General features: G+C 52.0%; 2 protein-coding genes across 2 annotated transcripts; both read left to right on the forward strand.

The window, feature by feature from the left end:
• The first annotated feature begins 14,234 nt into the window (after positions 1-14,234).
• cdipt (CDP-diacylglycerol--inositol 3-phosphatidyltransferase (phosphatidylinositol synthase)) lies at positions 14,235-33,211 on the forward strand. Its single transcript, XM_060823297.1, has 6 exons — positions 14,235-15,304; positions 19,623-19,757; positions 20,542-20,695; positions 22,015-22,096; positions 24,714-24,795; positions 29,608-33,211. The coding sequence occupies exons 1-6, from the start codon at positions 15,268-15,270 to the stop codon at positions 29,775-29,777; spliced, it is 660 nt and encodes a 219-aa protein (XP_060679280.1). The 5' UTR covers positions 14,235-15,267; the 3' UTR covers positions 29,778-33,211.
• Positions 33,212-37,531: 4,320 nt separating this feature from the next.
• Positions 37,532-55,273, forward strand: LOC132813919 (proline-rich transmembrane protein 2-like). Its single transcript, XM_060823304.1, has 4 exons — positions 37,532-37,765; positions 50,565-50,989; positions 52,937-53,066; positions 55,075-55,273. Exons 2-4 carry the CDS (start codon positions 50,603-50,605, stop codon positions 55,083-55,085), a joined length of 528 nt encoding a protein of 175 aa, XP_060679287.1. The 5' UTR covers positions 37,532-37,765; positions 50,565-50,602; the 3' UTR covers positions 55,086-55,273.
• Positions 55,274-59,366: the final 4,093 nt, after the last annotated feature.

Here is a 59,366-nt window from a genome sequence, read left to right on the forward strand (position 1 = left end):
GGGGAGATACAAAGGGGAAGAGAGGGGGAATACTGTGGGGGAGATACAAAGGGGAAGAGAGGGGGAATACTGTGGTGGAGATACAAAGGGGAAGAGAGGGGGAATACTGTGGGAGAGATACAAAGGGGAAGAGAGGGGGAATACTGTGGGAGAGATACAAAGGGGAAGAGAGGGGGAATACTGTGGGGGAGATACAAAGGGGAAGAGAGGGGGAATACTGTGGGAGTGATACAAAGGGGAAGAGAGGGGGAATACTGTGGGGGAGATACAAAGGGGAAGAGAGGGGGAATACAGTGGGGGAGATACAAAGGGGAAGAGAGGGGGAATACTGTGGGGGAGATACAAAGGGGAAGAGAGGGGGAATACTGTGGGAGAGATACAAAGGGGAAGAGAGGGGGAATACTGTGGGGGAGATACAAAGGGGAAGAGAGGGGGAATACTGTGGGGGGATACAAAGGGGAAGAGAGGGGGAATACTGTGGGAGTGATACAAAGGGGAAGAGAGAGGGGGAATACTGTGGGGGAGATACAAAGGGGAAGAGAGGGGGAATACTGTGGGAGTGATACAAAGGGGAAGAGAGGGGGAATACTGTGGGGGAGAGATACAAAGGGGAAGAGAGGGGGAATACTGTGGGGGAGATACAAAGGGGAAGAGAGGGGGAATACTGTGGGAGTGATACAAAGGGGAAGAGAGGGGGAATACTGTGGGAGTGATACAAAGGGGAAGAGAGGGGGAATACTGTGGGGGAGATACAAAGGGGAAGAGAGGGGGAATACTGTGGGGGAGATACAAAGGGGAAGAGAGGGGGAATACTGTGGGGGAGAGATACAAAGGGGAAGAGAGGGGGAATACTGTGGGGGAGATACAAAGGGGAAGAGAGAGGGAATACTGTGGGAGTGATACAAAGGGGAAGAGAGGGGGAATACTGTGGGAGAGATACAAAGGGGAAGAGAGGGGGAATACTGTGGGGGAGAGATACAAAGGGGAAGAGAGAGGGAATACTGTGGGGGAGATACAAAGGGGAAGAGAGGGGGAATACTGTGGGAGAGATACAAAGGGGAAGAGAGGGGGAATTCTGTGGGGGAGATACAAAGGGGAAGAGAGGGGGAATACTGTGGGAGAGATATAAAGGGGAAGAGAGGGGGAATACTGTGGGGGAGATACAAAGGGGAAGAGAGGGGGAATACTGTGGGGGAGATACAAAGGGGAAGAGAGGGGGAATACTGTGGGGGAGATACAAAGGGGAAGACAGGGGGAATACTGTGGGAGATATACAAAGGGGAAGAGAGGGGGAATACTGTGGGGGAGATACAAAGGGGAAGAGAGAGGGAATACTGTGGGAGATATACAAAGGGGAAGAGAGGGGGAATACTGTGGGGGAGATACAAAGGGGAAGAGAGAGGGAATACTGTGGGAGAGATACAAAGGGGAAGAGAGGGGGAATACTGTGGGAGAGATACAAAGGGGAAGAGAGGGGGAATACTGTGGGAGAGATACAAAGGGGAAGAGAGGGGGAATACTGTGGGAGATACAAAGGGGAAGAGAGGGGGAATACTGTGGGGGAGATACAAAGGGGAAGAGAGAGGGAATACTGTGGGGGGATACAAAGGGGAAGAGAGGGGGAATACTGTGGGAGATATACAAAGGGGAAGAGAGGGGGAATACTGTGGGAGAGATACAAAGGGGAAGAGAGGGGGAATACTGTGGGAGAGATACAAAGGGGAAGAGAGGGGGAATACTGTGGGAGAGATACAAAGGGGAAGAGAGGGGGAATACTGTGGGGGAGATACAAAGGGGAAGAGAGGGGGAATACTGTGGGAGAGATACAAAGGGGAAGAGAGGGGGAATACTGTGGGGGAGATACAAAGGGGAAGAGAGGGGGAATACTGTGGGGGAGATACAAAGGGGAAGACAGGGGGAATACTGTGGGAGTGATACAAAGGGGAAGAGAGGGGGAATACTGTGGGGGAGATACAAAGGGGAAGAGAGAGGGAATACTGTGGGGGAGATACAAAGGGGAAGAGAGGGGGAATACTGTGGGAGTGATACAAAGGGGAAGAGAGGGGGAATACTGTGGGAGATATACAAAGGGGAAGAGAGGGGGAATACTGTGGGGGAGATACAAAGGGGAAGAGAGGGGGAATACTGTGGGAGAGATACAAAGGGGAAGAGAGGGGGAATACTGTGGGGGAGATACAAAGGGGAAGAGAGGGGGAATACTGTGGGAGTGATACAAAGGGGAAGAGAGGGGGAATACTGTGGGAGATATACAAAGGGGAAGAGAGGGGGAATACTGTGGGAGAGATACAAAGGGGAAGACAGGGGGAATACTGTGGGGGAGATACAAAGGGGAAGAGAGGGGGAATACTGTGGGGGAGATACAAAGGGGAAGAGAGAGGGAATACTGTGGGGGAGATACAAAGGGGAAGAGAGGGGGAATACTGTGGGAGAGATACAAAGGGGAAGAGAGGGGGAATACTGTGGGGGAGATACAAAGGGGAAGAGAGAGGGAATACTGTGGGGGAGATACAAAGGGGAAGAGAGGGGGAATACTGTGGGGGAGATACAAAGGGGAAGAGAGGGGGAATACTGTGGGGGGATACAAAGGGGAAGAGAGGGGGAATACTGTGGGAGTGATACAAAGGGGAAGAGAGAGGGGGAATACTGTGGGGGAGATACAAAGGGGAAGAGAGGGGGAATACTGTGGGGGAGAGATACAAAGGGGAAGAGAGGGGGAATACTGTGGGGGAGATACAAAGGGGAAGAGAGGGGGAATACTGTGGGGGAGATACAAAGGGGAAGAGAGAGGGAATACTGTGGGAGAGATACAAAGGGGAAGAGAGGGGGAATACTGTGGGGGGATACAAAGGGGAAGAGAGGGGGAATACTGTGGGGGGATACAAAGGGGAAGAGAGGGGGAATACTGTGGGAGAGATATAAAGGGGAAGAGAGGGGGAATACTGTGGGGGAGATACAAAGGGGAAGAGAGGGGGAATACTGTGGGGGAGATACAAAGGGGAAGAGAGGGGGAATACTGTGGGGGAGATACAAAGGGGAAGAGAGGGGGAATACTGTGGGGGAGATACAAAGGGGAAGAGAGGGGGAATACTGTGGGGGAGATACAAAGGGGAAGAGAGGGGGAATACTGTGGGGGAGATACAAAGGGGAAGAGAGGGGGAATACTGTGGGGGAGATACAAAGGGGAAGAGAGGGGGAATACTGTGGGAGTGATACAAAGGGGAAGAGAGGGGGAATACTGTGGGGGAGATACAAAGGGGAAGAGAGGGGGAATACTGTGGGGGAGATACAAAGGGGAAGAGAGGGGGAATACTGTGGGAGATATACAAAGGGGAAGAGAGGGGGAATACTGTGGGGGAGAGATACAAAGGGGAAGAGAGAGGGAATACTGTGGGAGTGATACAAAGGGGAAGAGAGGGGGAATACTGTGGGAGAGATACAAAGGGGAAGAGAGGGGGAATACTGTGGGAGAGATACAAAGGGGAAGAGAGAGGGAATACTGTGGGAGATATACAAAGGGGAAGAGAGGGGGAATACTGTGGGGGAGATACAAAGGGGAAGAGAGGGGGAATACTGTGGGGGAGATACAAAGGGGAAGAGAGGGGGAATACTGTGGGGGAGATACAAAGGGGAAGAGAGGGGGAATACTGTGGGAGATATACAAAGGGGAAGAGAGGGGGAATACTGTGCGGGAGATACAAAGGGGAAGAGAGGGGGAATACTGTGGGAGTGATACAAAGGGGAAGAGAGGGGGAATACTGTGGGGGAGATACAAAGGGGAAGAGAGGGGGAATACTGTGGGGGAGATACAAAGGGGAAGAGAGGGGGAATACTGTGGGAGAGATACAAAGGGGAAGAGAGGGGGAATACTGTGGGAGAGATACAAAGGGGAAGAGAGGGGGAATACTGTGGGAGAGATACAAAGGGGAAGAGAGGGGGAATACTGTGGGGGAGATACAAAGGGGAAGAGAGGGGGAATACTGTGGGGGAGATACAAAGGGGAAGACAGGGGGAATACTGTGGGAGAGATACAAAGGGGAAGAGAGGGGGAATACTGTGGGGGAGATACAAAGGGGAAGAGAGGGGGAATACTGTGGGAGTGATACAAAGGGGAAGAGAGGGGGAATACTGTGGGAGAGATACAAAGGGGAAGAGAGGGGGAATACTGTGGGAGAGATACAAAGGGGAAGAGAGGGGGAATACTGTGGGGGAGATACAAAGGGGAAGAGAGGGGGAATACTGTGGGAGTGATACAAAGGGGAAGAGAGGGGGAATACTGTGGGGGATACAAAGGGGAAGAGAGAGGGAATACTGTGGGAGATATACAAAGGGGAAGAGAGGGGGAATACTGTGGGGGAGATACAAAGGGGAAGAGAGGGGGAATACTGTGGGGGAGATACAAAGGGGAAGACAGGGGGAATACTGTGGGGGAGATACAAAGGGGAAGAGAGGGGGAATACTGTGGGGGAGATACAAAGGGGAAGAGAGAGGGAATACTGTGGGAGATATACAAAGGGGAAGAGAGGGGGAATACTGTGGGAGAGATACAAAGGGGAAGAGAGGGGGAATACTGTGGGGGAGATACAAAGGGGAAGAGAGGGGGAATACTGTGGGAGATACAAAGGGGAAGAGAGGGGGAATACTGTGGGGGATACAAAGGGGAAGAGAGGGGGAATACTGTGGGAGATACAAAGGGGAAGAGAGGGGGAATACTGTGGGAGATACAAAGGGGAAGAAAGGGGGAATACTGTGGGGGAGATACAAAGGGGAAGAGAGAGGGAATACTGTGGGGGATACAAAGGGGAAGAGAGGGGGAATACTGTGGGGGAGATACAAAGGGGAAGAGAGGGGGAATACTGTGGGGGGAGATACAAAGGGGAAGAGAGGGGGAATACTGTGGGAGATACAAAGGGGAAGAGAGAGGGAATTCTGTGGGGGAGATACAAAGGGGAAGAGAGGGGGAATACTGTGGGGGAGATACAAAGGGGAAGAGAGAGGGAATTCTGTGGGGGAGATACAAAGGGGAAGAGAGGGGGAATACTGTGGGAGTGATACAAAGGGGAAGAGAGGGGGAATACTGTGGGAGAGATACAAAGGGGAAGAGAGGGGGAATACTGTGGGAGTGATACAAAGGGGAAGAGAGGGGGAATACTGTGGGGGAGATACAAAGGGGAAGAGAGAGGGAATACTGTGGGGGAGATACAAAGGGGAAGAGAGGGGGAATACTGTGGGAGAGATACAAAGGGGAAGAGAGGGGGAATACTGTGGGAGATACAAAGGGGAAGAGAGGGGGAATACTGTGGGAGATACAAAGGGGAAGAGAGAGGGAATACTGTGGGAGAGATACAAAGGGGAAGAGAGGGGGAATACTGTGGGAGATACAAAGGGGAAGAGAGGGGGAATACTGTGGGGGAGATACAAAGGGGAAGAGAGGGGGAATACTGTGGGAGATACAAAGGGGAAGAGAGGGGGAATACTGTGGGAGAGATACAAAGGGGAAGAGAGGGGGAATACTGTGGGGGAGATACAAAGGGGAAGAGAGGGGGAATACTGTGGGAGATACAAAGGGGAAGAGAGGGGGAATACTGTGGGAGAGATACAAAGGGGAAGAGAGGGGGAATACTGTGGGAGATACAAAGGGGAAGAGAGGGGGAATACTGTGGGAGAGATACAAAGGGGAAGAGAGGGGGAATACTGTGGGGGAGATACAAAGGGAGATATAGAGAGAACACAGTGAGAGAGATACAGAGGGGAAATACAAAGTGGGAGATGCTGAGGTGGAGAATAAAGAGGGGAGATAGGGAGAATACGGAGGGGTAGATGGGGGAATACCGCGGGGAGATAGAGGGAATGCTTTAACAACACAGAGGTGGAACGATAGGAAGGTGTCGAGCTCCTGGGAGGGGGGTCATCCACAACGAGCTTTCTCGGTCTCTTCACGCGGCGGACGCTCTGGTCACAAAGACCCAGCAACGTCCATCCCCGCCCCTCCCCTCCACCCCACCCCCTCCCTCCCTCGGGCAGCTGAGGAAATTTGGCGTGACCCTCGCTAACTATGAGAGGGTGTGCGGCCGAGAGGGCTCGGTCTGGGGCGTTACCGCTATCCGGCACGGTCACTGCACCATTCCAGATCAGAGACGGTGACAGGGAGGGTGGGGGGACGCGGCCTGGACAATCACAAAGGACAACCTCCCGTCTCCAGGCTCCGTCTCCCAGGCCCCACTGACCAGGAAAGGCCCCCAGCGTTCTCAAAGACCCACCCCACCCTGGGGATGTTTCTGTACCACCTCTCCCCTCCTGTTGTTAGAATACCGAATGGTCTCACAAACCCCTAACATTGGCCTGTCCCTGTGGTTTTGTTTGTGCTGCTGTCTCCCTATTATTTATCTCAGTGACCTGTCTGTATCGCTCACAAGGCAAACCTTTTCACTGCGTCGCGGGACAATAAACCCAATTCAATACAACACAGAGGGGCAGGCGCGGGGGGCAGATACACAGAGGGGCAGGGGCAGATACAGGGGGGCAGGCGCAGAGGGTACAGATACACAGGAGCAGATACAGAGGGGCAGAGGCAGGGGGGCAGAGGCAGAGGGGCAGATACAGAGGGGCAGATACACAGGAGCAGACACAGAGGGGCAGATACACAGAGGGGCAGATACACAGAGGGGCAGATACACAGGAGCAGATACAGAGGGGCAGACACACAGAGGGGCAGACACACAGAGGGGCAGATACAGAGGGGCAGACCCAGAGGGGCAGATACACAGGAGCAGATACAGAGGGGCAGACACAGAGGGGCAGACACAGAGGGGCAGATACACAGAGGGGCAGATACACAGAGGGGCAGATACAGAGGGGCAGACACACAGAGGGGCAGACACACAGAGGGGCAGATACAGAGGGGCAGACCCAGAGGGGCAGACCCAGAGGGGCAGATACACAGGAGCAGATACAGAGGGGCAGACACACAGAGGGGCAGACACACAGAGGGGCAGACCCAGAGGGGCAGATACACAGGAGCAGATACAGAGGGGCAGACACACAGAGGGGCAGACCCAGAGGGGCAGACACAGAGGGGCAGATACAGAGAGGGGCAGATACACAGAGGGGCAGACACACAGAGGGGCAGACACACAGAGGGGGGCAGACACAGAGGGGGGCAGACACACAGAGGGGCAGACACACAGAGGGGGGCAGACACACAGAGGGGCAGACCCAGAGGGGCAGACCCAGAGGGGCAGATACAGAGAGGGGCAGATACAGAGAGGGGCAGACACACAGAGGGGCAGACACACAGAGGGGCAGATACAGAGAGGGGCAGACACACAGAGGGGCAGATACAGAGGGGCAGATACAGAGGGGCAGATACAGAGAGGGGCAGACACAGAGGGGCAGACACAGAGGGGCAGATACAGAGAGGGGCAGACACACAGAGGGGCAGATACACAGAGGGGCAGATACACAGAGGGGCAGACACACAGAGGGGCAGACACACAGAGGGGGGCAGACACAGAGGGGGGCAGACACACAGAGGGGCAGACACACAGAGGGGGGCAGACACACAGAGGGGCAGACCCAGAGGGGCAGACACAGAGGGGCAGACACACAGAGGGGCAGACACACAGAGGGGCAGACACACAGAGGGGCAGATACAGAGAGGGGCAGACACACAGAGGGGCAGATACAGAGGGGCAGATACAGAGAGGGGCAGACACACAGAGGGGCAGACCCAGAGAGGGGCAGATACAGAGAGGGGCAGACACACAGAGGGGCAGACACAGAGGGGCAGACCCAGAGAGGGGCAGACACAGAGGGGCAGATACAGAGGGGCAGACACACAGAGGGGCAGACCCAGAGAGGGGCAGACACAGAGGGGCAGACACACAGAGGGGCAGATACAGAGAGGGGCAGATACAGAGAGGGGCAGACACACAGAGGGGCAGACACACAGAGGGGCAGATACAGAGAGGGGCAGATACAGAGAGGGGCAGACACACAGAGGGGCAGATACAGAGAGGGGCAGATACAGAGAGGGGCAGATACAGAGAGGGGCAGACACACAGAGGGGCAGATACAGAGAGGGGCAGACACACAGAGGGGCAGACACACAGAGGGGCAGATACAGAGGGGCAGACACAGAGAGGGGCAGATACAGAGAGGGGCAGATACAGAGAGGGGCAGACACACAGAGGGGCAGACACACAGAGGGGCAGACACAGAGAGGGGCAGACACAGAGAGGGGCAGATACAGAGAGGGGCAGACACACAGAGGGGCAGACACACAGAGGGGCAGATACAGAGGGGCAGACCCAGAGGGGCAGATACACAGGAGCAGATACAGAGGGGCAGACACAGAGGGGCAGACACAGAGGGGCAGATACACAGAGGGGCAGATACACAGAGGGGCAGATACACAGAGGGGCAGATACAGAGGGGCAGACACACAGAGGGGCAGACACACAGAGGGGCAGATACAGAGGGGCAGACCCAGAGGGGCAGATACACAGGAGCAGATACAGAGGGGCAGACACACAGAGGGGCAGACACACAGAGGGGCAGACCCAGAGGGGCAGATACACAGGAGCAGATACAGAGGGGCAGACACACAGAGGGGCAGACCCAGAGGGGCAGACACAGAGGGGCAGATACAGAGAGGGGCAGACACACAGAGGGGCAGACACACAGAGGGGCAGACACAGAGGGGCAGATACACAGAGGGGCAGATACACAGAGGGGCAGACACACAGAGGGGCAGACACACAGAGGGGGGCAGACACAGAGGGGGGCAGACACACAGAGGGGGGCAGACACACAGAGGGGGGCAGACACACAGAGGGGCAGACCCAGAGGGGCAGACACAGAGGGGCAGATACAGAGAGGGGCAGACACACAGAGGGGCAGACCCAGAGAGGGGCAGATACAGAGAGGGGCTGACACACAGAGGGGCAGACACAGAGGGGCAGACCCAGAGGGGCAGACCCAGAGAGGGGCAGACACAGAGGGGCAGATACAGAGGGGCAGACACACAGAGGGGCAGACACAGAGGGGCAGACACACAGAGGGGCAGATACAGAGAGGGGCAGATACAGAGAGGGGCAGACACACAGAGGGGCAGACACACAGAGGGGCAGATACAGAGAGGGGCAGATACAGAGAGGGGCAGACACACAGAGGGGCAGATACAGAGAGGGGCAGATACAGAGAGGGGCAGACACACAGAGGGGCAGATACAGAGAGGGGCAGATACAGAGAGGGGCAGACACACAGAGGGGCAGACACACAGAGGGGCAGATACAGAGGGGCAGACACAGAGAGGGGCAGATACAGAGAGGGGCAGATACAGAGAGGGGCAGACACACAGAGGGGCAGACACACAGAGGGGCAGACACACAGAGGGGCAGACACACAGAGGGGCAGACACACAGAGGGGCAGATACAGAGAGGGGCAGACACACAGAGGGGCAGACACACAGAGGGGCAGACACAGAGAGGGGCAGACACACAGAGGGGCAGACACACAGAGGGGCAGATACAGAGGGGCAGACACAGAGAGGGGCAGATACAGAGAGGGGCAGATACAGAGAGGGGCAGACACACAGAGGGGCAGACACACAGAGGGGCAGACACACAGAGGGGCAGACACACAGAGGGGCAGACACAGAGAGGGGCAGATACAGAGAGGGGCAGACACACAGAGGGGGGCAGACACACAGAGGGGCAGACCCAGAGGGGCAGACACAGAGGGGCAGACACACAGAGGGGCAGACACACAGAGGGGCAGACACACAGAGGGGCAGACACACAGAGGGGCAGATACAGAGAGGGGCAGACACACAGAGGGGCAGATACAGAGGGGCAGATACAGAGAGGGGCAGACACACAGAGGGGCAGACCCAGAGAGGGGCAGATACAGAGAGGGGCAGACACACAGAGGGGCAGACACAGAGGGGCAGACCCAGAGAGGGGCAGACACAGAGGGGCAGATACAGAGGGGCAGACACACAGAGGGGCAGACCCAGAGAGGGGCAGACACAGAGGGGCAGACACACAGAGGGGCAGATACAGAGAGGGGCAGATACAGAGAGGGGCAGACACACAGAGGGGCAGACACACAGAGGGGCAGATACAGAGAGGGGCAGATACAGAGAGGGGCAGACACACAGAGGGGCAGATACAGAGAGGGGCAGATACAGAGAGGGGCAGATACAGAGAGGGGCAGACACACAGAGGGGCAGATACAGAGAGGGGCAGACACACAGAGGGGCAGACACACAGAGGGGCAGATACAGAGGGGCAGACACAGAGAGGGGCAGATACAGAGAGGGGCAGATACAGAGAGGGGCAGACACACAGAGGGGCAGACACACAGAGGGGCAGACACAGAGGGGCAGACACAGAGAGGGGCAGACACAGAGAGGGGCAGATACAGAGAGGGGCAGACACACAGAGGGGCAGACACACAGAGGGGCAGATACAGAGGGGCAGACCCAGAGGGGCAGATACACAGGAGCAGATACAGAGGGGCAGACACAGAGGGGCAGACACAGAGGGGCAGATACACAGAGGGGCAGATACACAGAGGGGCAGATACACAGAGGGGCAGATACAGAGGGGCAGACACACAGAGGGGCAGACACACAGAGGGGCAGATACAGAGGGGCAGACCCAGAGGGGCAGATACACAGGAGCAGATACAGAGGGGCAGACACACAGAGGGGCAGACACACAGAGGGGCAGACCCAGAGGGGCAGATACACAGGAGCAGATACAGAGGGGCAGACACACAGAGGGGCAGACCCAGAGGGGCAGACACAGAGGGGCAGATACAGAGAGGGGCAGACACACAGAGGGGCAGACACACAGAGGGGCAGACACAGAGGGGCAGATACACAGAGGGGCAGATACACAGAGGGGCAGATACACAGAGGGGCAGACACACAGAGGGGCAGACACACAGAGGGGGGCAGACACAGAGGGGGGCAGACACACAGAGGGGCAGACACACAGAGGGGGGCAGACACACAGAGGGGCAGACCCAGAGGGGCAGACACAGAGGGGCAGATACAGAGAGGGGCAGACACACAGAGGGGCAGACCCAGAGAGGGGCAGATACAGACAGGGGCTGACACACAGAGGGGCAGACACAGAGGGGCAGACCCAGAGGGGCAGACCCAGAGAGGGGCAGACACAGAGGGGCAGATACAGAGGGGCAGACACACAGAGGGGCAGACACAGAGGGGCAGACACACAGAGGGGCAGATACAGAGAGGGGCAGATACAGAGAGGGGCAGACACACAGAGGGGCAGACACACAGAGGGGCAGATACAGAGAGGGGCAGATACAGAGAGGGGCAGACACACAGAGGGGCAGATACAGAGAGGGGCAGATACAGAGAGGGGCAGACACACAGAGGGGCAGATACAGAGAGGGGCAGATACAGAGAGGGGCAGACACACAGAGGGGCAGACACACAGAGGGGCAGATACAGAGGGGCAGACACAGAGAGGGGCAGATACAGAGAGGGGCAGATACAGAGAGGGGCAGACACACAGAGGGGCAGACACACAGAGGGGCAGACACACAGAGGGGCAGACACACAGAGGGGCAGACACAGAGAGGGGCAGATACAGAGAGGGGCAGACACACAGAGGGGCAGACACACAGAGGGGCAGACACAGAGAGGGGCAGACACACAGAGGGGCAGACACAGAGGGGCAGACACAGAGGGGCAGACACAGAGAGGGGCAGACACAGAGAGGGGCAGACACAGAGAGGGGCAGACACACAGAGGGGCAGATACAGAGAGGGGCAGACACAGAGAGGGGCAGACACACAGAGGGGCAGATACAGAGAGGGGCAGACACAGAGAGGGGCAGACACAGAGAGGGGCAGACACAGAGAGGGGCAGACACAGAGGGGCAGACACAGAGGGGCAGATACAGAGAGGAGCAGACACAGAGGGGCAGACACAGAGGGGCAGATACAGAGGGGCAGATACAGAGGGGCAGACACAGAGGGGCAGATACAGAGAGGGGCAGATACAGAGAGGGGCAGACACACAGAGGGGCAGACACACAGAGGGGCAGACACAGAGGGGCAGACACAGAGGGGCAGACACACAGAGGGGCAGACACACAGAGGGGCAGACACACAGAGGGGCAGATACAGAGAGGGGCAGACACACAGAGGGGCAGACACACAGAGGGGCAGACACAGAGGGGCAGACACAGAGGGGCAGATACAGAGAGGGGCAGATACAGAGAGGGGCAGATACAGAGAGGGGCAGACACACAGAGGGGGGCAGATACAGAGAGGGGCAGACACAGAGGGGCAGACACAGAGGGGCAGATACAGAGAGGAGCAGACACAGAGGGGCAGACACAGAGGGGCAGATACAGAGAGGAGCAGACACAGAGGGGCAGACACACAGAGGGGCAGACACAGAGGGGCAGACACAGAGGGACAGATACAGAGAGGGGCAGATACAGAGAGGGGCAGACACACAGAGGGGCAGACACACAGAGGGGCAGACACAGAGGGGCAGACACAGAGGGGCAGACACACAGAGGGGCAGACACACAGAGGGGCAGATACAGAGAGGGGCAGACACACAGAGGGGCAGACACAGAGGGGCAGACACAGAGGGGCAGACACAGAGAGGGGCAGATACAGAGAGGGGCAGATACAGAGAGGGGCAGATACAGAGAGGGGCAGACACACAGAGGGGCAGACACAGAGGGGCAGACACAGAGAGGGGCAGATACAGAGAGGGGCAGATACAGAGAGGGGCAGATACAGAGAGGGGCAGACACACAGAGGGGCAGACACAGAGGGGCAGACACAGAGAGGGGCAGATACAGAGAGGGGCAGATACAGAGAGGGGCAGACACAGAGAGGGGCAGATACAGAGAGGGGCAGACACAGAGAGGGGCAGATACAGAGAGGGGCAGATACAGAGAGGGGCAGACACACAGAGGGGCAGATACAGAGAGGGGCAGATACAGAGAGGGGCAGATACAGAGAGGGGCAGACACAGAGAGGGGCAGATACAGAGAGGGGCAGACACACAGAGGGGCAGACACAGAGGGGCAGATAGTGGAATACAGAAGGGGAGAGACGGGCAGAAAGGGAGAACATGGAGGGGGAGATGGGGATGATGGAGGAATCCTGTGGGGGAGGCACAGGGGAATACTGAGGGGGAGATGGGGGGGAAATACTGAGGGGGAGATGGGAAATACTGAGGGGGAGATGGGGGAAATAGTGAGGGGGAGATGGGGGAAATAGTGAGGGAGAGATGGGGAATACTGAGGGGGAGATGGGGGGAATACTGAGGGAGAGATGGGGAATACTGAGGGGGAGATGGGGGAAATACTGAGGGGGAGATGGGGGAAATACTGAGGGAGAGATGGGGAATACTGAGGGGGAGATGGGGAAATACTGAGGGGGAGATGGGGGAAATAATGCAGAAGTGGAGGAGGCTGGTACAACTGCAACATTTAAGGGGCGTTTGGGTGGGTATAGGAATAGGAAGGGTTTGGAGGGATAGAGGCCGGGGGCTGGCAGGTGGGAATGGATTGGGTTGGGATAACTGGGTCAGCACGGACGGGTTGGACCGAAGGGTCTGTTTCCGTGCTGTACATCTCTATGACTCGATGGGCTGAATGGCCTGTGTGTGTGTGAGAGAGACCAGCAGGCAATGGGATGGGCTGAATGGCCTATGTGTGTGAGAGAGAGAGACCAGCAGGCAATGGGATGGGCTGAATGGCCTATGTGTGTGAGAGAGAGAGACCAGCAGGCAATGGGATGGGCTGAATGGCCACTCCCTTTCAGGCTGTGGTCTGAGGGGACACCCCTCTTCCTGGAGCCGATGGTACGTTCCGGGCGATACACGGAACTGGCAGGTTCCATTGTGCCTGGTCCTGGGGGGGGGGAGTAGGTTGTGGTTGTTTTTCTAAAATGGCCGTATAAGCTGCTCTGTCTCCCCGCTGCTCTCCAGCATTGCTGTTCCAGAGCTAATGGTCAAAGGCCTAGCCCCCGACACCGGAATAGTGGTCCCTGGCCGGGGCAGGAGGGAGACCCTGAGCTTCCTGATCCCCACCCACCCCCAGCCTGCTGCAGTGGTAGAGCCCGCACCCTCAGTGCTTCCTGTCTCTGGGAGAGTTTAAAGGCAGCAAGGGGGGGGGGGGGGATTAGTGTCACAGGGAGAGGGAGAGTGGGACAGGCACACAGGGAGGATCAGTGTCACAGGGAGAGGGAGAGGGAGAGGGAGAGGGTTACAGGGACACAGAGTGAGAGAGTGAGAGAGTGAGAGAGAGAGAGAGAGAGGGGGACAGGGGTCTGTACACAGGGAGTGAGTGAGTGAGTGAGTGAGTGAGTGAGTGAGTGAGTGAGTGAGTGAGTGAGTGAGAGAGAGGGACAGGGGTCTGTACACAGGGAGTGAGAGAGAGAGAGAGAGAGGGACAGGGGTCTGTACACAGGGAGTGAGAGAGAGAGAGAGAGAGGGACAGGGGTCTGTACACAGGGAGTGAGAGAGAGAGAGAGAGAGGGACAGGGGTCTGTACACAGGGAGTGAGAGAGAGAGAGAGAGGGACAGGGGTCTGTACACAGGGAGTGAGAGAGAGAGAGGGACAGGGGTCTGTACACAGGGAGTGAGAGAGAGAGAGGGACAGGGGTCTGTACACAGGGAGTGAGAGAGAGAGAGAGGGACAGGGGTCTGTACACAGGGAGTGAGAGAGAGAGAGGGACAGGGGTCTGTACACAGGGAGTGAGAGAGAGAGAGGGACAGGGGTCTGTACACAGGGAGTGAGAGAGAGAGAGGGACAGGGGTCTGTACACAGGGAGTGAGAGAGAGAGAGGGACAGGGGTCTGTACACAGGGAGTGAGTGAGAGGGTCAGAGATTCAGAGAGAGACACATAGATAGACAGAGACACACACAAACATAAGGGACTCTGTCATTAAGAGAGAGAGACAGACAGGCACACGCATACAGGGACTCTGACATTGAGAGGAGGTGTGACTCCGAGAGAGAGAGAGACACGTGCACAGATACAGAAAGAGACTGTCCTTGAAAGGAGGAGAGGCAGAGGCAGACACCAGAGGGACTCTGATATTGAGAGGAGGAACCATCGGAGAGAGGAGGAGAGGCAGAGACTAAGCCACTGAGCCTTGTGCTCTGAGAAATTCGGTCTCTTGTGAGCCTTGCACTGAGACGGTGACAGAGGGGCTGAGGCTGAGAGAACCCGCCAACATGGTCAGCGTTTTCCTGTTCGTGCCGAACCTCATTGGTCAGTATCCTCCTGTGGATGTATCTGGGGTGGAGAGAGAGGGTGGCTCTAATGGGGGTTTCTAGGTGGACGAGTCTCAGACGGTGAGGGATAATGGGGCGGACTTGGCAGTGGGTCTAATTTGATCGGATTTAAGGATTGCCTGGTGTGCGTCGAGCTGAAAAAAACTGGACTACACCTCCTCCCACCCTGGCCCCACCATCCCATATTCCCAATTCCTTCGTCTCCGCCGCATCTGCTCCCAGGAGGACCAGTTCCAACACCACACAGCCCAGATGGCCTCCTTCTTCAAAGACTGAGATTCCCCCAGACGTGATCGATGATGCCCTCCACCGCATCTCCTCCACTTCCCGCTCCTCCGCCCTTGAGCCCCGCTCCTCCAATCGCCACGAGGACAGAACCCCACTGGTTCTCACCTACCACCCCACCAACCTCCGCATACAACGTATCATCCGCCGCCATTTCCGCCAACTCCAAACGGACCCCACCACCAGGGATATATTTCCCTCCCCTCCCCTATCAGCGTTCTGAAAAGACCACTCCCTCCGTGACTCCCTCGTCAGGTCCACACCCCCCACCAACCCAACCTCCACCCCCGGCACCTTCCCCTGCAACCACAGGAAATGCAAAACTTGCGCCCACACCTCCACACTCACTTCCCTCCAAGGCCCCAAGGGATCCTTCCATATCCGCCACAAGTTCACCTGTACCTCCACACACATCATCTATTGCATCCGCTGCACCCGATGTGGCCTCCTCTATATTGGGGAGACAGGCCGCTTACTTGCGGGACGCTTCAGGGAACACCTCTGGGACGCCCGAACCAACCAACCCAACCACCCCGTGGCTCAAAACTTTAACTCTCCCTCCCACTCCACCGAGGACATGCAGGTCCTTGGACTCCTCCACCGGCAGAACATAACAACACGACGGTTGGAGGAGGAGCGCCTCATCTTCCGCCTGGGAACCCTCCAACCACAAGGAATGAACTCAGATTTCTCCTGTTTCCTCATTTCCCCTCCCCCCACCTTGTCTCAGTCGGTTCCCTCAACTCAGCACCGCCCTCCTAACCTGCAATCCTCTTCCTGACCTCTCCGCCCCCACCCCACTCCGGCCTATCACCCTCACCTTGACCTCCTTCCACCTATCCCATCTCCATCGCCCCTCCCCCAAGTCCCTCCTCCCTACCTTTTATCTTAGCCTGCTGGACACCCTCTCCTCATTCCTGATGAAGGGCTCTGGCCCGAAATGTCGAATTTCCTGTTCCTTGGATGCTGCCTGACCTGCTGTGCTTTAACCAACAACACATTTTCTGCTCTGATCTCCAGCATCTGCAGACCTCACTTTTTACTCTTTTTTTTTGCTTTAGAACAGTCTATTGAGGAGGTTGTCCTGGACTGTGTACTGTGTGCAATGAAAAGGACACATTAACTGGCCCAAAGTTCAGAATGCAGGCAGAGAGGATGATAACTGGTCGAGTGGTGAGAGTTAATGCGGTGGGCAGCGTGAAAAGTGACTGTAAAAGTCTCTGTAAATATGGGAAGTGCAAAGTTACTGAAGATGCAAGTGTTTACGTCCCTTACGTTCAGAAGCTGGGGAAACAAGACTGGGGAGAAAGGTGAGGTCTGCAGATGCTGGAGATCAGAGCTGAAAGTGTGTCGCTGGAAAAGCGCAGCAGGTCAGATCCAAGGAACAGGAAATTCGACGTTTCGGGCATAAGCCCTTCTTCAGGAATGAGGAAATGATATGGGGAACAAAGAGCTGTCAGGAAAATTACCACAGATTTTCCATTCTGTCTTCACTAATGATGTACACCACTTCCAAGAAATGAGAGGGAGCCCACTGTGTAGGGAGGGGACAGAATACTGGAATTCCTTCTGGATGTAGGTTCAGTCACTGAGCTGGGAGGTTCATTTCCAGACGTTTCGTCACCGTACTAGGTAACCTCTTCAGTGACAAGATCAGAGTGGTGCTGGAAAAGCACAGCAGGTCAGGCAGCATCCGAAAAGCAGGAGCATCCACGTTTTGGGCAAAAGCCCTTCGTCAGGAATGGCCCGAAACGTTGATTTTCCTGCTCCTCGGATGCTGCCTGACCTGCTGTGCTTTTCCAGCACCACTCTAATCTGAAGATGTTACCTGATGGGGTGACGCAATGTCTGGAAATGAACCTTCCACCTCCGTGAGCGAACCTCTGTCCATAACCTCAACCTGAGTTACAAATCTTCTCCAAACTCGCGAATGGGATTCCTCGTTAGTGGGGGAGATTAAGGGGCTGAGAGAATGCTTGGCTGAGCCTCTAATGCGACCCAGACAAAACCTGCAGTGGTTTGGGAAAGAATTATACCTAACAAACCTACCAGAGTCTTTTGTCTGAGGGCATAGCAAGTAGGTAAGGGACAATCGGTCCCTGGTGAGACCACACTTGGAATATTGTGTCCAGTTCTGGTCGCCCTACTATAGGAAAGATACAGGGGCTTTGGAGAGGATGCAAAGGAGGTTTACCAGGATGCTGCCTGGACTGGAGGGCTTGCCTAATGAAGAAAGGTTGAATAAGCTTGGAGTTTTCTTCCTGGAGAGAAGGAGGAAGAGAGGGAGACCTGATCGAGGTTTACAAGGGAGTGAGAGGAATAGATAGTCAATAGCCAGAGCCTTTTCCCCAGGGCAGGATTGACTGGGACGGGGGGTCATAGTTTTGAAGGTATATAGGAGACGTCAGAGGTAGGTTCTATATGCAGAGAGTTGCGTGCGTGGAATGTATTACCACGGCTGGAAGCAGAGTCACTGGGGACACTGAAGTGACTGCTGGACATGCAGATGGAGAGCAGGGAGATGAGGGACAGACCAGAAACTGAGTGGGAATAACTGCGGATTCACACACGCGCCCAAGGTGACCTGGTGGGGTACTGCAGGGATCGGTGCCAGCATCCTGGCTATTGACAACATTTGGGAGTGACCCAGCTGTGAGAAGGCTCGACTTGCCAGAGAGAGGGGATGCATCAGATGTTGACCCAGGGGAGGGCAGGGTTAACCCCTGAGGTTAGATGGTTCGACTGGCCATGTATCGATCACACGTTTCGAGTGATGCGATGGGGAAACTGATCGAAGTGAGTAAAGTCCCAACAGGATGCAGCGAGGATATTTTCCCCTCGAACCAGGGGAAGAAGTCTTGGGATACAGAATACATCATTCAGGAACACCCACTCGGGAGGGTGGCTGAAGGCTGTGGAGAAAGAGACGCTGAATACTGTCAAGACAAAAAGAAATGTTCAAATTTTCAAGGCATCAGGGGTTGGGGGGGAAATAAATATAAAAACATTAAAGCATTGAGATGTGATCTGTGACCAGTGGAGTGCCACAAGGATCGGTGCTGGGCCCTCTACTTTTCATCATTTATATAAATGACTTGGATGTGAACTTAGAGATAATTAGTAAGTTTGCAGATGACACCAGAATTGGAGGTGTAGGGGACAGCGAAGAGGGTTACCTCAGATCACAACAGGATCTGGACCAGATGGGCCAAGGAATGGCAGATGGAGTTTATTTTAGATAAATGCGAGGTGTTGCATTTTGGAAAGGCAGATCAGGGTGGGATTTATCCACTTAATGGTAAGGTCCTAGGGAGTGTTGCTGAACACAGAGACCTTGGAGTGCAGGTTCATAGCTCCTTGAAAGTGGAGTCTCAGGTAGATAGGATAATGAAGGCGTTTGTAATGCTTTCCTTTATTGGTCAGAGTATTGAGTGGAGGTCATGTTGCGGCTGTACAGGACATTGGTTAGGCCACTGTTGGAATATTGTGTGCAATTCTGGTCTCCTCCCTGTCAGAAAGACATTGTGAAATTTGAAAGGGTTCAGAAAAGATTTACAAGGATGTTCCCAGGATTGGAGGATCTGAGCTGCAGGGAGAGGCTGAACAGGCTGGGGCTGTTTTCCCTGGAGCGTCGGAGGCTGAGGGGTGACCTTATAGAGGGTTACAAAATCATGAGGGACGTGGATAGGTCTTTGGGATGGGTGAGTCCAGAACTAGAGGGGCATAGGTCTAAGGTGGGAGGGTAAAGGGACCCAAGGGGCAACAGTTTCACCCAGAGGGTGGTACGTGTGTGGAACGAGTTGCCAGAGGAAGTGGAGGAGGCTGGATTTAAAAGGCATCTGGATGGGTATATGAATAGGAAAGGTTTAGAGTGCCACGTGCTGGTGAATGAGACCGGATTAATTTAGGATATCCTTCTGACTCTGTCTCTGTCTCTGTGTCTCTCTGGTTGTCTCTGACGCTCACACACACGCTGTGTGTGTCTCTCTCTCTCTCTCTGTGTGTTGTAGGTTACAGCCGCATCATCCTGGCCCTGATTGCATTTTACTTCATGCCGAGTGACCCAGTGTTGGCCACTTGTTTGTACCTGCTCAGCTCCTTCCTGGATTCACTGGACGGACATGCTGCCCGGTTGCTGAACCAATGTAAGACTTTCAGAGCGATGTTTCAGAGTGGGGCTGGGGGGGGGGGCACGTGGGGCAACATTTGGTTTAGACCCGCTCCCTGTGTCATGTGTCCCTGAGTGCAGTGAAAAGTTGTGTTTTCTGAGCAGTACAGGCAGACCATGACAAACAAGGAGATACAGAGGAGCTAGGCGTTCAGCGTACACTGCGCAGGAGATGTGCAGAACAAGATGAGCTTTGAAATTAGAGCGATCCGTTCAGCAGTTTGATAACAGCAGGGGAAGGAGCTGTTCTTGAACCTGCTACTGTGTGTGTGTGTGTGTGTGTGTGTGTGTGTGTGTGTGTCCAAGCTTCTGTATCCTCTCCCTGGTGGAACTGTTTGGAAGAGAGGGGTGGGAGATGTCTTTGAGGACACTGTCTGCCTTCCCGTGGAAGTGGAGTCTGTGGTTAGCTCATGTGATGGTCTGAGCTGTGCTCACCACCTTCTGTAATTTCTCACGGTCCTGGGGCAGATCCGTCGCTGTCCCAGACTGTGATACATCCGGACAGCGGGTTTTCCGTGGTGCCTCTGTGGAAAGCTGGTGAGGATCTTGGTGGACGTGCGGGATTTGCTGAGCCTCCTGAGGTGTTATTGTGCCGTCTTCAGCATCACATCTACGTGGGGAGACGAGGACGGGTGCCGGAGGGAGACCAGGGGGCTGAGGCCCTTTAGATGCAAGCTAATTGCTGCTGTTTTAGTGTGTTGTTCTCTCTCTCTCCCACTCCCACTCCCACTCCCACTTTTCCACCCCCCATCTCTGCACAGGCAGCAAGTTTGGAATGATGTTGGATATGTTGACTGACCGATGTGCCACCATGTGTTTGCTGGTGAATCTCTCCCTCCTGTACCCTCGTTACGTCTTCCTATTTCAGCTCAGTATGATCCTGGACATCAGCAGTCACTGGTTACACTTACACAGGTCAGTGACATTGAACCGAATCCCTACACACCTCCCTGGACACCAGCTCCGACCCCTCCCGGCACGGCATGGGTCCCCTGGATATCGTCTCTCCCCTTGGGGTATGGGTCCCACAAAATACCAGCCCTGCTCCCCACGGGAAACAGGCCAAAGACACCACCTGGGGAGCGGTTTGAGGGGAGGACCAGGGGAAACAGGCCAAAGACACCACCTGGGGAGCGGTTTGAGGGGAGGACCAGGGGAAACAGGCCAAAGACACAACCTGGGGAGTGGTTTGAGGGGAGGACCAGGGGAAACAGGCAGAGAATGGAGCCCGAGGGGAAGACCATGGAGATGCAGCACAAGAATGGGGCCTGGGGGTCGGTTCCTGGAGTGGACCAGGAGGAAAACAGGCCGAGAGTGGGGCCTGAGGGGAGAGGACCGGGGGAGGAACAGGCCGAGAGTGGGGCCTGAGGGGAGAGGACCGGGGGAGGAACAGGCTGAGAGTGGGGCCTGAGGGGAGAGGACCGGGGGGGGGGGCGGGGGAGAGAACAGGCCGAGAGTGGGGCCTGAGGGGAGAGGACCGGGGGAGGAACAGGCCGAGAGTGGGGCCTGAGGGGAGAGGACCGGGGGAGGAACAGGCCGAGAGTGGGGCCTGAGGGGAGAGGACCGGGGGAGGAACAGGCCGAGAGTGGGGCCTGAGGGGAGAGGACCGGGGGAGGAACAGGCCGAGAGTGGGGCCTGAGGGGAGAGGACCGGGGGAGGAACAGGCCGAGAGTGGGACCTGAGGGGAGAGGACCGGGGGAGGAACAGGCCGAGAGTGGGGCCTGAGGGGAGAGGACCGGGGGGGGGGGCGGGGGAGAGAACAGGCCGAGAGTGGGGCCTGAGGGGAGAGGACCGGGGGGGGGGCGGGGGAGAGAACAGGCCGAGAGTGGGGCCTGAGGGGAGAGGACCGGGGGGAGAACAGGCCGAGAGTGGGGCCTGAGGGGAGAGGACCGGGGGGAGAACAGGCCGAGAGTGGGGCCTGAGGGGAGAACAGGCCGAGAGTGGGGCCTGAGGGGAGAGGACCGGGGGGGGGGGGCGGGGGAGAGAACAGGCCGAGAGTGGGGCCTGAGGGGAGAGGACCGGGGGGGGGCGGGGGAGAGAACAGGCCGAGAGTGGGGCCTGAGGGGAGAGGACCGGGGAGAGAACAGGCCGAGAGTGGGGCCTGAGGGGAGAGGACCGGGGGGAGAACAGGCCGAGAGTGGGGCCTGAGGGGAGAACAGGCTGAGAGTGGGGCCTGAGGGGTCAGGTTGAGCGGAGGACCCTTGCTAATCCCAGTTTCCTGGTCTCCTCTCCAGCACCATGATGACGGGGAGCAGCAGCCATAAGAAGATTGACCTGAGTGGAAATCCCATCCTCCGTGTTTACTACACCAATGTGGTAAGGTCACTGTCTGTCAGCGAGGGGGTGGGCTGTGGGGGGGAGAGCCACCTTCTCACACCACAATAAATAGGAGCAGGAATAGACCATTCGGCCCCTCGAGCACCCTGTTGTGCCTGATCCGACATTCCTCGTGTCCGTGGTCCTGCCCTTTCTGCCTCTAGCCCTTTGTTCCCGACTGGTCAGGAATCTCTCTATCTCAGCCAGAAACGTACACGAGGACTCTGACACACACGCACACGCGCGCACACACGCGAAGAAATTCCTCCCCATCTCAGTCCAACATTGGAGCCTCTCTGTCCTGAGGCTGTTCCCTCTGGTCATACCGACTCCCGTGAGAGGAGAAATGTTTCAATGAGATCCCCTCTCACTCCTCCAAACCCAGGGAGCAGGGTCCCACACCGTTAACTGTGTGAAGTTTAAGGGGGATACCGAGGGTGGTGGGTGTCTGGAACGTGTTACCGACAGAAGTAGGCACAGTAGATTCATTTAAGGTAGATCTGGACAGATGCGTGAGTAGGTGGGAGCAGAGGGACACAGATCCTTAGGAATTGGGTTTAGACGGTGAATTCGGATCGACTCCGGTTGGAGGGCCGAAGGGCCTGTTCCTGGGCTGTAGGTTTTTCTTTGTACTTTGCCCATTAAAACAGTCCCTCCATCCTGGGGGCTAATCCTAGTGAACCCTGTCTAGGCTGCTTCCCGTGAAATGTTATCTCCCCTCGAGTAAGGAGGGGAACCCAAACTGCTCGCGGTACTCCAGGTCTCACCAGCACCTGGGAGAAAGTGAAGACTGCAGATGCTGGAGGGCAGAGACGGGAGTGGGCGGTGCTGGAAAAGCGCAGCAGGTCAGGCAGCATCTGGGCAGCAGGAGAGGTGGCACTTCATCCCCAAACCCTTCCTCAGCTGCTGCCTGACCTGCTGTGCTTTTCCAGCACTTTGTCCCCTTGCCAACCTAATCTGTGTGGAGTTTGCACATTCTCCCCGCGTCTGCGTGGGTTTCCTCCATAACCCTCCGCTTCCTCCCACACTCCAAAGATGTACAGGTTAGGGTGGGATTGGCTGTGGGGAAATTGTCCCGTAGTGCCCTGGGATGTGCAGGTTAGGGTGGGATCGGCCATGGGGAAATTGTCCCGTAGTGCCCAGGGATGTACAGGTTAGGGTGGGATTGGCCGTGGGGAAATTGTCCCGTAGTGCCCTGGGATGTGCAGGTTAGGGTGGGATTGGTCGTGGGGAAATTGTCCCGTAGTGCCCAGGGATGTGCAGGTTAGGGTGGGATTGGCCGTGGGGAAATTGTCCCGTAGTGCCCAGGGATGTACAGGTTAGGGTGGGATTGGCCGTGGGGAAATTGTCCCCTGGTGCCCAGGGATGTGCGGGTCAGGTGCGTTAGTCAGGGGGTAAACGTGGGAATGGGTCTAGGCGGGATACTCTTCGGAGGGTAAGTGTGGACTTGTTGGGGCGAAGGGCCTCTTTCCACGCTGTAGGGAATCTGACTTCACCCCCTCAGTCTGTCACTTCCCTCTGTAATCTGCAGCGTTCCTGTCTGGTCTCACCCATCCTTTACCCCTTCCCCACCATCCCAGTAACCTGAGCACATCCCAAACACTGCAGCCTCCTGCCCCTTTCTCCCCCTTTCCTGTTACTGACTTCAGAATGAAAGTCTCTGTCTCTCTCTCTCTGTCTCTCTCTCTCTCTGTCTCTCTCTCTCTCTGTCTCTCTCTCTCTCTGTCTCTCTCTCTCTCTGTCTCTCTCTCTCTCTGTCTCTCTCTCTCTCTGTCTCTCTCTCTCTCTGTCTCCCCCTGTTTCTCTTGTGTTGTGAAACTTTTTCCGACGATGTCGGAGGGTTTGAGCTCGGAGGAGAGGCTGAGGCTGTTTTCCATGGGGTTTCGGAGACTGAGGGGTGACGAGGGGCATGGATAGGGTGAATAGAGAAGGTCTTTTCCCCCTGCGATGGGGGAGTCCTGAACTAGAGGAATATAGGTTTAAGATAAGAGGGGGAAAGATATAAAAGGGACCTAAGGGGTAACTTTTTCACCCAGAGGGTTGTACGTGTATGGAATGAGCTGCCAGAGGGAGTGGTGGAGGCTGGTACGACTGCAACATTTAAGGGGCGTTTGGGTGGGTATAGGAATAGGAAGGGTTTGGTGGGATAGAGGCCGGGTGCTGGCAGGTGGGAATGGATTGGGTTGGGATAACTGGGTCAGCACGGACAGGTTGGACCGAAGGGTCTGTTTCCGTGCTGTACATCTCTATGAATGTGTGACAGGGACAGCACGGGGTTAGATACAGAGTAAAGCTCCCTATAATGAGGGATATAGAGGGTCTCCTCCATTAAACACTCATAGGCCAGATGGGTTTAGTGGGATATGGGACTAGATTAGGTTCGGATATCTGGGTCAGCATGGACGGGTTGGGCCGAAGGGTCTGTGACTGTGAGATCCTAAAGCTGGAGAAGCAGCTGTTTAAATCCTGGGTTAAAATGTAGACATAGGATTCAGAGTAGGCTATTCTGGTCTTGCTGTGATATTCCGTTTGATCACGGCCTATCCTTTATCCTGTTGTTACATGGAGATTTTTACCAGGTGTCTGATATTTTCCCTGTGTTTCTGTTCTTCCTCAGAAAGTCCTATTTGTGATGTGTGCCGGTAATGAGCTCTTTTACGCGATGCTTTACCTCTTGAGTTTCATGGAGGGTCCTGTAGGTAGGTATTCACTTCCTGAGCAGCGATGGAACCCAAGTCGTCTGTGTTGCGCGTCTGTGTTGCGCGTGTGCGATTGGCTTGAAGCAGGTCTGGAATCTGAAACCACTCTGCTTCCCCACCCCACCCCATCCCCTTTTGTGGGGTCCTGGGGAAATGTCTGAACAAAGAGACCTTGGAGTGCAAGTTCATAGCTCCTTGAAAGTAGATAGGATAGTGAAGGCGTTTGTAATGCTTTTCTTTATTGGTCAGATATTGAGTACAGGAGTTGGGAGGGTCATGTTGCGGCTGTACAAGACATTGGTTAGGCCACTGTTGGAATATTGCGTGCATTTCTGGTGTCCCTCCTATCGGAAAGATGTTGTGAAACTTGAAAAGGTTCAGAAAAGATTTACAAGGATGTTGCCAGGGTTGGAGGGTGTGAGCTATAGGGATTGGCTGAACAGGCTGGGGCTGTTTTCCCTGGAGCGTCGGAGGCTGAGGGGTGACCTTATAGAGGTTTACAAAATTATGAGGGGGATGGATAGGGGAAATAGGCAAAGTCTGTTCCCTAGGGTCAGGGAGCCCAGAACTAGCGGGGCATAGGTCCCTTTTATATCTTTCCCCTCTCACCCTAAACCTAAGGGGTAACTTTTTCACCCAGAGGGTGGTACGTGTATGGAATGAGCTGCCAGAGGAAGTGGTGGAGGCTGGTACGACTGCAACATTTTAAGGGGGGTTTGGATGGGTATAGGAATAGGAAAGGTTTGTAGTGTACATGGATTTTAGTAAGGCATTTGATAAGGTTCCCCATGGTAGGCTTATGCGGAAAGTCAGGAGGCATGGGATAGTGGGAAATTTGGCCAATTGGATAGAAAACTGGCTAACCGGTCGAAGTCAGAGAGTGGTGGTAGATGGTAAATATTCAGCCTGGAGCCCAGTTACAAGTGGAGTTCCGCAGGGATCAGTTCTGGGTCCTCTGCTGTTTGTAATTTTTATTAATGACTTGGATGAGGGAGTCGAAGGGTGGGTCAGTAAATTTGCAGATGATACGAAGATTGGTGGAGTTGTGGATAGTGAGGAGGGCTGTTGTCAGCTGCAAAGGGACTTAGATATGATGCAGAGCTGGGCTGAGGAGTGGCAGATGGAGTTCAACCCTGCCAAGTGTGAGGTTGTCCATTTTGGAAGAACAAATAAGAATGCGGAATACAGGGTTAACGGTGGGTTCTTAGTCAGGTGGAGGAACAGAGGGATCTTGGGGTCTATGTACATAGATCTTTGAAAGTTGCCACTCAGGTGGATAGAGCTTGTAAGAAGGCCTATGGTGTATTAGCGTTCATTAGCAGAGGGATTGAATTCAAGAGTCGTGAAGTGATGTTGCAGCTGTACAGGACTTTGGTTAGGCCACATTTGGAGTACTGTGTGCAGTTCTGGTTGCCTCACTTTAGGAGAGATGTGGAAGCTTTGGAGAGGGTGCAGAGAAGATTTACCAGGATGTTGCCTGGAATGGAGAATAGGTCATACGAGGATAGGTTGAGAGTTCTCGGCCTTTTCTTGTTGGAACGGCGAAGGATGAGGAGTGACTTGATAGAGGTTTATAAGATGATCAGAGGAATAGATAGAGTTGACAGTCAGAAACTTTTTCCCCGGGTACAACAGAGTGTTACAAGGGGACATAAATTTAAGGTGAAGGGTGGAAGGTATAGGGGAGATGTCAGGGGTGGGTTCTTTACCCAGAGAGTGGTGGGGGCATGGAATGCGCTGCCCGTGGCAGTGGTAGAGTCAGAATCATTGACTACCTTTAAGCGGCAATTGGATAGGTACATGGATGGGTGCTTAATCTAGGATAGATGTTCGGCACAACATCGTGGGCCGAAGGGCCTGTTCTGTGCTGTATTGTTCTATGTTCTATGTTTGGAGGGATAGAGGCCAGGTGCTGGCAGGTGGGAATGGATTGGGTTGGGATAACTGGGTCAGCACGGACAGGTTGGACCGAAGGGTCTGTTTCCGTGCTGTACATCTCTATGACTTGATGGGACGAATGGCCTGTGCGTGAGAGACCAGCAGGCAATGCAATGGGCTGAACAGCCACAGCACCCCACTCTCTGAGCTCCTCACCGACCTGGTGAATATATCGGCCATTCCTTCCTGGGTCAGAATCCCAGGATTCCCTCCCTCCCTTGGGGTCTACCCACAACAAGGGGACTGCAGTGGTTCGATGGGGCAGCTCAGACCCACCTTCTCAGGGGGGCAACTAGGGATGGGGGGCAACTAGGGACGGGGCGATAAATACTGCACCCAGTATTTATTCATTTATTTTAAATGATTCTGGTTCAGTCCCTGAACCACTAAACCCTGCAAGACCACAGGCTGGGATGGGTGGCTAGTTTATTCAGGCAATCCAGAGCCAATGGGCTGAGTGGCCTCTCTCCGCTGTCTCGCTGGGGGTAACAGCCCAAGAATTGAACCGCACTGATCCTAGTGTCCTCACGGCTGTGAGGGTTTTGTAAATAGTCCCCGATATACCTGACTTTCCGAGACAGACTGCCAGGAAAACACACATCCGGACTCTGTGTTCTGAACAGGAAATTTCAATTCGTTGCAAATAATTAATTTGCCCATCGCTGAATCCTATCTTCACCCATCGGAAGTTAAAGCTCTTTTTAACCCCCGATAAAATTCCTGCTCCACAATCCTATGACCATACAACAGAAACGTTGGTGTCATGGACAGAGGGAAGACCGGGAGGGAAGCTCAATAGGACCTGACCAATGAGATTCACTGAAATAACTGTCAGGAACTCCTGCTGCACCGTCCCCTTCCTTCAGAACGTCTTCTCACTTCCCTCCAGGGTGTGGAGGTGTCGGCGTTGGACGGGGGTGGACAAAGTTTAAAAATCACACAACACCAGGTTATAATCCAACAGGTTTATTTGGAAGCACTAGCTTTCGGATCGCTGCTCCTTCATCAGGTGGTTGTGAAGGTATAAGATTGTAAGACACAGAATTTATAGCAACAGTTTACAGTGTGCAGTAGCTGAAATTATACCCTGAAAAAGACCTGGATTGTTTTAGTCTCCCATCATTTCAAATGACCATGTTGGTTTCAGTTCTTTCATATGTAAATGCCAGAGCTTTTTAAAAAAAAAATCTACATTCTCAAGTGAACTTGTAACAGTTGGTGTCATGTCGGCCCAGAGAATGTATTGAAGGTGTGAGCTTCCCTGTGTGAGGCTGTCTGTACCACAACGGTCAGACTGATTCTAATCGATAAAAATGGATTTTCAGAATTTTACATGGATTCATGCAGTTTTTGAGCAAAGTAAAATGTAATTCTGTAAGTACAAATTCACCCGTGTGTGTGAGTGTGTGTGTGTGAAGGAGGTGGCACAGTGTGACTGGTTCACAACTTGTGAAGTCTCTCATTTATTGGATGAAAGCAACCAGATACAGTAATGGACAGGGGGTGGGGTGGGACAAACGGGTTTATTTTCCAGCAGAATTTCCCCCCCACCGCAGAAATGGTTTCTTCCCTTGGCTTCTGGATGTCCTTTTCACTCCCAGTTACCTGGGAATTAATCTCATGGTGATCGGAAGGCAGATGGAACTTTATCCTTTGTTGCTAAAGGGGATTATGGAGTTTAAAAGTGGGGAGGTTATGTTGCAGCCCTACAACATCCTGGTAAGGGCACACCTGGAATACTGCGTGCACTTTTGATCTCCAGAATTAAAAATGGATGTACTTGGAGTGGAGTGGAGTGGATGCAGAGGAGGTTCACTGAGTTGATTCCTGGAGTTGGAGACAGTGAGGTTGGCAGACGTTGGAGATCAGTGTTGTGTGTATTGCTGGAAAAGCACAGCAGGTCAGGGAGCATCCTTTCCTGATGAAGGGTCGTGTCTGAAACGTTGGCTCTGATGCTCCTCGGATGCTGCCTGACCTGCTGTGCTTTTCCAGCAAGACACTCTCGACTCTGATTCCAGAGTTGGCTGAGTAGACTGGGATTACATTCATTTGAGTTTAGAATGAGGGGACCTTTATAGAAACATATGAAATGATGAAGGGAATCGAGAAGATAAGAAGCAGGGAGGTTATTTCCACTGGAGGGTGAAACTAGAACTAGGGGCGTAGCCTCCAAATAAGGGGGAGCAGAGTTCGGACTGAGCGGAGGAGGAACCCAGAGGGTTATGAGGTGGTGGGATTCCCTGGCCAGTGAAGAGCTACAGGGAGAGGCTGGGGCTGTTTTCCCTGGAACATCGGGGGCTGAGGCATGACCTTATAGAGGTTTATAAAATCATGAGGGGGCATGGATAGGGTTAATGGCAGCCCTTTTTCCCCTGGGTGGGGGGGGATTTGAAGTCTAGGGGAGCAGTCTTAAGGTGAGAGGGGAGAGATTTAATAAAGACGGGGGGGGGGGCAGCTTTGACAAAGGGTTAGTTAGACTCAACGTCAGCTCTTTTCTCTGACGTTGCTGCCAGACCTGCTGAGTTTTTCCAGCATTTTCTCTTTTTTTTTGGTTTCAGATTCCAGCATCTGCAGTAATTTGTTTTTACCTTTTTTTTTAATGAACAGGAAAGGGTTTGGAGGGATACGGGTCAGGAGCTGGGGCAGGTGTGGGACTAGGGAGCAGTTTGGCCGAAAGATCTGTTTCTGTGCTGTGCGACTCTGAGAGAGCCACAGTTCAGAGTCCAAAAAAAGGCAGAATATTTCAAAGCTGGGGTTGTTTGATACAGTGCTGCGGGTGTCTCCTGGTTCAGGCTGGAAGGTTGGGTGTAGTTCTCGAGATGGACTCCCGGCTCTCTGCTGCTCGATTGTAATCCCGGTTCTGTCTGTCCACAGTACCTCTCCTGAATATAGGCCTGTTCCAACTCCTGCTGTACAGTTCCTTCCCGATCTGCCTCATCAAAACAGCCATCAGCATCGTCCACCTGATCACAGCATCTCGCAACATGGCGGCCATAGACCAAGCAGAGGGTGAGAGGGGCCTTACAACCTGTAAGCTGGACTGAACGCCAACAGGAACGTGTATCTCCCCCCCCCACCACCTCACCAACCTCAACAGTGTGTCCCAGTCCAAGGAAACTATCCCAGTGCTATTCTGCACCCTCTGTGTGTCCGTGTGAGAAATGACAGGCACCTTCCCCCCTATTCCTGCTGCCAAGTGCAGCCACTTACTGAAGGAAATGTTTTACCGGAGATGTGTTAATAAACCTGTCCAGCATTGAGAGTCGTCTCAATGTCTTTGCGATGATAAAGTGGAGTGGGCCGCAGTGGGACAGACAGAGAGAGGGTGTGGGTGCGGGTGGAGAGGCTGTGTGGCCGTGTGAAAGGAGAGGAAACCGATCTCTGTCCAAAGGAATGTTTGTTCCTCACCCTCCCACCGCCTCTGGCTATAATCTCAGCCTCTGTTCGCGACTCCGCTTGGGAGGGGAATCGGCAGGAACGTTGGTGACGGATAATACCAATGTCCGAGTTACCTCTGCCTCAGTGCACAGAGAAGGGAGGGAATTAACCTCTTCCCACTCTCTTTATATCTCCCTCGTTCCCCATCTCACGCTCTCTCTCTCGCGTGTTTTCTCTCTTGTATTCTCTCTCACGCTCTCTTTCCCCCCCCTCCAATTCCTCTCTCGATGTGACTGTGACAGGTGGAAAGTGCTGACAATCCAGCCACCCCCTCCCTCCCACCCCCTTCCTCAAGTCACACTATTGATGGGTTTACTGTCAAACAGTGAAGCAGCCCATTGCTTTCCTCTGGGTCTCCTATCCAGAGAGAAAGGAATGTAGGTCTGGCTTCTCGCGTGAGGACCCATTTGTCTGTTCGCTGTAATCGGAGCTTATTCTGAAATTAACGTTGTGTAGACTGGTTAGGTTCTGAGCTGTGTATCTCCTCCATCTCACAACAGAAACAGTCGTGATGCAATAAGGCAAGAGGTGATTGTTAAAGTGCAAAAGGGGAATAAGATCCTAGCCCACATGAATAGAATATGATGTTTCCTCACATCTACTGTTTCTCGTGTTGATGATGTCGAATAGCTGGTAAATGGGGCCAGTTCTGATCACAATGACCTTGGGTCCGAGTCTATTCCAGTCTTACCAAGTTGACAGAAATATTGATCTTTGAAAACTCTTACCAGGTTCCTCAGTAACTTGTACTGGGAACAGGGTTTCAGGAGTAAAACTTGCAGCTTCTATCTCCCATATTGGACTGTAAATGGGGTCTGAAATGCCAAATTCTCAAGCCAGGCTGGGTTTCTAGGCAACAGTTACCAAAGGTAACAAGCCCTACCTAAGGTGGGGTTTCCCAAGGCAGAGGGTTATCCGAAGGGCATGCATGGGAAGTATTTCAGTTAATCAAATACCGGTTAACACAGTTGGCCACGCACCGGGACATGGCGATCTTGTTCAGATTGTCCGAAGATAATCGAGGTTCCTCTGTACTCAAAACATTAAGCCATGTCTGTTATCTCTTCGAAAGTTCTTTGCTTGGCTGTTTCTTCAAAGTTATTTTTTTTTCAAATTCACTGCGAGGGTTGGGACATCACTGGGTAGGCCAGCATACATTACACATCCCTAATTGCCCCCTGCCCCGGGCAGCTGAGCATCAACTGCCTTGGTGTAGGTCTGGAGTCAGTTGGGTTCTCATGATCAATCCACAATGCTTTTGTGGTTATCGCTAGATTGACTGAATTCAGATCCCAACATTTGCTGTGGTCGGTTTCGAAACCCAGCTCCCTGGCACACAGCGTGGTTTTCCTGGATTCAGAGTTTAATGATAATGTTACTAGGCCGTAGCTTCCCCTTGCCCCTTAATTAGAAATGGCTGTTGGCTTATAGCTCAGATTAAACTGCTGCACTCAAGGGGAAAAGGTACCGGTTTTAAATCAAGGAAGGTAGAAGACAGAGGGTGATGGTGGAGAGTTGTTTTTCAGACTGGAGGCCTGTGACCAGTGGAGTGCCACAAGGATCGGTGCTGGGTCCACTACTTTTCGGCATTTATATAAATGATTTGGATGTGAACGTAGGAGGTATAGTTGGATGGTGACACCATAATTGGAGGTGTAGTGGACAGTGAAGTAGGTTACCTCAGATTACAATGGGATCTTGATCAGCTGGGCCAATGGGCTGAGGAGTGGCAGATGGAGTTTAACTTGGGTAAACGTGAGGTGCTGCATTTTGGGGAAAGCAAATCTTAGCAGGACCTGTACGCTTAATGGTAAGGTCCAAGAGTGTTGTAGAACAAAAGTGCAGGTTTATAGCTCCTTGAAAGTGGAGTCGCAGGTAGATAGGGTAGTGAAGAAGGTGTTTGGTATGCTTTGCTTTGGTCAGAGTATTGAGTACAGGAGTTGGGAGGTCATGTTGTGGCTGGACAGGACATTGGTTAGGCCACTGTTGGAATATCGTGTGCAATTCTGGTCTCCTTCCTATTGGAAAGGGGTTGTGAAACTTGAAAGGATTCAGAAAAGATTTACAAGGATGTTCCAAGGAGAGGCTGAACAGGCTGGGGCTGTTTTCCCTGGAGCGTCAGAGGCTGAGGGGTGACCTTATAGAGGTTTATAAAATCATGAGGGGGACATGGATAGGGTTAATAGACAAGGGGTGAGGGAGTTCAGAACTAGAGGGGCAGAGGTTTAGGGTGAGAGGGGAAGGATGTAAAAGGGACCTAAGGGGTAATTTTTTCAGCCAGAGGGTGGTGTGTGTGTGGAATGAGCTGCCAGAGGAAGTGGTGGAGGATGGTACGATTCCATTTAAAAAGTACGCGGATGGGTATATGAAAAGGAAGGTTTCAGAGGGATATGGGCCAAGTGCTGGCAAATGGGACGAGATTAATTTCAGATATCGGTGTGGACGAGTTGGGCTGAAGGGTCTGTGTCCGTGCTGTGCAGCTTCTCTGACTCGAAGTTGTATAAAAAGGTTCAAAACCATATAACTGAAGCCCCTGGCAGATTGTAGCCCCGATGTTAGTGGGTGAGAGCAGGGAGGGGGCGAGTCCAGGTACTCTGTGTGCATGTGTGCACTCCAGCACAGTAGCTATGTGTGCGCTGGATCCTCAGCAGAGCTTACTACAGCCTAGTACAGGCAATCCAGCAGAAACCTCCTTTCCTGTGAAGGAAAGTGACCCATTTCTGCCTGGGTAGAAAAGGACACGAAAATCTCTAGCTGCTACCTCTGCTGCCTCGTGTTGTTTAGAAAGAGCCAGCAGCAACAGAAATAAAACCATTCATTGCCGTCTGTGATCAGAACTGGTGCTATTGAACTGTGCTTCTCTTTTATTTCCCCAATCCCTTTACAGTATTCACGTGGTCTTTGTTCATGTGCGACTCTGTGGAAATGTTGTGAATGGGGGTAGAGTTCAAGTCACACAGTTATAGATCAGTAAAGTCCACTTATTTACTTCTCACCTTAAGCTGCAAGGTTATTTCCAATAAATAATGGTTTTTGTCAATGATGAGAAAAGCTCGTGTGTGTGTTCTTTCGGTAGCATTGGGACTTTCCATGAGTTTCATCAAATGCTTCTTTGTAACTACTCTGGGAATAGAGTGGATTCCCTACAGTGTGGAAACAGGCCCTTTGGCCCAACAAGTCCACACTGACCCTCCGAAGAGTGACCCACCTAGACCCATTTCCCTCTGACTAATGCACCTAACACTATGAGCAATTTAGCACAGCCCATGCCCCCACTCCCCCGTGAGAAACCACAAAGTCTTTTATCTGTAGCAACGTGAATACAGCCTTAGCTGACTGCTGGGGCGAAGGAGGCAGGGAGGCTGCAGAGGCAGGTTCGGAGACTGGGCAAAGAGTACAATGTGGGGAAGTGCGAGGGTCATGGACTTTGGGAAGAGGGATAGAGGTAAGGATATTTTCCAAACTTGGAGAAAGCACAGAAATCTGGAGTGCCAAGGGACCTGGGAGTTCTAGTCCAGGATTCTCTCAAAGTAAAGGTGCAGGTTGGGTCAGTCATTAGGAAGGCAAACACAACGATGGCATGAATTGAGAGAATACCAGGATATAAAAGCAGGGATGTACCTCTCAGGCTCCTTCAGGCTCTGGTCAGACCACGTTTGGAGTATTGTGTGCACGGTTTTGGGCCCAGTATCCCAGGAAGGATGTACTGGCCCCTGGAGCGTTCACCGGAATGGTCCCAGGAACCTAAGGTTTAACGCGTGAGGAACGTTTGAGGACTCTGGGCCTGTACTCGATGGAGTTGAGAGGGATGAGGGGGGGACTTACAAAATACCGACCGGCCTGGACAGAGTGGGTGTCGGGGAGATGTTCCCATTGGGAGGAGAGACTGGGACTCACGGGCACAGCCTGAGAGTAAAGGGAAGAGCCTTTAGAACAGAGAGAAGGAGGAACCTCTCCAGCCAGGGAGTAGGGAATCTGTGGAAGTCACTGCGACCAGGAAGCTGTGGGGGCTAGGACATTCCGTCCGTGTAAGATGGAGATAGACAGCTTCTTGTGGATCGAGGGTTACCGGGAGACAGCGGGAGAATGGGCTGGAGAAAGTTAATAACTATGATTGGATGGCAGAGCAGACAGGATGGGTTGAATGGCCTCATTTCTGCTCCTGGTGGTCTTTTCAGAAGTGACGGTCAGTGGATATTTTTTGAGGCTGGAGAGAGGTTTCTCACCAAGTTCCTCAGAGGGGGAAGGGTCAGTATCAGGAACTCGCTATGCCCGATTCTTTTTAAATTCATTCATTCACGGGATGAGGGTGTCGCTGGCTGAGGCGGTGTCTATTCCCCATCCCGAACTGCCCAGAGGAGGGTTAAAAATCAGCCACGTAGATGTGGGTCTGGAGTCACTTGTAGGCCGGGCCAGGTAAGGACGACAGTTCCCTTCCCTCAGTGACCAGGTGGGGGGTTTATTTTTGACAGTGGATTCATGGTCACCATTAGACTCCTCATTTCCTGATTTTTAAAAATTATTTGCTTTTATTGAATTTAAATTCTACCGTTACCTGGGTTACCCAGGCAGTGCGACCAGGACATCACCTCCCGAGCTGGACTCTGGAGAAGGGCGCTGAGGGAGCTTTGGAGTTAGGATGAGGAGGAGGGACATGGGATGGTCATTCGGACAGACACAGAGTGCGCAGGAAAGTCAGGGGTAGTGCTGGAAAAGCACAGCAAGTCAGGAGTGAAGGGCTTTTGCCCGGAATGTCGACTTTCCTGCTCCTCGGATGCTGCCTGACCTGCTGTGTTTTTCCAGCACCTCTCTAATCTCCAGCGTCTGCGGGACCCACTGCGGCCAGGGAGGTCAGTGCCAGGCAATGGTGCTCACCTTGCAGAGCTAGTACCAGCAGAGTGGGCCGAATAGCCTGTGCTAGAACACGTCAGTAAAGGCCAGGCACTGGGATCCATGTCTAATACCAGGAGGAGAGATCAACCCCTCACTGTTACCCGGTTACTCCTGGTTTTGCTCTGTCTCGTTCTTCCCTTTTACAGGAGACATTCCCACCACAGGCAAGGAATTCCTGCCGAGGGGAACACGTCTCCTAACAGGGAGGTGGGGGGAGGACACTGACTCTCCCCGGGGTCCAGGGAGACACACTGACTCTCCCCAGGGTCCAGGGAGACACACTGACTCTCCTCGGGGTACAGGGGAACACACTGACTCTCCCCGGGGTACAGGGGAGACACACTGACTCTCCCCAGGGTACAGGGGAGACACACTGACTCTCCCCGGGGTACAGGGGAGACACACTGACTCTCCCCAGGGTACAGGGGAGACACACTGACTCTCCCCAGGGTACAGGGGAGACACACTGACTCTCCCCAGGGTACAGGGGAGACACACTGACTCTCCCCAGGGTACAGGGGAGACACACTGACTCTCCTCGGGGTACAGGGAAACACACTGACTCTCCCCGGGGTACAGGGGAGACACACTGACCCACCCCGGGGTACAGGGGAGACACACTGACCCTCCCCAGGGTACAGGGGAGACACACTGACTCTCCCCAGGGTACAGGGGAGACACACTGACTCTCCCCGGGGTACAGGGGAGACACACTGACTCTCCCCAGGGTACAGGGGAGACACACTGACTCTCCCCAGGGTACAGGGGAGACACACTGACTCTCCTCGGGGTACAGGGAAACACACTGACTCTCCCCGGGGTACAGGGGAGACACACTGACTCTCCCCGGGGTACAGGGGAGACACACTGACTCTCCCCAGGGTACAGGGGAGACACACTGACCCACCCCGGGGTACAGGGGAGACACACTGACTCTCCTCGGGGTACAGGGAAACACACTGACTCTCCCCGGGGTACAGGGGAGACACACTGACTCTCCCCGGGGTACAGGGGAGACACACTGACTCTCCCCAGGGTACAGGGGAGACACACTGACCCACCCCGGGGTACAGGGGAACACACTGACCCTCCCCGGGGTACAGGGAGACACACTGACTCTCCCCGGGTTACGGGGGAGACACTGACTCTCCCCGGGGTACGGGGAGACACTGACTCTCCCCGGGGTACGGGGGAGACACTGACTCTCCCCGGGGTACAGAGGGAGACACTGACTCTCCCCGGGATACAGGGGAGACACTGACTCTGCCCGGGGTATGGGGAGACACTGACTCTCCCTGGGGTACAGGGGGAGACACTGACTCTCCCTGGGATACGGGGGAGACACTGACTCTCCCCGGGAGTGCACCTGCAGACAGTGAGACTGTTTTGTCTCGGCGCTGAGTGAATGCGAGTGTGGCATTTGAGAACGAAAGAGGGGGAACTGAGAGATGGAGAGAGAGAGAGAGAGATGGTGATTTGGAGGAGAAATAGATTTGGAGAGAAAGAAATGACAAGGCCAAAGGTAATTAACTTCAGGCCTAAAATAAACAGGAGAGAAATGTGAATGAGGTGGAGGCTGAGAGAGAGTGAGATGGTGAAAGGTACAGAGAGATACACAGAGGTACAGAGAGATAGAGAGAACGAGGAGTAGATAGAAATGAAGAGATACACAGATGAAAAGCAGAGGGAGAGCAGTTGGAGAACAAGACAAGACCTGGCAGTTCAGGTCTTAATATTAATGAGAGAGGGAGTGTGTGAGAGGGAGAGAGAGAGAGATGGCTCTGTGATGCAGAAATCAGTGAAGAGATATTAATGAGAGAGGGAGTGTGTGAGAGGGAGGGAGAGAGAGATGGCTCTGTGATGCAGAAATCAGTGAAGGGATATTAATGAGAGAGGGAGTGTGTGAGAGGGAGGGAGGGAGAGAGAGAGATGGCTCTGTGATGCAGAAATCAGTGAAGAGATATTAATGAGAGAGGGAGTGTGTGAGAGGGAGAGAGAGAGAGATGGCTCTGTGATGCAGAAATCAGTGAAGGATATTAATGAGAGAGAGAGTGTGAGAGAGGGAGGGAGGGAGAGATGGCTCTGTGATGGAGAAATCACTGAAGAGATATTAATGAGAGAGAGAGTGTGAGAGAGGGAGGGAGAGAGAGATGGCTCTGTGATGGAGAAACCAGTGAAGAGATATTAATGAGAGAGGGAGTGTGTGAGAGGGAGGGAGGGAGGGAGAGATGGCTCTGTGATGCAGAAATCAGTGAAGAGATATTAATGAGAGAGGGAGTGTGAGAGAGGGAGGGAGAGATGGCTCTGTGATGCAGAAACCAGTGAAGAGATATTAATGAGAGAGGGAGTGTGTGAGAGGGAGGGAGAGAGAGATGGCTCTGTGATGCAGAAACCAGTGAAGAGATATTAATGAGAGGGGACTTGGCCACGTGACCTGTGTGTGTGAGCTCTTTGTTATGAGGAGGGAGGTGTGTGTGTGTGTGTGTGTGAGAGAGAGAGAGACATTTACACACCCTGCAATCTCCCCCCTGCTCCGCTTGGCTGGGCTGGGTGTTTAGGTTTGTCTTCTCCTTGGCAGGGTAGTGGTTCTCACCGCTCCTCTCCTCCCTGCTGTCTGCTCGTTGTGAGAATATGAATTATTGACTGGCGGATCTTGCCAAAGCTGCTGTTCCTTCCAGCCCTTTTCTGACGAGACATAACGGTGAGTATCTGGCTCACTCTGTACTGAATTCTGCCTTGTCCTCCCATTTATTCCCAGGGTAAACAGCTAGATGCAGATGATGTCTCTCGGAGATACTGAGGGAAATCGCAGGGTTCCGCTGGTAGAGAGGCCACTGTGTTAGTGATTGATGGCAGTGTTGACATTTCCCGGGGTTCCAAGACCTGCCTTAGACAGTGAATGCAGCAGCAACACCACCCCCACCCCTCGCCCCAACTACAGATCTGGCCCGATAATGGCCACCCCCTCCACACTATCAGCATCCCCCAAACTGCCTGCTAATCTTCACAGCAAACACAGTCTCAATTTACACTCAGCGCTGTTCACTCATTCTCCACATCCACGCTGTCTCAATGGACCCATCGCACTCAGAACCTGCTCACTGCCTTGTAACCGGCCCCAGCCGCCCTCCCAGGGACCAGCCAACAAGAATTGGCCAGAGCAGCTCCTCAGGACCAAAAGCAAAACCTGCTTTTAATTCAGAAGAGTAAGGGTCACCAATGTTCATTCAGCAGGGTAAGGGTCACTCACTGTGTAACCGTACAGAGTCAGTGTTTATACAGCAGGGTAAGGGTCACTCACTGTGTAACCGTACTGTGTCAGTGTTTATACAGCAGGGTAAGGGTCACTCACTGTGTAACCGTGCAGAGTCATGGTTTATACAGTAGGGTAAGGGTCACTCACTGTGTAACTGTACAGAGTCAGGAAGGGTCACTCACTGTATAGCTGTACAGAGTCAGGAAGGGTCACTCCCTGTATAACTGTACAGAGTCAGTGTTTATTCAGCAGGGTAAGGGTCACTCATTGTGTAACCATACAGAGTCAGTGTTTATACAGCAGGGTAAGGGTCACTCACTGTGTAACCGTACAGAGTCAGTGTTTATACAGCAGGGTAAGGGTCACTGTGTAACCGTACAGAGTCAGTGTTTATACAGCAGGGTAAGGGTCACTCACTGCGTAACCGTACGGAGTCAGTGTTTATTCAGCAGGGTAAGGGTCACTCACTGTGTAACCGTACAGAGTCAGTGTTTATACAGCAGGGTAAGGGTAACTCACTGTGTAACCGTACGGAGTCAGTGTTTATTCAGCAGAGTAAGGGTCACTCACTGTGTAACCGTACAGAGTCAGTGTTTATACAGCAGGGTAAGGGTCACTCACTGTGTAACCGTACAGAGTCAGTGTTTATACAGCAGGGTAAGGGTCACTCACAGTGTAACCGTACAGAGTCAGTGTTTATTCAGCAGGGTAAGGGTCACTCACTGTGTAACTGTACAGTGTCAGGAAGGGTCACTCGCTGTATATCTGTACAGACTCAGTGTTTATACAGCAGGGTAAGGGTCACTCATTGTGTAACCATACAGAGTCAGCGTTTATACAGCAGGGTAAGGGTCACTCACTGTGTAACCGTACAGAGTCAGTGTTTATTCAGCAGGGTAAGGGTCACTCACTGTGTAACCATACAGAATCAGTGTTTATTCAGTAGGGTAAGGGTCACTCACTGTGTAACCGTACAGAGTCAGGGTTTATACAGCAGGGTAAGGGTCACTCACTGTGTAACCGTACAGAGTCAGTGTTTATTCAGCAGGGTAAGGGTCACTCACTGTGTAACTGTACAGAGTCAGTGTTTATTCAACAGGGTAAGGGTCACTGTGTAACCGTACAGAGTCAGTGTTTATTCAGCAGGGTAAGGGTCACTCACTGTGTAACCGTACAGAGTCAGTGTTTATACAGCAGGGTAAGGGTCACTCACTGTGTAACCGTACAGAGTCAGTGTTTATACAGCAGGGTAAGGGTCACTCACTGTGTAACCGTACAGAGTCAGTGTTAATACAGCAGGGTAAGGATCACTCACTGTGTAACCATACAGAATCAGTGTTTATTCAGCAGGGTAAGGGTCACTCACTGTGTCACCGTACTGTGTCAGTGTTTATTCAGCAGGGTAAGGGTCACTCACTGTGTAACCGTACTGTGTCAGTGTTTATACAGCAGGGTAAGGGTCACTCACTGTGTAACCGTACAGAGTCAGTGTTTATACAGCAGGGTAAGGGTCACTCACTGTGTAACCGTACAGAGTCAGTGTTTATACAGCAGGGTAAGGGTCACTCACTGTGTAACCGTACAGAGTCAGTGTTTATACAGCAGGGTAAGGGTCACTCACTGTGTAACTGTACAGAGTCAGTGTTTATACAGCAGGGTAAGGGTCACTGTGTAACCGTACAGAGTCAATGTTTATACAGCAGGGTAAGGGTCACTCACTGTGTAACCGTACAGAGTCAGGGTTTATACAGCAGGGTAAGGGTCACTCACTGTGTAACCGTACAGAGTCAGTGTTCATTCAGCAGGGTAAGGGTCACTCACTGTGTAACTGTACAGAGTCAGGAAGGGTCACTCACTGTATAACTGTACAGAGTCAGGGTTTATTCACCACGGTGAGGGTCACTCACTGTGTAACCGTACAGAGTCAGTGTTTATACAGCAGGGTAAGGGTCACTCACTGTGTAACCGTACAGAGTCAGTGTTTATCCAGCAGGGTAAGGGTCACTCACTGTATAACCGTACAGAGTCAGTGTTTATACAGCAGGGTAAGGGTCACTCACTGTGTAACCGTACAGAGTCAGTGTTTATACAGCAGGGTAAGGGTCACTCACTGTGTAACTGTACAGAGTCAGTGTTTATTCAGCAGAGTAAGGGTCACTGTGTAACCGTACAGAGTCAGTGTTTATTCAGCAGGGTAAGGCTCACTCACTATATAACTGTAGAGTGTCAGGAAGGGTCACTCACTGTATAACTGTACAGAGTCAGGGTTTATTCAGCAGGGTAAGGGTCACTCACTGTGTAACTGTACAGTGTCAGGAAGGGTCACTCACTGTGTAACTGTACAGAGTCAGGGTTTATTCAGCAGGGTAAGGGTCACTCACTGTGTAACCGTACAGAGTCAGGGTTTATACAGCAGGGTAAGGGTCACTCACTGTGTCACCGTACAGAGTCAGGGTTCATTCAGCAGGGTAATGGTCACTCACTGTGTAACTGTACAGAGTCAGTGTTCATACAGCAGGGTAATGGTACACGTTTATACAGCAGGGTAAGGGTCACTGTGTAACCGTACTGAGTCAGTGTTTATACAGCAGGGTAAGGGTCACTCACTGTTTAACCGTACAGAGTCAGTGTTTATTCAGCAGGGTAAGGGTCACTCACTGTGTAACCGTACAGAGTCAGTGTTTATTCAACAGGGTAAGGGTCACTGTGTAACCGTACAGAGTCAGTGTTTATTCAGCAGGGTAAGGGTCACTCACTGTGTAACCGTACAGAGTCAGTGTTTATTCAGCAGGGTAAGGGTCACTCACTGTGTAACTGTACAGAGTCAGTGTTTATACAGCAGGGTAAGGGTCACTCACTGTGTAACCGTACAGAGTCAGTGTTTATTCAGCAGGGTAAGGGTCACTCACTGTGTAACCGTACAGAGTCAGTGTTTATACAGCAGAGTAAGGGTCACTCACTGTGTAACCGTACAGAGTCAGTGTTTATACAGCAGGGTAAGGGTCACTCACTGTGTAACCGTACAGAGTCAGTGTTTATACAGCAGGGTAAGGGTCACTCACTGTGTAACCGTACAGAGTCAGTGTTTATACAGCAAGGTAAGGGTCACTCACTGTGTAACCGTACAGAGTCAGTGTTTATACAGCAGGGTAAGGGTCACTCACTGTGTAACCGTACGGAGTCAGTGTTTATACAGCAGGGTAAGGGTCACTCACTGTGTAACCGTACGGAGTCAGTGTTTATTCAGCAGGGTAAGGGTCACTCACTGTGTAACCGTACAGAGTCAGTGTTTATACAGCGGGGTAAGGGTCACTCACTGTGTAACCGTACAGAGTCAGTGTTTATACAGCAGGGTAAAGGTCACTGTGTAACCGTACAGAGTCAGGGTTTATACAGCAGGGTAAGGGTCACTCACTGTGTAACCGTACAGAGTCAGTGTTTATACAGCAGGGTAAGGGTCACTGTGTAACCGTACAGAGTCAGGGTTTATTCAGCAGGGTAAGGGTCAGTCACTGTGTAACTGTACAGAGTCAGTGTTTATTCAACAGGGTAAGGGTCACTGTGTAACCGTACAGAGTCAGTGTTTATACAGCAGGATAAGGGTCACTGTGTAACCGTACAGAGTCAGTGTTTATTCAGCATGGTAAGGGTCACTCACTGTATAACTGTAGAGTGTCAGGAAGGGTCACTCACTGTATAACTGTACAGAGTCAGGGTTTATTCAGCAGGGTAAGGGTCACTCACTGTGTAACTGTACAGTGTCAGGAAGGGTCACTCACTGTATAACTGTACAGAGTCAGGGTTTATTCAGCAGGGTAAGGGTCACTCACTGTGTAACCGTACAGAGTCAGGGTTTATACAGCAGGGTAATGGTCACTCACTGTGTAACCGTACAGAGTCAGTGTTTATTCAGCATGGTAAGGGTCACTCACTGTATAACTGTAGAGTGTCAGGAAGGGTCACTCACTGTATAACTGTACAGAGTCAGGATTTATTTAGCAGGGTATGGGTCACTCACTGTGTAACTGTACAGTGTCAGGAAGGGTCACTCACTGTGTAACTGTACAGAGTCAGGGTTTATTCAGCAGGGTAAGGGTCACTCACTGTGTCACCGTACAGAGTCAGTGTTCATTCAGCAGGGTAATGGTCACTCACTGTGTAACTGTACAGAGTCAGTGTTTATACAGCAGGGTAATGGTACACGTTTATACAGCAGGGTAAGGGTCACTGTGTAACCGTACAGAGTCAGTGTTTATACAGCAGGGTAAGGGTCACTCACTGTGTAACCGTACAGAGTCAGTGTTTATTCAGCAGGGTAAGGGTCACTCACTGTGTAACCGTACAGAGTCAGTGTTTATTCAACAGGGTAAGGGTCACTGTGTAACCGTACAGAGTCAGTGTTTATTCAGCAGGGTAAGGGTCACTCACTGTGTAACCGTACTGAGTCAGTGTTTATTCAGCAGGGTAAGGGTCACTCACTGTGTAACCGTACGGAGTCAGTGTTTATACAGCAGGGTAAGGGTCACTGTGTAACCGTACAGAGTCAGGGTTTATACAGCAGGGTAAGGGTCACTCACTGTGTAACCGTACAGAGTCAGTGTTTATACAGCAGGGTAAGGGTCACTGTGTAACCGTACAGAGTCAGGGTTTATTCAGCAGGGTTATGGTACACGTTTATTCAGCAGGGTAAGGGTCACTGTGTAACCGTACAGAGTCAGTGTTTATTCAGCAGGGTAATGGTACACGTTTATACAGCAGGGTAAGTGTCACTGTGTAACCGTACTGAGTCAGTGTTTATTCAGCAGGGTAAGGGTCACTCACTGTGTAACCGTACAGAGTCAGTGTTTATACAGCAGGGTAAGGGTCACTCACTGCGTAACCGTACGGAGTCAGTCTTTATTCAGCAGGGTAAGGGTCACTCACTGTGTAACTGTACAGAGTCAGTGTCTATACAGCAGGGTAAGGGTCACTCACTGTGTAACCGTACAGAGTCAGTGTTTATTCAGCAGGGTAAGGGTCACTCACTGTGTAACTGTACAGTGTCAGGGTTTATTCAGCAGGGTAAGGGTCACTGTGTAACCGTACAGAGTCAGTGTTTATACAGCAGGGTAAGGGTCACTCACTGTGTAACTGTACAGAGTCAGTGTTTATACAGCAGGGTAAGGGTCACTCACTGTGTAACCGTACAGAGTCAGTGTTTATTCAGCAGGGTAAGGGTCACTCACTGTGTAACTGTACAGTGTCAGGGTTTATTCAGCAGGGTAAGGGTCACTGTGTAACCGTACAGAGTCAGTGTTTATACAGCAGGGTAAGGGTCACTCACTGTGTAACCGTACAGAGTCAGTGTTTATACAGCAGGGTAAGGGTCACTGTGTAACCGTACAGAGTCAGGGTTTATACAGCAGGGTAAGGGTCACTCACTGTGTAACCGTACAGAGTCAGTGTTTATACAGCAGGGTAAGGGTCACTGTGTAACCGTACAGAGTCAGGGTTTATTCAGCAGGGTTATGGTACACGTTTATTCAGCAGGGTAATGGTACACGTTTATACAGCAGGGCAAAGGTCACTGTGTAACCGTACAGAGTCAATGTTTATTCAGCAGGGTAAGGGTCACTCACTGTGTAACCGTACAGAGTCAGGGTTTATTCAGCAGGGTAAGGGTCACTCACTGTGTAACTGTACAGAGTCAGTGTTTATTCAACAGGGTAAGGGTCACTGTGTAACCGTACAGAGTCAGTGTTTATACAGCAGGGTAAGGGTCACTCACTGTGTAACCGTACGGAGTCAGTCTTTATTCAGCAGGGTAAGGGTCACTCACTGTGTAACCGTACAGAGTCAGTGTTTATTCAGCAGGGTAAGGGTCACTCACTGTGTAACCGTACAGAGTCAGGGTTTATACAGCAGGGTAATGGTCACTCACTGTGTAACCGTACAGAGTCAGTGTTTATTCAGCATGGTAAGGGTCACTCACTGTATAACTGTAGAGTGACAGGAAGGGTCACTCACTGTATAACTGTACAGAGTCAGGGTTTATTTAGCAGGGTATGGGTCACTCACTGTGTAACTGTACAGTGTCAGGAAGGGTCACTCACTGTGTAACTGTACAGAGTCAGGGTTTATTCAGCAGGGTAAGGGTCACTCACTGTGTCACCGTACAGAGTCAGTGTTCATTCAGCAGGGTAATGGTCACTCACTGTGTAACTGTACAGAGTCAGTGTTTATACAGCAGGGTAATGGTACACGTTTATACAGCAGGGTAAGGGTCACTGTGTAACCGTACAGAGTCAGTGTTTATACAGCAGGGTAAGGGTCACTCACTGTGTAACCGTACAGAGTCAGTGTTTATTCAGCAGGGTAAGGGTCACTCACTGTGTAACCGTACAGAGTCAGTGTTTATTCAACAGGGTAAGGGTCACTGTGTAACCGTACAGAGTCAGTGTTTATTCAGCAGGGTAAGGGTCACTCACTGTGTAACCGTACAGAGTCAGTGTTTATACAGCAGGGTAAGGGTCACTCACTGTGTAACCGTACAGAGTCAGTGTTTATTCAGCAGGGTAAGGGTCACTCACTGTGTAACCGTACAGAGTCAGTGTTTATACAGCAGGGTAAGGGTCACTCACTGTGTAACCGTACAGAGTCAGGGTTTATGCAGCAGGGTAAGGGTCACTCACTGTGTAACCGTACAGAGTCAGTGTTTATACAGCAGGGTAAGGGTCACTCACTGTGTAACCGTACGGAGTCAGTGTTTATACAGCAGGGTAAGGGTCACTGTGTAACCGTACAGAGTCAGGGTTTATACAGCAGGGTAAGGGTCACTCACTGTGTAACCGTACAGAGTCAGTGTTTATACAGCAGGGTAAGGGTCACTGTGTAACCGTACAGAGTCAGGGTTTATTCAGCAGGGTTATGGTACACGTTTATTCAGCAGGGTAAGGGTCACTGTGTAACCGTACAGAGTCAGTGTTTATTCAGCAGGGTAATGGTACACGTTTTTCAGCAGGGTAAGTGTCACTGTGTAACCGTACTGAGTCAGTGTTTATTCAGCAGGGTAAGGGTCACTCACTGTGTAACCGTACAGAGTCAGTGTTTATACAGCAGGGTAAGGGTCACTCACTGCGTAACCGTACGGAGTCAGTCTTTATTCAGCAGGGTAAGGGTCACTCACTGTGTAACTGTACAGAGTCAGTGTTTATACAGCAGGGTAAGGGTCACTCACTGTGTAACCGTACAGAGTCAGTGTTTATTCAGCAGGGTAAGGGTCACTCACTGTGTAACCGTACAGAGTCAGTGTTTATTCAGCAGGGTAAGGGTCACTCACTGTGTAACTGTACAGTGTCAGGGTTTATTCAGCAGGGTAAGGGTCACTGTGTAACCGTACAGAGTCAGTGTTTATACAGCAGGGTAAGGGTCACTCACTGTGTAACTGTACAGAGTCAGTGTTTATACAGCAGGGTAAGGGTCACTCACTGTGTAACCGTACAGAGTCAGTGTTTATTCAGCAGGGTAAGGGTCACTCACTGTGTAACAGTACAGTGTCAGGGTTTATTCAGCAGGGTAAGGGTCACTGTGTAACCGTACAGAGTCAGTGTTTATACAGCAGGGTAAGGGTCACTCACTGTGTAACCGTACAGAGTCAGTGTTTATACAGCAGGGTAAGGGTCACTGTGTAACCGTACAGAGTCAGGGTTTATTCAGCAGGGTTATGGTACACGTTTATTCAGCAGGGTAATGGTACACGTTTATACAGCAGGGCAAAGGTCACTGTGTAACCGTACAGAGTCAATGTTTATTCAGCAGGGTAAGGGTCACTCACTGTGTAACCGTACGGAGTCAGTCTTTATTCAGCAGGGTAAGGGTCACTCACTGTGTAACCGTACAGAGTCAGTGTTTATTCAGCAGGGTAAGGGTCACTCACTGTGTAACTGTACAGAGTCAGTGTTTATTCAGCAGGGTAAGGGTCACTGTGTAACCGTACAGAGTCAGTGTTTATTCAGCATGGTAAGGGTCACTCACTGTATAACTGTAGAGTGTCAGGAAGGGTCACTCACTGTATAACTGTACAGAGTCAGGGTTTATTCAGCAGGGTAAGGGTCACTCACTGTGTAACTGTACAGTGTCAGGAAGGGTCACTCACTGTATAACTGTACAGAGTCAGGGTTTATACAGCAGGGTAAGGGTCACTCACTGTGTAACTGTACAGAGTCAGGGTTTATTTAGCAGGGTATGGGTCACTCACTGTGTCACCGTACAGAGTCAGTGTTCATTCAGCAGGGTAATGGTCACTCACTGTGTAACTGTACAGAGTCAGTGTTTATACAGCAGGGTAATGGTACACGTTTATACAGCAGGGTAAGGGTCACTGTGTAACCGTACAGAGTCAGTGTTTATACAGCAGGGTATGGGTCACTCACTGTTTAACCGTACAGAGTCAGTGTTTATTCAGCAGGGTAAGGGTCACTCACTGTGTAACCGTACAGAGTCAGTGTTTATTCAGCAGGGTAAGGGTCACTCACTGTGTAACTGTACAGTGTCAGGGTTTATTCAGCAGGGTAAGGGTCACTGTGTAACCGTACAGAGTCAGTGTTTATACAGCAGGGTAAGGGTCACTCACTGTGTAACCGTACAGAGTCAGTGTTTATACAGCAGGGTAAGGGTCACTGTGTAACCGTACAGAGTCAGGGTTTATACAGCAGGGTAAGGGTCACTCACTGTGTAACCGTACAGAGTCAGTGTTTATACAGCAGGGTAAGGGTCACTGTGTAACCGTACAGAGTCAGGGTTTATTCAGCAGGGTAAGGGTCACTCACTGTGTAACTGTACAGTGTCAGGAAGGGTCACTCACTGTATAACTGTACAGAGTCAGGGTTTATACAGCAGGGTAAGGGTCACTCACTGTGTAACTGTACAGAGTCAGGGTTTATTTAGCAGGGTATGGGTCACTCACTGTGTCACCGTACAGAGTCAGTGTTCATTCAGCAGGGTAATGGTCACTCACTGTGTAACTGTACAGAGTCAGTGTTTATACAGCAGGGTAATGGTACACGTTTATACAGCAGGGTAAGGGTCACTGTGTAACCGTACAGAGTCAGTGTTTATACAGCAGGGTATGGGTCACTCACTGTTTAACCGTACAGAGTCAGTGTTTATTCAGCAGGGTAAGGGTCACTCACTGTGTAACTGTACAGTGTCAGGGTTTATTCAGCAGGGTAAGGGTCACTGTGTAACCGTACAGAGTCAGTGTTTATACAGCAGGGTAAGGGTCACTCACTGTGTAACCGTACAGAGTCAGTGTTTATACAGCAGGGTAAGGGTCACTGTGTAACCGTACAGAGTCAGGGTTTATACAGCAGGGTAAGGGTCACTCACTGTGTAACCGTACAGAGTCAGTGTTTATACAGCAGGGTAAGGGTCACTGTGTAACCGTACAGAGTCAGGGTTTATTCAGCAGGGTTATGGTACACGTTTATTCAGCAGGGTAATGGTACACGTTTATACAGCAGGGCAAAGGTCACTGTGTAACCGTACAGAGTCAATGTTTATTCAGCAGGGTAAGGGTCACTCACTGTGTAACCGTACGGAGTCAGTCTTTATTCAGCAGGGTAAGGGTCACTCACTGTGTAACCGTACAGAGTCAGTGTTTATTCAGCAGGGTAAGGGTCACTCACTGTGTAACTGTACAGAGTCAGTGTTTATTCAGCAGGGTAAGGGTCACTGTGTAACCGTACAGAGTCAGTGTTTATTCAGCATGGTAAGGGTCACTCACTGTATAACTGTAGAGTGTCAGGAAGGGTCACTCACTGTATAACTGTACAGAGTCAGGGTTTATTCAGCAGGGTAAGGGTCACTCACTGTGTAACTGTACAGTGTCAGGAAGGGTCACTCACTGTATAACTGTACAGAGTCAGGGTTTATACAGCAGGGTAAGGGTCACTCACTGTGTAACTGTACAGAGTCAGGGTTTATTTAGCAGGGTATGGGTCACTCACTGTGTCACCGTACAGAGTCAGTGTTCATTCAGCAGGGTAATGGTCACTCACTGTGTAACTGTACAGAGTCAGTGTTTATACAGCAGGGTAATGGTACACGTTTATACAGCAGGGTAAGGGTCACTGTGTAACCGTACAGAGTCAGTGTTTATACAGCAGGGTATGGGTCACTCACTGTTTAACCGTACAGAGTCAGTGTTTATTCAGCAGGGTAAGGGTCACTCACTGTGTAACCGTACAGAGTCAGTGTTTATTCAACAGGGTAAGGGTCACTGTGTAACCGTACAGAGTCAGTGTTTATTCAGCAGGGTAAGGGTCACTCACTGTGTAACCGTACAGAGTCAGTGTTTATTCAGCAGGGTAAGGGTCACTCACTGTGTAACTGTACAGAGTCAGTGTTTATACAGCAGGGTAAGGGTCACTCACTGTGTAACCGTACAGAGTCAGTGTTTATACAGCAGGATAAGGGTCACTCACTGTGTAACCGTACAGAGTCAGTGTTTATTCAGCAGGGTAAGGGTCACTCACTGTGTAACCGTACAGAGTCAGTGTTTATACAGCAGGGTAAGGGTCACTCACTGTGTAACCGTACAGAGTCAGGGTCTATTCAGCAGGGTAAGGGTCACTGTGTAACCGTACAGAGTCAGGGTTTATACAGCAGGGTAAGGGTCACTCACTGTGTAACTGTACAGAGTCAGTGTTTATTCAACAGGGTAAGGGTCACTCACTGTGTAACCGTACAGAGTCAGTGTTTATACAGCAGGGTAAGGGTCACTCACTGTGTAACCGTACAGAGTCAGTGTTTATACAGCAGGGTAAGGGTCACTCACTGAGTAACTGTACAGTGTCAGGGTTTATTCAGCCGGGTAAGGGTCACTGTGTCACCGTACAGAGTCAGTGTTTATACAGCAGGGTAAGGGTCACTCACTGTGTAACAGTACAGTGTCAGGGTTTATACAGCAGGGTAAGGGTCACTGTGTAACTGTACAGAGTCAGGGTTTATTCAGCAGGGTAAGGGTCACTGTGTAACCGTACAGAGTCAGCGTTTATACAGCAGGGCAAAGGTCACTGTGTAACCGTACAGAGTCAGTGTTTATTCAGCAGGGTAAGGGTCACTCACTGTGTAACCGTACAGAGTCAGTGTTTATACAGCAGGGTAAGGGTCACTCACTGTGTAACCGTACAGAGTCAGTGTTTATACAGCAGGGTAAGTGTCACTGTGTAACCGTACAGAGTCAGTGTTTATTCAGCAGGGTAAGGGTCACTCACTGTGTAACCGTACAGAGTCAGGGTTTATTCAGCAGGGTAAGGGTCACTCACTGTGTAACTGTACAGAGTCAGTGTTTATTCAACAGGGTAAGGGTCACTGTGTAACCGTACAGAGTCAGTGTTTATTCAGCAGGGTAAGGGTCACTCACTGTGTAACCGTACAGAGTCAGTGTTTATACAGCAGGGTAAGGGTCACTCACTGCGTAACCGTACGGAGTCAGTCTTTATTCAGCAGGGTAAGGGTCACTCACTGTGTAACTGTACAGAGTCAGTGTTTATACAGCAGGGTAAGGGTCACTCACTGTGTAACCGTACAGAGTCAGTGTTTATACAGCAGGGTAAGGGTCACTCACTGTGTAACCGTACAGAGTCAGTGTTTATACAGCAGGGTAAGGGTCACTCACTGAGTAACTGTACAGTGTCAGGGTTTATTCAGCCGGGTAAGGGTCACTGTGTCACCGTACAGAGTCAGTGTTTATACAGCAGGGTAAGGGTCACTCACTGTGTAACAGTACAGTGTCAGGGTTTATACAGCAGGGTAAGGGTCACTGTGTAACTGTACAGAGTCAGGGTTTATTCAGCAGGGTAAGGGTCACTGTGTAACCGTACAGAGTCAGCGTTTATACAGCAGGGCAAAGGTCACTGTGTAACCGTACAGAGTCAGGGTTTATTCAGCAGGGTAAGGGTCACCGTGTAACCGTACAGAGTCAGGGTTTATTCAGCAGGGCAAGGGTCACTGTGTAACTGTACAGAGTCAGGGTTTATACAGCAGGGCAAGGGTCACTGTGTGACTGTACAAAGTCAGGGTTTATACAGCAGGGTAAGGGTCACTCACTGTGTAACCGTACAGAGTCAGGGTTTATACAGCAGGGTAAGGGTCACTCACTGTGTAACCGTACAGAGTCAGGGTTTATACAGCAGGGTAAGGGTCACTCCCTGTGTCAATGTGTCACTGTGTATTGAGTGTTTGCTCTGTGTTTGTGTTGAAGGTATCGATTTCCTCTCAGTTGGTCAGCTGTGATCTGTGATGGCTGTAAATTCGGACAGCCAGGGAACTGAGGTTGGGAGTCCAGCAGCAGCCACCGCTGACCCTGAACCAGCAGCAGTCGTGAGGGAGAAACAGCAGCTGAATGGGAACGGTCTGATGGATGGATCGAAAACTACTTCCCTGCAGGACCTGGCCCGTCCCCTTCACAAACAAAGTCCCCGGAAGGCTGTCCGTGCGAGTTCTGTTACCCATCTCCCTCAGAGTGCCCTGAACTCCCCTCGTACTAGCATCCACAGACATCCCTCGGTCCAAACCGTTGAGGGAGGTGACCATGAGAAACCACGTGACTACATCATCCTGGCTGTTATCTCCTGTTTCTGCCCAATCTGGCCCCTCAATATTGTGGCATTTGTCTATGCTGTGATGGTGAGTATGGTTCAGTTCACACTGTGTCTGCCTGTACCACACTGCAGCACACCTTCACTGTCCCCCCCTGGCTCTGTCCCTGGCTCTCTGTCTCTCTGACTCTGTCTGTCTCTGTCCCTCCCTCCATCTCTGCCTCTCTGTGTCTCTGCGTCTCACTGTTCCTCTCCCTTTCTGTCCACGGTTCTGTCTCTATCTCCATCTCTGTTCCTGTCCCTCTCTGTCTCTGTCTCTGTCTCTATCTCTGTCTCTGACTCTCTCTATCTCCATCTCTGTTCCTGTCCCTCTCTGTCTCTGTCTCTGTTCCTGTCCCTCTCTGTCTCTGTTCCTGTCCCTCTCTGTCTCTGTCCCTCTCTGTCTCCATCTCTGTCTCTGTTCCTGTCCCTCTCTGTCTCTGTCTCTATCTCTGTCTCCGTCTCTGTCTCCATCTCTGTCTCTGACTCTCTCTGTCTCTGTTTCTGTCTCTGTCCCTGTCCCTCTCTGTTCCTAGCTCTGTCTGTCTCTCTCATTGTCCATCGCTTTGTCTCCATCTCCATCTGTGTGTGTCTCTCTGTCACTGACTTAGTGATCCTCTCCCTCTCCCTCTCCTGCTCCATCACTGTCTGCCACTTTCTCTGTCTCTATCTCTATCCCTCTCTCTGTCTCTGACCCAGGGATCGTCTGTTTCCATCTCTATTTCTGTCCGTCTGTCTCCCTCACTGTCAGTCACTGATCCTCTCCCCCTCGGTCTCTCCTCTCTCATTGATTCTCTCTGTCCCAGGCTCCATTTTTCTGAATCTTTCTCGTTTTCTCTCCCTGTCTCTCTTTCTCCACATCAGTGTACGTGTCTCCTGCTTTCTCTTCTCTTACTTTGTCATCCTTTGTCACTGTCTCTCCTTTCTGAGTCACATTCTCTCTCTCCCCCGACAGTTCGTACACACTCAGCAGCTCTTCCTCGATCAGTCTCTCGCGGCGTTAATGCCTTAGTTTTTTTTAAATATTTCTTTCCATTCACATATCCCACATTCTCCATTTTCCTGACGTTATTAACACAGCACACGGAACCTTCCAGATACTGTTCCAGGGAGCCCATCAAACACTCCCAGGGACAGGGACAGCACGGGGTTAGATACAGAGTAAAGCTCCCTCTACACTGTCCCCCTCCATCCCAGGGACAGGGACAGCACGGGGTTAGATACAGAGTAAAGCTCCCTCTACACTGTCCCCCCATCCCAGGGACAGGGACAGCACGGGGTTCGATACAGAGTAAAACTCCCTCTACACTGTCCCCCCCCATCCCAGGGACAGGGACAGCACGGGGTTAGATACAGAGTAAAACTCCCTCTACACTGTCCCCCCCATCCCAGGGACAGGGACAGCACGGGGTTAGATACAGAGTAAAGCTCCCTCTACACTGTCCCCTCCATCCCAGGGACAGGGACAGTCGGGGTTAGATACAGAGTAAAGCTCCCTCTCCACTGTCCCCCCATCAAACACTCCAGGACAGGGACAGCACGGGGTTAGATACAGGGTAAAGCTCCCTCTACACTGTCTCCCTCATCCCAGGGACAGGGACAGCACAGGGTTAGATACAGAGTAAAGCTCCCTCTGCACTGTCCACCCATCCCAGGGACAGGGACAGCACGGGGTTCGATACAGAGTAAAGCTCCCTCTACACTGTTCCCCCCATCCCAGGGACAGGGACAGCACGGGGTTAGATACAGAGTAAAACTCCCTCTGCACTGTCCCCCCCCATCCCAGGGACAGGGACAGCACGGGGTTAGATACAGAGTAAAACTCCCTCTACACTGTCCCCCCCCATCCCAGGGACAGGGACAGCACAGGGTTAGATACAGAGTAAAGCTCCCTCTACACTGTCCCCCCCCATCCCAGGGACAGGGACAGCATGGGGATAGACACAGTGTAAAACTCCCTCTACACTGTCCCTGATGATGTTGTCTCTGTATCCAGTCTAGGAACAGTTTCCAGAATGGAGATGTGGACGGAGCGCGGAGACTAGGCCGAGTTGCGAAGTTGCTGAGTATTGTAGCTGTTGTTGGGGGCCTGGTCATCATCGCAGCTTGTGTCATTAACTTCTCCAGTAAGTCCGGGGTTATCACAAAACCGACAAGCATTGTATATGAGTCCGCTGGGAAGGAAGGGCTTTGGGTCCATTGGGGACGGTGTAGATTGGGAGTGAACGGGAAGGGGTTTGGGGTCCCATTGGGGACAGTGTAGACCGGAAGTGAATGGGAAGGGGTTTTTGGTCCATTGGGACGGTGTAGAGTGGGAGTGAATGGGAAGGGGTTTGGGGTCCCATTGGGGACGGTGTAGACCGGGAGTGAACAGGAAGGGGTTTGGGGTCCCATTGGGGACGGTGTAGACCGGGGGTGAACAGGAAGGGATTTGGGGTCCATTGGGGACGGTGTAGAGTGGGAGTGAATGGGAAGGGGTTTGGGGTCCCATTGGGGACAGTGTAGACCGGAAGTGAATGGGAAGGGGTTTTTGGTCCATTGGGACGGTGTAGAGTGGGAGTGAATGGGAAGGAGTTTGGGGTCCCATTGGGGACGGTGTAGAGTGGGAGTGAATAGGAAGGGGCTTGGGGTCCCATTGGGGACAGTGTAGAGCGGGAGTGAACAGGAAGGGGTTTGGGGTCCATTGGGGACGGTGTAGAGTGGGAGTGAACGGGAAGGGGTTTGGGGTCCCATTGGGGACGGTGTAGACCGGGAGTGAATGGGAAGGGGTTTGGGGTCCATTGGGGACGGTGTAGAGCGGGGGTGAACGGGAAGGGGTTTCGGGTCCCATTGGGGACGGTGTAGAGCGGGGGTGAACGGGAAGGGGTTTGGGGTCCATTGGGGATGGTGTAGAGTGGGAGTGAACGGGAAGGGGTTTGGGGTCCATTGGGGACGGTGTAGAGCGGGAGGGAACGGGAAGGGGTTTGGGGTCCCATTGGGGACGGTGTAGAGCGGGAGTGAACAGGAAGGGGTTTGGGGTCCCACTGGGGACGGTGTAGAGTGGGAGTGAACATGAAGGGGTTTGGGGTCCATTGGGGATGGTGTAGAGCGGGAGTGAACAGAAAGGGGTTTGGGGTCCCATTGGGGACGGTGTAGACCGGGAGTGAATGGGAAGGGGTTTGGGGTCCATTGGGGACGGTGTAGACCGGGAGTGAATGGGAAGAGGTTTGGGGTCCATTGGGGACGGTGTAGAGCGGGGGTGAACGGGAAGGGGTTTGGGGTCCCATTGGGGATGGTGTAGAGTGGGAGTGAACGGGAAGGGGTTTGGGGTCCATTGGGGATGGTGTAGAGTGGGAGTGAACGGGAAGGGGTTTGGGGTCCATTGGGGACGGTGTAGACCGGGAGTGAATGGGAAGGGTTTTGGGGTCCCATTGGGGACGGTGTAGAGTGGGAGTGAACGGGAAGGGGTTTGGGGTCCCATTGGGGACGGTGTAGAGTGGGAGTGAATAGGAAAGACTAGAGAGACAGACTGACTAGGAGAGATGAGGTAAGAGTGAGAGACAATAAAACTATGGGAGAATGATTGTGATTGGAGTGAGGCAGACAGACAAGCAGATTAAGAGAGAGAGAGAGGGGGAGACAGATGGAGGGAGAGGGAGAGAGAGAGAAAGGGAGGCAGAGAGAAAGGGAGAGAGAGAGACAGAGATGGAGGGAGACAGAGATGGAGGGAGAGAGAGAGAGAGAGAGAAAGGGAGGCAGGGAGAGAGAGAAAGGGAGAGAGAGAGACTGACAGAGATGGAGGGAGAGGGAGAGAGAGAGAAAGGGTGAGACGGAGACAAAGATAGATGGAGGGAGAGAGGAAGAAAGAGATGGAAACAGAGAGGGAGACAGAAAGGAAGAGATAAAGTTGGAACGAGAAAGGAAGAGCGAGAGAAAGAGGAGACAGAGAGAGAGGGAAAGAGACAAAAAGGGAGAGAAAGATACAGAGAAAAAGAGAGAGAGAGAAAAAAGAGAGAGAGAGAGAGAGAGAGACCGATGGAGTGATAGACAGAGACAGAGTCATGCTGAGGTCTTGTGTTTGGGAGGAGTGAGGCAGCAGAAGATTATTTGTCCATCATGGTCAGTCAGTGAACCTTGTCTCTGTTCCCTGCTCAGTTTTCCAGTGAAGGTGGGAGTGTGAATCTCCCCGTCCCCCACAGGGACTGCAGCCAGACGGACAGCACTGACTACGTGGGACGGTGGAGAGGGAGAGACAGCCGCTGTGGGGTCCCTGCTGTTGGACAGTCAGCTGCTGTTCCTGATTAAGACTAACTCTGTAATCGCATGTCAAAGTTTACCAGACAGTATTGTTCAGTTTTGGGGGCGGGTGGGAGGTGGGAGGGAGGGGACACAAGTTTTATAAATTCACAATCTCACACACACACACATTTACACAAACTGCAAGCTGAAAGGGAACACATTGTTTTGTTTCTTCTTGGAAAGCACAAGATTCAGCAAAGGCACGTTCAACTGAATGGCAACGCTCAGGACTTGGACACTGAGGGCATTCACCCTTGACCCCTGATCACCCCAACTCCTGACCACCCTGACCCCTGACCACCCATGACAACCAATGACCACCCCGACCCCTACCCTCGAGCACCCTTGACCTCTGACCACCCTGACCCCTGACCAGCCCACCCGTTGCCATCCCATTAGCTTCTCCCTCCTCCTGCATGCAGCTCTCTCGAGGTGAATATTGCGTCCTTCTGTATATGTCTTCCCCAGTCATCGAGGAGGGTAGAGGAGGGAGGAGAGGGCTGTGGTAAACCAAGAGGGTTCACTCAGACATGCTCCAATTCACTGCCATTTGGAAAACTCACAGACACAACACAGCTCTGGTCAACTCTTCAATCTCTGGATTGAACAGGTCATGTCCTGGTGCAGAGTGTAGGATGTGTACCATACGGACTGCATCACTCTCAGAGAGTGGGATGTAGAGGGAGCTCTGTACCGTCCCTGTCCCTGGGAGAGCTCGATGCTGACACTGGGTATAAAGTGGGGGGAGGTTACACTGTCAGGGGGTGGGATGGAGAGGGAGCTCTGTACCGTCCCTGTCCCTGGGAGAGCTCGATGCTGACACTGGGTATAAAGTGGGGGGAGGTTACACTGTCAGGGGGTGGGATGGAGAGGGAGCTCTGTACCGTCCCTGTCCCTGGGAGAGCTCGATGCTGACACTGGGTATAAAGTGGGGGGAGGTTACACTGTCAGGGGGTGGGATGGAGAGGGAGCTCTGTACCGTCCCTGTCCCTGGGAGAGCTCGATGCTGACACTGGGTATAAAGTGGGGGGAGGTTACACTGTCAGGGGGTGGGATGGAGAGGGAGCTCTGTACCGTCCCTGTCCCTGGGAGAGCTCGATGCTGACACTGGGTATAAAGTGGGGGGGGGTTACACTGTCAGGGGGTGGGATGTAGAGGGAGCTCTGTACTGTCCCTGTCCCTGGGAGAGCTCGATGCTGACACTGGGTATAAAGTGGGGGCAGGTTACACTGTCAGGGGGTGGGATGGAGAGGGAGCTCTGTACCATCCCTGTCCCTGGGAGAGCTCGATGCTGACACTGGGTATAAAGTGGGGGAGGTTACACGGTCAGGGGGGGGGATGGAGAGGGAGCTCTGTACCGTCCCTGGCCCTGGGAGAGCTCGATGCTGACACTGGGTATAAAGTGGGGGGAGGTTACACTGTCAGGGGGTGGGATGGAGAGGGAGCTCTGTCGTGTTGTTTTGCCTGACTGTGTAACATCTCTGAAGAACGGATTGATTTGGGAATGTCTCTGTGTCTGGGTGCTTTGGGACACGGAGACAAACTCTCTTGTGAAACTGTTGAACTCTGGACAGAGAGAGTTTGAGGAGGACCTGACCATTTGCTGTCATTGAGCTATACACTGCCTGACACCAAGAACGTTTGAACCTTTCACACACAACTTGTCCAACAGCAGTCAGATATTGCTTGTAGTTTTTTGCAGCATGATTTTAATATAATCTTCTGTATATGTGGGACTTGTCTATGCACTTACAAGTAACGAGACAGGCAGTGATCTGACCAGGTTCTGCCTGCTCTCTCAGCATGATCTTTTACAAGTATTGATTTGGGAGGGAGCTGAATCTCTTTCTCTCTCTCCCGCCTTCTCTCTCTACCCCCTCTCTGTCTCTCACTCTACCCCAACTCTCTGTTCCCATCTCTCTCTACCCTGTCTCTCTCTCTCTCTCTCTCTGTCCCTCCTCTGTCTCACTCTCTACCGTTCTGTCTCCCTGCTATCTCTCTTTACCCTCTCTTTCTACATCCCTCTGTCCCCCCCCTTATTTCTCACCATCTCCTTCTCTCCCTGCTCTCTCTACATCCCTCTGTCCACCCCTCATCTCTAACCCCCTCTCCGCCCATCTCACTCTGTACCACCCCACTATCTCTCTCTACCCCTCTCTTCCCCCGTCTCACTCTCTCTCTTCTCCTTCCCTCTCTCCATTTTGTCTGCCCCTTTCTACTTCTCTCTTCCCCCCCTCACTCTCTCTGTCCCGGCTCTCTCTCTTGTCCCTCTCTCCCCACGCCCCACTCCCTCTTTCTCCCACTCTCTCTACAACCCTCTCTGTTGATTTTGTGACTGCATGGAGACTGAGATTTATCAGCTGAGATGCTTATCATTATTACAATTATTATGCACTCTTTTGTATTTTTGCATGAAATATGAAATAAACAAAAAAAAAATGAGCACGAGATTGGCCAGTCTTTGCTGTGTTTGTCATACTACTGTTATTTCTTACACGCTGACATGTTACTGAAGTCCTGCAGTACATCTGACAGGTGATGGTATAAACTACTGCTAGTGAGTATCAGTGCTGGAGGGAAGGGATGTTTATGGACGGTGGTCTAATCAAATAGGGGTCTGCTTCATTACAACACAGAGGGCAACAGCCAAACCCAATCAGTCTTTGTACCCGTCTATGCACAACATCATAAAATTAAAATCTTCAAAGACCATTAAAATTGACCCCAATCATTCCCAATCAGACTTTCTGAATAATCATTCTCACTGTGCAAAAGGTCGATGCCAGGCACTGGTTTGTCACTGAAACACAACTTAGCAATTATCAAGGCAGTAATTTTCGCAGAGTGAAATTAAACAAAGTAATCTAATTGGTCTCTGCTGGAACCCTACACTTATTTGTTTGGAATCCCATTGACACAAAAGACAGACAAATACTGTCACAGTATTAAATAAAAGAAAGAAAAATAACTGGTCAGATTACTTAAATGATTTTCATCATGTGTTGAGCCACAAACGTGGATGATGGTCTCCCAGTTAAAAATCACACAACCCCAGGTTATAGTCCAACAGGTTTATTTGGCTGCACCAGCTTTCGGAGTGTCCCTCCTTCACAAGCACCTGATTAAGGAGCAGTGTTCTGAAAGCTAGTGTTTCCAAATAAACCTGGTGTTGTGTGATTTTTCACTTTGTACACTCCAGTCCAACACCAGCACCTCCAAATCAGCTTTCCATCGTTGGGTTTGTGAAGATGACTCAACAGAGATTTACCAGGATGTCACCAGGTACAGAAGGTTTGAGTTATAAAGAAGAGTTGGATAGACAAGGACTTTTTTCACTGGATCGTAGAAGTTTATAAAATAATGATAGCAGTTTAGAAAATAATTGGAGATATAGATAGGTTTAATGGTAGGTGTATTTTCCCGAGGGTGGGGGATTTCAAGTCAAGGGGCGCAGTTTTTAGCTGAAAGGAGAGAAATTTAGAAAAGATGCAAGGGGCCATTTTTACAGAGAGTGGTCATGCAAGGAAATGGTGGACATGGGTACAATTACAACATGCAAAAGACATTTGGGTAAATACATGAGCAGGAAAGGTTGGAGGGAAAGGGGCCAGGAGTAGGCAAGTGTGTCTGGTTTAGTTTAGGATTAGGTCAGCATGGACTGGTCAGGCCAAAAGGTCCGTTTCCCTACTGGATAACTTTGTGTCAATTAGCGTTAGGAAAAGACCTTTCACATCTTCCTGCTGTAGCATCGACAGGCAAATTCCTTCTCACAGAAAACACTGTCCAAAATCCAATTCAAACACTGATAAGCTGTCTCCTCTGGGAGATCTCAGTTACCATTCTGAGTATGAGTTGTTTTCCAAATTTGCTGGAACCAATTCCCAGGTCCCCATTAATCACAGAGTCACATAGCATGGAAAAACAGACCCTTCTGTCTAACCCCAAACTAAGTCGTCCCACCTCCTTGCATTCGGTCCAGTTTCCCTTCAAATATTTCCTACATAAGAAATTATTCAAACGCCTTTTAAACTTCAGAACTGCAACTGCATCCACCATTTCCTCTGGCAGTTCAATCCACAAACCATCTACTCTCTGGGTTACTTCCATGTCCTTTACAAATCTTTCTCCTCTCAACTTAAAAACATGCC

The sequence above is a fragment of the Hemiscyllium ocellatum genome, unplaced genomic scaffold (assembly GCF_020745735.1).
Source record: "Hemiscyllium ocellatum isolate sHemOce1 unplaced genomic scaffold, sHemOce1.pat.X.cur. scaffold_532_pat_ctg1, whole genome shotgun sequence".
NCBI lineage: Eukaryota > Metazoa > Chordata > Chondrichthyes > Orectolobiformes > Hemiscylliidae > Hemiscyllium > Hemiscyllium ocellatum.

Coding starts and splice junctions, on each gene's coding strand:
- cdipt (XM_060823297.1), top strand. CDS start 15,268: ATGGTCAGCGTTTTCCTGTTCGTGCCGAACCTCATTG. Junction 15,305..19,622: donor GTTCGTGCCGAACCTCATTG/GTCAGTATCCTC, acceptor TGTGTGTTGTAG/GTTACAGCCGCATCATCCTG. Junction 24,796..29,607: donor TTTCATGGAGGGTCCTGTAG/GTAGGTATTCAC, acceptor GTCTGTCCACAG/TACCTCTCCTGAATATAGGC.
- LOC132813919 (XM_060823304.1), top strand. CDS start 50,603: ATGGCTGTAAATTCGGACAGCCAGGGAACTGAGGTTGGGAGTCCAGCA. Junction 50,990..52,936: donor CATTTGTCTATGCTGTGATG/GTGAGTATGGTT, acceptor CTCTGTATCCAG/TCTAGGAACAGTTTCCAGAA.